Below are 70,662 nucleotides of genomic sequence, written 5' to 3'. Positions count from 1 at the left end.
CAAAAGCTGCTCCCTGCATGCAAAGCCCAAGGAATGCCCCATGTGAGTGCTGAGCCCACAGCAATCCCCTTGTCCCACACCAGCATGCTTAGAGTAGGGTGTCCCCTTGCAGAATGTGTGTGGAGAGGAGTGGTACGTGGCCACAGTGTGAGATGGAGACCTCCCCAGATAGCACACATGGCTGCCAAGCAGCAAAGCACATCTGTGCAGGCAAGAGGAGACTGAGGCACCTCTGTACCGCTGCTACCAAGTGGAGAGCCCTGGGCAGTGCTCTCTGGACGAGCTCAGGATACAGAGCACACTGCCACACGTCTGAGCAAGGAGAATTAAAGTTACCTGCTCCCTGTAGGGCCGTCCTCGGGTCAGGTCCTCGGGCAGGTCACAGTGGCTCAGGAGATGCCAGGGCTGGGGGTGCTGCAGGGTGATGCTGAGCGTGGCAATGCTGCGCTGGGCACAGCTGCCCAGGAGCTGCTGACAGCTCAGGAGCGCTGAAGCACAAGCAATGAACTCTTGTTCCCCAAAAGTGCTTCTTTTACCACCTCCTCTTCAGGATGGTCGAGCCTCTGGTGCCCTCTGTTGTTCCTCTCCCATCAGCTCAGTGCTTCACCACCATCTGTTTTTGCACCCAACCCGCTCTCCCTCCGTTTCCGCGCACACAAACAAGCAATTAAAATTTAATATTTTCAGTGGTTTGAAAACAAATCCTTTCTGAAGCAAAACCCACAATGGTTGCAAATTGCCCATTTGGCAGCAGAAAAGGACCCTCTGGGAGCCCAGCATCGAAGCAGCCTCGGGTGTGGTTGCAGAGCAAGCACAGGGAGGGGCAGCGGCTTAACCTGGGAGGCACATCAGAACCTGTGCACCTGCAAAGGTGGGCCCAGAGATGTGGGGCAAGATGGGGGCAGATGTGATGGGCCCGCTTGTCCTCTGCATGGTGCTTCTTAGCACAGCTCATCGATGTGATGGGAAAGGCCCCACTGGTAATGGCAGTCATGGCCAGCCACAGACAGGTAAGAGACATTGGCACAGAAAAGGTTGTTCTGTGGGTGTCGGGGTGGGGAGAAATTGTGCAAACAGGCAGGGAGGGCTTTGGACAGAGCAGAGCACCCTCACACCAGTTCCTGGTGTTGTGCTCTCTCAAGGCAGTGCTTGGCAGCAGTCACTGAGATTTGTCAGTATTTAGAAAGAAAAAAGCCCTTTCCTAGGCAGCCAAGAGCAGCACACAGGGGATCATCCCCCTCCCCGTTCTCCCCACTGGCTTTTCTAGGCTGCTGACTCATAGCACAAATGCATTTTACCCATGGAAATATGAGAGGTGACAGTGTGGATAGGCTGTGGAAACCCAGATGCAGCTGTGCCCAGCTGTGCAATGCTACCCTGAGCCTGCACAAACCTGGGGTCCAGCCTGACACCATCAGATTGTTTTAATGCAAGCAATCTGAAATACACCATGAGATAAAGCACAGTATATTTTTGTTGTTGTTGTTGTTGCCTTTTGTGCTTTAGGTTGAGTTGACTTTAGTTGCAACATGAAATAAAACAGGGTGACATACACGGGTCACCTGTGTTTCCGTAATGCACGGAGGGGAAGGGAACTATGTTAACAGTCTGCCTTTGCAGACTCACTTTTACATCTCTATGTAAAACAGTTCATCAGCTAAATAGAAACCTAGAGTAGAAATTATAGCTTAACAACAATAAACATAACAAAGCTCTTCTTGGAGTGAAAGGGGATGGTTATCCCGGTAACAGCGGCCTATCTTCTCGTGACGTTTGTTGGTTTCCTTGCAGTTTCTTTTTGTTTAATGTTTCTTTTCTTCAGCAAACTTGTGTCTGCGAGGAATGGGTTTGCGTTGTTCTGGCAGTGCTGGATTTGGGCAGCAGGATGGCTTCCTGGAACTCCTTGGTCACAAAGTAGTAGCAGATGCAGTCCAGGCAGCAGTTGGATGTAGCAATGCACCGCGTCATGGAGGAGAAGTTATTAATAAAGTGAGTCAGGGAACAGGTAGTTTCGGTGTGCATCATTACAAACCAGGCAAAGAGCATGAGGTGAGACGGCAGAAAACACACCAGAAACACAATCAGATTGGCATAAATGATGTAAAGAGCTTTCTGGATTGACTTCTCCTCCGGTGAGCTCATCTTCAGCTGTCTCTTAAGGTTCCTGATGATCTCTACAGAGCAAAAGGTCAAGATGGCTAATGGAAGAGTGAGAATAAAGAAAGTGGAAAGCAGAATCAGAGCAGGGGGTGTGCTGGTGTCGTTCTGAAAGCAGAAATGAGCACCTCTCTGCTGTAGCTGTAAGATGGCTCCGATGGTGACGGTGAGCCACAGAAGCCCACAGAGAAGAGCAGCTTTGGATGGAGACCTGAAGGCCCTGGCTTTCAGGGGGTGCTTTATGCCAATGTATCGATCGATGGAGATAAATGAAATGATGTAGATGCTCACCACCATGTTGATGAAATACATTGCCTCTATAAACTTGCAGAGTTCATCTCGGACTGAATTTTTCCAGATGAAATATGCCATGAAAGGCAAGATGCAGATGACAAAGAAATCGGCAAAGACCAGATTGATTGCGTACACCCTGGTTTCTGTCCACTTCTTTATTTTGCAGAAGAACACCCACAGGGCAAGGGCATTAAAAATTGCTCCAAAAATGAAAATGAGGATATATAGAGCAAATTCAGTGAGACGAACATGGGGATTCACATCTACGTCCATGAAACTGCAGCTGTTGGACTCATTCATCATCCTGATCTGTGGATGGCAGGTGATGTTCTGAGACCTGAAAGGGAAAAATGGTAAGACCCTCCTACCTCTCCATAGATACATGATTCCTATAAAATGGGCATTTAAGGAAATATTTACTCTGTTATGAATGTGAATTTGAGACTACAAGGCTGGCTTTCTCAGGCAACCTGTAATTGGGATGCATCCCTACCTCAAGCTCTGTTTATGGTCATTCAATTCATGAGTAAGTATCTCAGGGAGTACTTCCAGTAGGACACTGTGGGCAGCCTCTATTAAAAAGAGGCTGTTGAATGGAAGGGAGGAATGGCACTCAGAAGAGAACACATAGATAGCAGGAGAACCTGTGATAATGTCAGCACTAATTCTTTAAGCCAGCTTGGGCAGATGAAGCAAACTGATTCAAACTTGGTTTTGAGATAGGTGGGGACTGACGCAACCAGCACTAAGTATGCATAACCCAAGAGAAGAAACTCTTCTAATGGGTGTCCTGACCCAGGACCTGCTGCTCCTGCTCTGACCTGAGGAAAAACAGAGCAGAATCTGAGTCCTGTGTCCTGAAGGCATGAAGAAACCCAAAGGGAGGGAGTGAGGCATGCTGCTCTCATCCTCCCTGCAGGGAAGGAGGGATTGAGCAAATGTTAAACCTATTCATTCTGGAAGACAGTATAAGTCTGCACATGTAAAGCAGAACAACTTACCCGAAAGAAGAAGCACTGGTGCACAACAAGGAGTTGCAAATAAGGGCTTAAGAGTTTCCTTCTCAGGGCAGACACCCTGGGAAACCCATGAGACATAAGACGTAGGTCCTGAGCCTGTCACACTGACTGCCAGATGTTTCACATCAGTGCTGGTTTTGTGAAGAGCTGATAAAAACCAGCTTTTATCAGGCTGCATCCTACACAGAGCTGTATCCTGCACACAGGGCTTTCCCTGAATCGCTGATACTGTGCGTGTTGAGGAATTTCTGTGCGCACATTGGGGAGAATATAACTTTTTAGTTTTAAAGCAAGATTTTATCATTCTAATGGGAGAGTGAAGTGGTGGTGGGGGGGTCTGGTGAAATCCCCAGAGGTGCAGGACAACACTGTGACCGCAGAGCTCCAGTTAAGCAGGAAGTTGCCCCCGAGAACAACGCAGAGCTTGTGCTCAGATGATGAGGGCACTGCCTCCACAATTAGGCTGCAGCTCTGCTAACTGATAAATGCATAAATACCTCAAATGCTGGGGGGCTAGACAAGCACCCTGGACACCAACAGACGTTAACCTGACTCCTGCACAGGGCTTTCATGAGGTTATTGTATGCTCCAGTTTGGGTTTCTCAACAGAGCTTACTGCTTGCTGATGTGACCCAAGGAAAACCTCTCAGAACCTCAGTAAGTAGCAGCAGGGGAACACCCTCCTCCGGGGTGCAGCTGCCACACTGTTAAGCTCACCACATCTCTGAGGTGTGGCTGATGCCCAGGTTGCTTTAGGTTAGCTGTGGTGTGCACTGCCAGCACAGCCTCCATGCTGAAGCACAGCACAGGCAAACCACCAGCGTGCCCTGCAGCTTGAAGGGCTCTGGCTGACACTGGCTGGAGGTGTGATCCCGATGCAGTTCCCAGTGACGTGCCCTGCAGCTCAGGGCTGGCAAATGTTGCTGGCCAGGAGCTCACAGACTGCGGGAGGAGGGAGGAAACTGGCCGAGTGTGAAAGCAGACCAGGCAGCACAGATAAAGAATGGGTAAACAGTAAGCTTCCTCAATGAGATGCTGTGCGATAAGCTAGCACATTCTCCAGCCGCTGAAAGTGCTTAAGGTGGATCAGAGGTGGTGGTTGCAGTAGCAGAGCATCTCACTGCACCTGAAGGAGCAGGAGCAGGCTGGGGCTGGAGGTACGGGGTCATGGCACAGCGGTGTGCTCACCACAGACTGAGGCAAGCTGGGAAGCTGGGAGGTGGGAGCAAGAACAAGGCTGGGCTGTTTTTTTTTTTCCAGCCATGAGCAGGGAGCTCAGAGGAAGCAATGTGAGACAGAGGCTGGGGACAAAGCGGGTGTCACAGCAGCACCATGGTGGCCAACATCCAGTGGGATGACAGTGAGAATAGCTTAGTTTCCAGCCACCAGCAGCAGTACAGGACCGTGTGCAGCAGTATTTGTGGTGGCTCAGAGAAGCCAGGCACCGAGCTTCTTCCACCTCCTCCCCATCATGGCGGGTCCCTGAGCGTGGAGAGCAAGAGAACAAAGCGGTGAAGTTACCTGCGGGTGTAAAGCGACAAAATCACAGCAGGTCCCAGCGGGAGGATAGCAGGAGCAGGGCCGGAGGGGCTGTGGTCAGGCACACAGCGTTACCTGCACTGACAGCTCGCACGTACTTAAAGGCTTCTATAGCACCTCCTCCTTATGAGAGAGAACCTCATATCTGCTCGTTTTGAAAGATAGACCGCAGAATTGTAGGGGTTGGGAGGGACCTCTAGAGGTCATCGAGTCCAAAACCCCTGCCAAAGCTCCCTAGCCCAGGTAGGATAGGTAGGCGTCCAGGTGGGTCTTGAACCTCTCCAGAGAAGGAGTGTTCACCACCTCTCTGTGCAGCCTGTGCCAGTGCTCCATCACTGCACTGTGAAGAAGTGCCCCTAGGCACTCCCTAGGGTGGAGAGCGTCTGCCACCCTCCTCAGATGGAGGTGGCTGCCGCCAGGGGATCCTTGGGATGGGTTCGTTGCATGGGGCAGCAGCGCAGCAGGAGGTGGCTGTGATGGCAGGGGACTCCACCATGGCACTGGGGCTCCTGTGAGTGGCAGGGCTTCACTTGTTAGATCCTGCTCTGGCAGAATTGGATGAGGGAGAGGCAGCTGTAAGCCCCAAAAGACCCAGAGATGGGTTGCTTCCCTCAATGGGGAGCTGCCTCACTGCCCACTGACCCTCAGGACCTGACCAGCAGTAACACTTCTTTGGTGCCAGGCTGACGTCGATGGTTTGTTCATAAGAGAGCACACAGGGTGCCCCACCTGCTCAAAACTTGGGTGCCCTTGGGGCCAATAGAAGGTCATGAAGATGAAACCCACTCACACCGCTCCACTTTTGTGGAGGCTTACATACTTTGCATTCACCTCATAATAATCACAGAGATGTGCAGAATGGAAAAAGGCACAGGGGAAGGGAGCAAAGAGCCCCCTGGGGGTTCAGGGTAGCAGTGGGCTTTGGTGTCTGATGGAAACGATGCAGTGGAAACTATCACAGCAGGGTAATTTCCTTCCAGGAGAGACTTCTTGATAATCATGTTTGTGTCCACTGAGGGTGAGAAACCAGTAGGGGAATGAGTCATCCAAGTGAGTGTTGGTTCTGCAGGAACTCAGCCTGGAGCCAGACTGATCATTTGGGGCTGGGAGTGTTGACCCATTGGCCCTCTGTGATGGGGCACCTAGTGTTTGCACTGGCAGCACAGCAAGTTAAGCTGTTACAAAGACTCTTATGAGGCAGAGAACACAGCCACGTTGCCGCACATGCACTTCTACAAACCGACCCTGCAGTTTCAGTTAGCAGCAGAAAGATGAAACCAAGCTGCAAGGAACAGTTTGCTGTAGCTGTGCTCACCATCCACTAGTCCCAAAGAGGTCTTCTCTCCAACCAGGTGAGCACAAGTGCTCTGGTTTCTCCTGCTGCCTTTGTCTGTGGGAAAAGCAAAGCCTTCATCCTTGGTCATCTCCATGCTGGTGGTGCCCAAGCTCACCCAGATGCACGAGCTCAGGCACGAACTCTGCCATGCAAAGTGGGGCAGGATGGGCAGTGACTCAACAGGCTGCACAGCTGTCATCCACCTACACGTGGCTGTGGCTGTCTCACTGCGTGATGGGGAGCTCCTGCAGGATGGGGAGCTCCCACGGTGTGGGCACTTGTCCTGTCTACAGTGAGGTCCTGAAGGCCATTTTGGGGAGAAGCCCTGTCCATCATAAGGGACAGTGCAGTGCAGGGCCATGGGACAGCCTGTACCTTGGGGTCAGTGACCCACCATGGCCACACGGCAGCCCTGGTGTTGGGGAGAGAGAGAGCTGCTCCCCTGGGAGCTCAGGAAGGAGTGAGCATGTGAACTCGCTGATGTCACTGAGCCTAGAAGGCCTTTGAGCTTTCTATTGGAAACATCACTGAATTTTCTCTACTTAAAGCAGTATAAAAATTGCTGGCAGTTGGTCATTAATGTGACCATTGTTATGTGGTCCCCCCGTTTATTTATCTATTTATTCCCCCCCCCCGTTTATTTATTTATTTATTCCCCCCGTTTATTTATTTATTTATTCCCCCGTTTATTTATTTATTTATTCCCCCGTTTATTTATTTATTTATTCCCCCTTTATTTATTTATTTATTCCCCCCTTTATTTATTTATTTATTCCCCCCGTTTATTTATTTATTTATTCCCCCCTTTATTTATTCATTTATTCCCCCCCTTTATTTATTTATTTATTCCCCCCTTTATTTATTTATTTATTCCCCCTTTATTTATTTATTTATTTCCCCCTCTTTATTTATTTATTTCCCCCCCTTTATTTATTTATTTATTTTCCCCCTTTATTTATTTATTTATTTCCCCCCCCCTTTTTATTTTATTTATTTTTTCCCCCCTTTTTATATTTAATTTTCCATTAATTTTTTTTCCCTAGTATTTTTTTTATTTTTTTTCCCTAGTATTTTTTTTTATTTTTTTCCCTATTATTTATTATTATTTTCCCTATTATTTATTATTATTTTCCCTGTTATTTATTATTATTTTCCCTGTTATTTATTTATATCCCTGTTATTTATTTATATCCCTGTTATTTATTTATTTTCCTATTATTTTTTATTATTTTCCTATTATTTTTTATTATTTTCCCTATTATTATTTATTATTTTCCCTATTATTTATTATTTTCCCTATTATTTATTATTTTCCCTATTATTTATTATTTTCCGTTATTTATTTATTATTATTTTCCCTATTATTTATTATTATTTTCCCTATTATTTATTTATTTTCCCTATTATTTATTATTATTTTCCCCATTATTTATTTATATTCCCCATTATTTATTATTATTTTGACCATTATTTATTATTATTTTCCCCATTATTTATTATTATTTTCCCCATTATTTATTTATTTTCCCCATTATTTATTTATTTTCCCCGATATTTATTTATTTTCCCCGATATTTATTATTATTTTTTCTATTATTTATTATTATTTTCCTATTATTATTATTTTTTGTTATTTATTTATTTTTTCAATTATTTATTATTATTTTCCCTATTATTTATTATTATTTTCCCTATTATTATTTATTTATTTTCCCTATTATTTATTATTATTTTTCCTATTATTTATTATTATTTTTCCTATTATTTATTATTTTTCCTATTATTTATTATTATTTTCCCTATTATTTATTATTATTTTCCTATTATTTATTATTATTTTCCTATTATTTATTATTATTTTCCCTATTATTTTTTATTATTTTCCCTATTATTTATTATTTTCCCTTTTATTTTTTATTATTTTCCCTATTATTTATTATTTATTTTCCCTATTATTTATTTATTTTCCCAATTATTATTTATTTTCCCAATTATTATTTATTTTCCCTATTATTTATTTATATTCCCTATTATTTATTTATATTCCCTATTATTTATTTATGTTCCCTATTATTTATTTATGTTCCCTGTTATTTTTTATTATTTTCCCTGTTATTTTTTATTATTTTCCCTGTTATTTTTTATTATTTTCCCTGTTATTTAATTATTTTCCCTGTTATTTTTTATTATTTTCCCTGTTATTTAATTATTTTCCCTGTTATTTAATTATTTTCCCTATCATTTATTATTTTCCTTATTATTTATTTATTTTCCTTATTATTTATTTATTTTCCTTATTATTTATTTATTTTCCCTATTATTTATTTATTTTCCCTATTATTTTTTATTTTCCATTATGTATTTATTTTCCCTATTATTTATTTTTTTCCCTATTATTTTTTATTTTATTTTTTTTCTTTATTATTTTTTATTTTTTTTTCTTTATTATTTTTTATTTTTTTCCCTATTATTTTTTATTTTATTTTTTTCCCTATTTTTTATTTTTTTCCCTATTATTTTTTTTCCCTTTTATTTTTTATTTTATTTTTTTTCCCTATTATTTTTTTTTCCCTATTTTTTTTTTCCCTATTATTTTTATTTTTTCTTCCATTCATAGCTGTTGTGTTTGGGCATGTTCTCTTTTGCTGCTGCTGTGCTTTCCATCACATTACAGTGGTTCTGCTGGGCTGGCCTCCGCACAAGAGGCTTCTATGTATTTACAGCAATGAGACTTTTCCCTGCAGGGGGCCTGGTCCTTCGAGGGCACTCCAAGTGGCCCTACAGACTTCCTATTTCTATGGCTCTAGATTACAACTCAGATTATAGCCATCATCTGCCCAGAGGGCAGTAATTCAGGACAAGGCTTTTGCCCACTGAAGCTTGGGTGAGCTTTACCAGGAGCAAGATATGGACAAATTCATTGCAAAAAACAAAACAAAAAAAAAAAGTCCAACTCTTTCTCCCTGAAGGTCTCCTCAGCTCTTCTTTGCATTTTCTTTGCCCTCCTATGACGTCCTAGCATGGAAGGATGCAAGTGCAATTTACGTCTGTTGATGTGTTGATAAAATAGAGAACACTACGCAAGACTAGATGGTGTGGTTTTGGTTATGGTGTGAAGTGGGAGGACCGCCTACATGGGATGATGCTAAACTTCATGTGACAGACTGAGTGACCTTTGAGTTACCACCATTAGCAAAACAGCAAACGCTCTCTTAACCATTTTTAATTTTTATTTTCCTTTGTATGTTTCAGCCATGGAGATCTTAGTCCTGTATTTATAATCCATCAGGCCATACTGTGGCACAATCACTTGGATTTACCAGGGCTGGATGATGACACCAGCCAATGAAGGTAGATATTCTTTTCCTTCCTCTGCTTGCCAGCAAGCATTCAATAAATCAAACTGCAATTGGAATAACTGGATCCAAAGCAAATGGTGCTATCCTGCTGGGTGGTGGATGCATTATAAAGTGTAATATGTCAGTGATCAGACTGACTGATAAGCTCTACAGGATGGCCTTGTAGATTCAAAGATTAAGCTGTTCATCACTGAGAGCTGGAAGCAGTGTGACACTGAATCACTGGGTTTTCACCACCAATGGCTGCTCTCCCTATTCACTCCCTAAAATCAAGACAGCTTTGGGGCAGGAAATCTGGTGAGGAAGATGCTGTCCAGCTCATAGTGCTGCTCCTCATGGTCAGCAGCTGCAGGAGCTGGGGAGGGCATGGTGCAGGGAAGAGCAAGCAAACTGCAATGTGCTGGATCCCACCTAACAGGGAACTTCATTTGGTGCCTGGGGCTTCCTCTGCCTTGCTCTGCCATTTCTCTTGGGTGAGAGCCTTTGACCGCAACTTCTTATTCAGAAAAGCAGCAGGTTTCCCTGCAGCTCCCTCGTGCACAAATCAGGTCGCAATACATTTTCCAGATGCGAGCGATACGAGCGGTGAGACTGCAGATTAACATCTTCTCATGACCTCAATGCCATCGGCCGCCTGTCGGGGGCAGGGCTTCACTCAGCGTTAGTTGAAGTGACTGCTAAGTCTGCCCAAGCTTTGTGTTGTAAGAGTCGCAACAGCCTCTTATTTGTGTTCCCAACTCTTTGTCTCTTCCCAGTGTCAATTGTTTAAGTACTCGTTCATTGCAGTATTGGTGGTCTGGGGAAGGGAAAGTCTTGCAGCTGACAGGCAGATCCATCCCATCAGTCTTTCTGACTGGGGAAGGCCAAAGGAAATATATCTTTCTGAGGGTTAGTGGGGTCTGGGCTTGGAGGGGGCAGCAAGAGAGCTGTCTTAATTCCTCCTCGGCATCTCAGACTGTCTACGTAAAGCATCCTGGCTAACACACTGATAAGGGGACCTGTGGAGGACTGCTTTCCCCAGCAGAAACCACTGCCAGCCTCTCCGGGTTTACCCCAGGCACCACATTTCCTTTGACATTTCAAAAATTCACATACCTGTCCTGAGTGCAGGCCGTACCTTGTGCCCTTTGTGCTGATGTAAATTCCCAGTGGCACTTTCTCTGATGGGAAGACTTGTTCTCACAAAGAAATAGTTGGTGCCAGTAAATCTGACCAAAAAAACCACACTGTGCTGAAGCAGGGAAGCAACTGGCTCAGCTTGGTTACATGCTTAATTCAATGGACTGTGGTTCCTCCTTTCTCTTGCACTCAATTATGTTTTAATGCAAACCTTTTGTCACAGGTTTACCTCACTCTCCTGATTCCTAGTTGCTGAATTGCTGCAAGTCATGTCAGCAGATGTTTGTAGCCCCTACAAGTACAAAGCCATCCTGCCCAGAACAACCTGGGCTTCAGAACCCCCCAGCTCTGTGAACTGACTCTTGGCATCAGTGCCCTCAGCCTGAACCTGGCATGAGAAGCAGAACCAGCCCTGCTGCAGCCACGTGCTTTCAGAGGGTTACAGATGTACAGCCACCTTGCACTTCAAGAAAATACTGCCTCTAGAGCTGCTGGATTTTGTACCAGATGTGCAAAAATGTGGCTGAGCCAGGGAACTTTTCTCCCACTCAGCAGTTATGCTGGACTTGCTGCTGATCCCCCCATGCTAAGTGAGAGCACCAGGTTGTGCTGAGGATGCAGTTTCTCAGAAGCTTCTTACCTTCACCACCACAGCTGTGAAGGGGCAGCTGATGCCAGCTCAGCATGGCACCTGCTTGGTGGTTTTCATCTTTAAGGATGAGCACACAGGCCCTACCCTGTCTGCTGCTTGCTGTGGCACCTGCGTGCATTATTTTACTTCTTGAATACCCAAGGAGCCAACCCAGCTCTTCCACAGTCATTGCCTTTCTAGATTAGCTGTGTACACACCTGAGAATATTCTGGTCTTCCCTAGCTGCACAATTCTCATAGAAATGAGTCTAATTGGATAGCTTTATTGCATAAGAGGCAGACAAGGAAATGTATTCTTTGAGCCGGATAAACCAAAGTTATGGTAAGTCAAAGCCAGCCAGAGTTTTGCTTTTATATAATTTCCTACTCCTTCAGAGATTAATTACACTGAGATTTACTGAGGTCAGAATAGATGGGTCGAGAGAGAGTCGTACAAAATAATAATCACTATTCACTCTTTTTCATGTAAGTGGTTATTCTTCAAATACTGTCAGTGGGAGTTGTTTTCATTGGGTGTAATTAGTCCAGTAGGAGGATTATTACCCGTCCTATTATGGATGAGAAAGAAAAGGTAATTTGTACAGTGCTGCTGCCTTCATCCACCCGAGGGCTGCTGGAGGCTGCTGGGAATTACCTGGGGGACCACGCTCACTCTCCCCTCAGGTCAAATGCTGTCAGAGGGTGACTATGCATCTTCAGACCAACATTGCTGCCTGGGATCCCAGAGTCAGCTGGCTCAGCCGCAGTCCAGTCTGCAAAGACAAATACCACCAAGCACTTCCCAGTCTCATAAGGATGAGAAAGTCCTTCATGTTTAACCTGGGACACGGTGAACACAAAAAATCAAAAAAGCAAACAAAAAAAATCAGACATTAATTTGGAAATCATCCCTATTCGTGCAGCGCATTGGTAGCACCAGCCAGGCTCTGTGTGTCCCACGCTGTGCTTTCCCACTGCCTGGCTGCCATGTCCTCAGAATGACTTGAACCATCGCAGGCATTGCCTGTCTGGGGTTTATTCTGGGGGCAGACGTGGCTCAGCCTGAATTCAGGCTACCTGAATGGAAACTGCCTTGTGATCCCAATTCAAATCTCCCTGGTAAGGGCCATGTGCCACCTTGTGGCTAAAATAGAGAAACTCAACCAAGCAGGAGGGGAGAGAAGACAGAGACAACCTCAGTTCCATAAGCAGGTGCCATGGTCATCGCCTTCTTTCAAAGTCTAAGTTCTGCCCTCAAAACCCAGTTCTTCCAAGGACTCCTGGGTGTTTTCATCCAGCTGCAAAAGATGCAAAACAGTTCCTGCTCTTCATGTAGCAAAGGTGCTTTTCAATCCTTTTTTAAATGCAAAGGGATGCAGGAGTTTTGGGGGCACCGGACATCCTGCACATCACAAATGCTCACAACAGAGTTCATCTCATTCAATCTTAATTCTCAGGTGACAGCTGATAGGATGTGAGGAAGCCCCCTCAAGTTACACCAAGGGAGGCTTAGATTGGGAAGCAGAAGAATGCCTTCATGGAAGGGTGTTAGGGGTTGAGATGGGCTGCCCAGGGAGGTGGTGGAAGCCCCATCCCTGAAGGTATTTAAGGGACATGAGGATGTGGTTGTTTTTTTTTTCCCTATTATTTTTTTTTTCCCCTATTATTTTTTTTCCCTATTATTTTTTATTTTTTTCCCCTATTTTTTTTCCCCTATTATTTTTTTTCTCTATTTTTTTTCCCTATTATTTTTTATTTTATTTTTTTTCCCCTATTATTTTTATTTTTTTTCCCTATTATTTTTTATTTTATTTTTTTCCCTATTTTTTTCCCTATTATTTTTTATTTTATTTTTTTCCCCTATTATTTTTTTCCCTATTATTTTTTATTTTATTTTTTTCCCCTATTATTTTTTCCCTATTATTTTTTATTTTATTTTTTTCCCTATTATTTTTTATTTTTTCCCTATTATTTTTTATTTTTTTTCCCCTATTATTTTTTCCCTATTATTTTTTATTTTATTTTCCCTATTATTTTTTATTTTACTTTTTTTTCCTATTATTTTTTATTTTATTTTTTTCCCCTATTATTTTTTTCCCTATTATTTTTTATTTTATTTTTTTCCCTATTATTTTTTATTTTATTTTTTTCCCTATTATTTTTTATTTTATTTTTTTTCCCTATTATTTTTTATTTTATTTTTTTCCCTATTATTTTTTTTTTCCCTATTATTTTTTATATCATCCTGCACATCACAAATGCTCACAACAGAGTTCATCTCATTCAATCTTAATTCTCAGGTGACAGCTGATAGGATGTGAGGAAGCCCCCTCAAGTTACACCAAGGGAGGCTTAGATTGGGAAGCAGGAGAATGTCTTCATGGAAGGGTGTTAGGGGTTGAGATGGGCTGCCCAGGGAGGTGGTGGAAGCCCCATCCCTGAAGGTATTTAAGGGACATGAGGATGTGGTATGCAGGGACATGGTTGGGTAGTGGTCATGGCTGTGCCAGGTGATGGCTAAACCTGATGATCTTAAAGGTCTTTCCCAATGCTGTGACCTGGTCCCTCCCTCCCATAGTGCAGCCAAGAGGACAGGAAGCCTATAAAGCCCTCCAAAGGCAGGAGGTTCTGGGGTCAGCCCAAGCTGTGCCTCCACAGCTGAGTGAATAGGAGGTAGAAAATAAAATGAAGGTTTGGCCTGGAAAATAGATCACTTGTGTGGGCTATTCTCAAGCTTCAAGAACAAAAGAAGCATTCATCTGGTGAAAGATCTCTTTGCATCTTCACAAACCCTGGGAGGAGAGGGTGCTCTCTTACCTTTCTGACTTGTAGATGCTTGCCTGGGGACTGCCAGCTGGGCAAGGAGTGAGCACAGGGATCCTGCAGAGGCAGTGGATGTTCAGTAGGGAAATCTCGTATGCAGACTTGCAAGCACGAGGCTCAGCTCCCTGCAGGCTGCACCAATTCTGCAAAAAGAAATTCCAGTTGAGATTAATTAGCAGTTTGAGGCAAAAGCCATTTCTTACACATGTCGTATTTCTCCCTGTGCATAAGGTGTTCCACTACCCATAAAATCACACTTTGTCCCAGACAAGAAACCGAGTGCCAAGAATTCTGTGGTCATGGAAGAAATGTGCAGCTGCTCTTGCTGGAGCCTCCGCAGCCCCCTGCCCGCAGCCTGCAGGCACGCTCACTTCCTTCCAGAAAGGTTTCCCAGTCTGGAGAAAAAAATCGCTTTTTTTTGTTCCTCAAATTAATCCCACCTATTTTTAAATCAGTTTCCATCTCTGCCTCCCTGCCTGCAGCATCAGCCAGAGAGCCACCAGCTGCAGTGACCGGGGGCTGGGGAGGAGGGGTGGCTGGATGGGCTGAGGCCAATTGTCTGAGGTTCAACAAGAGCAAGTGTCGGGTCATGCACTTTGGGCACAAAGTCCCATGTGTTGCTACAGGCTTGGGGCAGACTGGCTGGAGAGCTGCAAGAAGGAAAAGGATCTGAAGGTGCTGGCTGACAGCCACTTTGCCCCAAGCCCTGATAAACATCAGTATTTCCTCTCCGAGAAAATAGATACTTGTTTTGTTGGGTTTTTTTGTATTTAGGTGTGACCATTCTAACCAGGCCCCCATATCACCACGCTGAGAAAGCTGTGCCTGGGGCTGACTTCTAACACCAGCAGTGTTCTTGGTCTGAAGAACTTTCCTCCTCTCTGGTTCTGGACACACCAAGTGATCACCACAATTATTGCTGAAAACGCATCTTGTGTATTTTCACAGCAATGTGATGACTCTGTTTTTTCTGCACAGTATGTATTAACAATATCAACCAGGAATTTGCTGTGTCCACAGTGACCTCTATTTAAACCTGTTCTTACTGTTTGCTGCATTAGACTCCCATCCTTCTCCTGCCCATGCTAACCATTGCCTCGCTGCATGAGCACTGCTCTGGAATAAACCTGGACTGGCTTTCAGACCTCCCCAGGACCAGCAGTAAAGAATTGGCCACCTGAGCCAGACCTGTGCTCTCACTTTCCCTGGAAGTTACTCAGATAAAATTCAAATAGAAACCTGGTTAAATTTTGCACAAGTTCTCTGCACGTGCCTTGAATACCAATATCTCCCTAGCAGGTCTCAGGTTTCCCTCTCTGACCGTGGGAGTCACATATCTGAATGCAAAAATGCTTCATGGAGAATTGCAGAAGTGGGAGGATAGTGAAACCTTCTGGCCTTGTAGGATGAAAACAATCCTTTCTGACTGCTGGCAAGGAAACCCAAACCTGCCTTGCTTACCTGCGAAGCCATTCCCTGGCAGTATCAGACTGTAACCTGCAAGGTGTATTTTAGGAAGGGAGAAAATCCTTGAAAAGTAAAAGGGGTATTGCATGGTATAGGTTTGTGTGCTTTTCTGACTACCTGAAGCAGGAACAAAGGGTCCTGTGAGTTTCCTTTCCTAATAACCAAATAAATCCAATACAGCTCCTCTTCCCCATAGCCCCGAGGTCAAATGCTCATGATGGAAACATCTCTTCCTCCTCCACGGCATGCCCCACTCACATGCCACAACCCAGCTGTTTCTGCTCCCTCACACAGCCTGAGTAAAGCTGTACACCACCTGGTGGCTAAATAATTAATAATAATTGTTAAAAAAATCAGAGCACTAAGAAAAAGTCAAACAAACTTAAGATCATCTGCTTGAAATACAGTTCTTACTCACAGGTAAGTATTGCCTGTTAGGGAACAGAAGTGTTAACTTCTGTGTATGTCCGTGTGTACGTCTGATGTTAAGTCTGGCAACAAGGGGGGGGGTGTTTTCATCACAGCATGAGAAATTCCCAGCAAGGAAAACGTTCCCATGAGACTGTCCACCAGTTCTGTCCACTGCTGCCTTTCAGAGGAGGACGTGCTGCTGCCTCTGCCTGCGCTCAGCCCCTGGGAGAGCTCCCCGATTTCACCACTATGTCAGCAACACTTTCCTTTCCCCTTTGTTTATTTATTTATTGTTGATATAAATTCCCCCAGGAAACCGCCTGGAACACTAGCAAGGATTTCCCATTGCCTACCACTGAAAAGCATCCCAACACCAAGAGCTGCCCATGCTTCCCCAGGACCTGCTTTGCTCCCAGGCCAGCAACACCAGCCCTGCACAGAGCGACCTGCTGACCCAGCACACAGGGGAAAGCTGGAAACCCTGAGCTCATTGCAAGGGCTGGCAGCTGCCTTCACACACAGAAAACTCTCACCAACTCCGGGCAAATCATATTGCAAGGATGCCTAGTTAAACTCCACTCACAGGCTTGCTCTGGATTTCTGTGGCCACAACCTCCACCCTGCAAAGACAGCAGCTAAATCAACAGTGGCAGCTCCAAAATCACAGGCCGTTAGTGCCGCGCTGATGGCTTTGTAGGGTTACTGTGTCCATACAGACCCTGTGGAGCAGTTCCCATCTCCACAGATGCTTGCTTCGTTTGTCTTTCTGCTAGATGGATCATTCCGATGCAGCAGGCAGACAGATTAAACTGGATTTACCCATGTTGAACACAGCCCTTAGGCCAGCCATAAACTTCGACCAGTTGCCCAGGGCCTCATCCAACCTGGCCTAGAGCACCTGCAGGGTTGGCAGTAGGTTAACTATGTGCTTAGCTTCACTGTGGTTTTCTTCAAGAGCCTTACCTGAGCTCTCCTTTCACAGGAGGGGTTGGAAAAGCAGCCCCAAATCCCATACAACCACTGCTTCAGAGAGAGAATATCTGAGGAGCACACGAGCACAAGAGAGAGCAGGGGACAGTCAGCGACACCCCTGTACGAACACACAGCAGTAGTAGAGATAGATTGATAGAGCAAATTCTCAGCTACAAAACACTACTTTTTCTACATAGTTACCACCATTAGCTGTGCATTTTCACCAGTGTGGCAGAATTCAATGACACACCTTTGCTTCATGCACACTTGCCACTCAGTCAGACTGCCTCCTTGCTGCCCTCTGTCACACAGCCCCAAAATGTAATGGGATGTTTTTGGGAAGGTTCAAGCTCTGCTGTCATCCCACCAGCATCACCTTGGTCCATCCGAGTGCCTTTGGGCTGGACCCTGCACATCTGAGCCAAAGCACATCTCCAATTGCTGATCTGGACAGTGTCCCGGGTGAGGTTCCCAGGCCTGCTCTGTGGAGCAGGGCCCGCTGGGTCTTCTGAGAGCAAGCTGCTCTATAAATAGGCCATGAGAAACATCTTACAGTTCAAAATTAGCACGAAAAACACTGAGGTCTCAAATATCACAGCAGAAGGTTTCACAATCTTTTTCCATGCTCTGACATAGCCCTGTCCAGGAGCTGAAGGCTGTGCTACAGGCAGGGCGGTGCATGGGGGCTCAACTCAGGGACACACACAGCATTGTCAGGTTCAAACCACCACTTCTGCTCCATACAGAGGGCAACGAGCCCTTTTCTAGTCTTATGCCTTCTACTGCAACCCCCCAAAAATGAAAAATCATGGCTTTTATCTTGAAATGTCTACCTTACTATTGAAATATAATAAGGTAGTGGGAACAAAAAGGCCAGCGGCCCTTACTTAGGTTTGGTGACCTCCTGTTGCAGGAGGCTATTGTGCCTTGCTCTATATAAGCCCATCTTCGTTCATGAGTTGGAAAAACCATCCCCAGTGCCACTGAACTTCTCTGGGCTGCTTAAAGGCTGTGCTCATGCTCCTCGGAGCACTGAGCTACAGTGCAGTTCACTTCCAGCTGCTGAGAGCTCTTACAGAAGGGCTTCAGACCCACAGAAACCCAAAGGCAGGAAGGAAAGGAAGTCTTGATGTGCTCCTCCTCATATCACCTCTGAGAACAGGGTCTCTGGTGCTTACAACACCTCCGAATGAAAAAAGAAATGAACGATAACTGTAGGTGACCGCCTAGGGACTATCAGCTAAAGTGTGGAAATAATAAGGAATTTCATCAACACTCATTTGGAGTATGGTGACAACAAAGCAACACTGGCTGAAGAACTTTGCTTTCTGCACCTTTGCTGAGAAGCACAGTGATAATTAAAGTAGAAAGAGCACTTGACTGCTACCAGAAGAGTTGCGTGGTTTTACCAGGTGTTTCATTAACCCACGTACCAGAAGCAGTGCTTCCCTTCAACCTGCAAAGAACCACCCTCTTGAAAAGCAAAACAAACCATCCATGAGCAGAACTGCAACGTGTAAGCAGTTACAAGCCAAATCCACCCTACTCACCAGAATCCATGGTGTTATACTCAGATAAAATCCACTTGCTGGGACTGTTAATCCAGATACGGACACACACTCAGCTTTAACATTCCGAAATAAACCCTCAAAGTTTATCTACTGCATTGCACTCCAAATGTAGCTTCACTTGACTGACACTTCCTGAGGCAGAAAATAGGATTTGTTATTGTTTACTTGAAAACTTACTCTTGGCCTGAGGCTTTGAATGTGAGAGGAGAACACATGTGGAGATGGCTCTGCACCTACCCAGCTTGCAGAGGTTCTGCTCCTTCTGAGCTGAACCCATACCCCGTGGCACTTTCCAGACCTCCATCTACCCAGCTTCCCATTTGGTGCCCAACTAGGGGAGAGGTGCAGCCCCACGCTGCTTCAGAATGTTGCTCATTAACCTGGGGGGTCACAGACACGTCTGGCAAACAGACGTTGGTGTTTCCAAGAAAAAGACTGGATGTTTGTTTTAGCTGTACTTCTCCAAATTCATTTCCAGATAAGGATGAAGCAATTAAGACACAAAGCACAATAACCCAGCCAGGCCCATGAGAACATGTCTTCCAGCTTCCAGGCAGAAAACAACAGCAGCCGTGGAGGTGGAGGTTTGTCTGCAGGATGAGCGTGAGACGCAGGCAGGCAGCACAGCACCTTGCTAAGCAATGGGCTTGGAGCCTGGAGCTCCCTGGGCCAGCCCTCAGCTCTGGTTCTGGGTCTTACTGCTGCCCTCCAGCACTGTCCCCACTGCAGCTCCAGAGGGATGCTGTCTGAGCTGATAACACCAATGCCTTGGCTGGTTCACATACTGATGCCCTTCAGACATAGACTCAGGCCATCCCAAAGCAAATACCATTTCCCCACTTGTCAGGTGGGTGGTTTCCCTGCAGCATTTTAAGGCCAACAGATTCAGTTGCAGCTAAGGCAGCTATTCAGACCAAGGCCTTCAGACCAAGGCTACAGCCACAAGCGCTGCACATTTCACGTGGTAAGAATACCTCAAGCATCTTCGCCTTCATTTTCTCACCACCATCATTTAAATATGCCTTTAAATAGCATTTTCTATTCTGAAGAACAAACAGATAACTATCTACCTGCATTTTTCATTAACCAGGAAATAGCAATCCCAAGCTACCTGGGTAGCAAACTATTTCTTTAGCAAGTTTGTGCTGGAGCAGTGGGGCTCCTTGCTCAGCCAGCCCTTCTCCTGAGCACATCAGAAGAGTCCCCCCATTGCCTCCCCAAGCATCCAGCTTCCTGCAGTAAATACATACATCCAGCTGCTCTGTAAAGCCGTAGCCCAAAGAGGCACCACACACACACTTCTTCTTCCCTTTGTCCCATATCAGTTCAAGATCAGAGTTTTTCTCGTGGTTGCTCATTGAAGCAAGGAGCAATGCTGGATAAATTAATTTGTAATTGGAAAAGTGACTCAGAAATGAAGAGAGGCATAGACTCCTGAGAGAATAAATGTTAATAGCTCCGGCTTCCAGGGAGAAAGCATGCCAGAAAATTAGAATTAGGAAAAAAAAAAGAAAAGATGTGAATGTGGCTCTCCCCCTCCTGCACATATATAAATGGCCTAGAGGAGTACTAAAATGGCTGCGTTTTCTCAAGTGATGGCAAAAAGACAGGACCTGGGCCTCCAACCCTGTGTCCTAGCATGCAGAGGGGAGCCAGCTTCACACCTCTTCCCCTTGTACAGATGTGCATACCCCTCCTGTGGCAATAAAAGGCAGCAGAGTCTCATCAGAGCAGGAGCAGAATCCTTAAGTGACACTGAATGCCACAAACCTGGTTATGTGAGGAGCACGGTGGCACGTCAGTACAGGACAAGCTGCAGCGAGGGCTGCCCGGCTGGCTGCTGCCCAGCGACCCTACCCCAGCTTTGTCTCAGTCAGGGCCCTCATACTTCAAGCATGAGGTGCATCAGCGGGTAAATAAAAGGCAAATTTTTAACCTGTAATTAAGCAAGAGGTGATGTGGGACTCTCCGGCCCACGCTTTGTGCAAGCAGTGACTGCTGAGGGGTGCACAGTCAGACCAATGTCACTGACTCAACACTCACAGCAGCACTGCAGCATGCAGCGTTGCAGTGAAGGCCCTGCAGCCTCAGCCCTCCTTGGGAGCAAAATGTGAACAGTTTCTGGGCTTAGCAGATCTCTGAAATGTGACCTGAATGTGAGCAGAATACTTAAGTAGTAAGACACTCAGGCATTGCCAACTGCTTCTGAATTTAGTGTCAAGAACCACTGCTCTCCCAGAGAGAAGATGGGATGGGGCGGGGTGGGATTGGGTGGGGTGGCTAACCTGGCTGCACATCACACCAATGCATCAAATACATTCAAGTTTAAAGCTGTTTGTGAGAGTCTAATAGGAGCAGGGGTGCTGAAATGAAAATCAAATCCCACTGCTGAGCAGCACATAAAATGAACGTGTCTTCTTTGTAGCGTACAAGTAGGACATGGCCCATCTCCAGAGATCTCCTACTGACCTGTTCCAGCACAGTCCCAGAATGGCGTGTGTTCACTGTTAACTTTAGAAACTAGATGAAAGCATGTATTTTGATAGGCTTTGATTCCTCAATGTAAAAGAATAAAGCAGAATAAAAGAATAAAGCATAAAAACATATCAACTTTCAGACACAGAAAGGCTCTTGTGTTCTTAACGCAGTTCCAAACCGTGACAAACGTTCAGAGCTTCAAGGCAGTCAGCTGAAAAAAAATCATTTGTATTTCTGTGTTATTTCTTCTGCTAATCACACAGAAGGGCTGTCTGCATCCAGAGAGCCAAGGGCTTTCACTACACAGCCTGCAAAGCTAATCACTTTGTGCTCCTGAAAACAAACCTCAGTCCTGTAACAAGATTAGATCTAATAACTGCCCAGCACTAGAGCTGTAACATGGAAATGCAATGGCGGCCTATAAGAGGCTGTTTTCTACCAGTTATAGTTCGCATGTTCTCTTTGTATATTCACATTTCTTCCAAAAACTCTGTCATGTGGCCCATGTCTTGAAGTCTCATAGGATGAGCTCTTCTAACTGAGTTAGGTAAGTGCTGTATGAATGAGTGCAGAAGGAAAGCATAGCTAGATGCTGCCTACACAGGAGCTATTCCAGTTGGACTGGGTGACGTTAGAGGTCTTTCCAACCTTGGTGATTCCATGATTCTGTGATTCCTTTCCTCTCAAATCCCATCTCTGGATCTTAAGATCTGCCTCAGGAAGCCATGCAGCTTGTCATAGCAAATGTGGCCTGCCTGGATAGCACACGCTTGGGTTAATATAACAGCTCTGCCGAAGAACTTATAAACTGAATTTAAAAACTGAATTTAAAGCCATTTCCTGTATTGTCCCTTTTATGGTGAATAGCACTGAAAATAGCCTCGACATACCACTTCCTTGTTCACACGTACCACCAAAGCTATGTGTTTGCTATTTTTCCCCACTGCAGTAAGAATACATTTTCTCCCACAGTTGACGTTGCTGTACAATACTCTGGACACCAGACCGGGTGTACACATGCAGGAGGAGAGGACTGGCCCACACAGCTTGGTCAGCATTGCACCTGGAGCCCAGTGCCCAACCCCAAGAGAGGGAAAAGGGGTTCTGGGTGGCAGTTGTCATGAAAACCTTATCCTTAAATCCAGATGATACAGATTGAACAATAGAGACAGGACACACCAGGACAATACAGTTAAGCACTTACTTCTAGAGAGATCAAGCTTATTGTGCAAGGCTGCTGAGGTCTTGAAAGCCTTTCTGTCCAGACACCAGTGACATGGTGCAGCCCACGGAGCACTCTGTGATCTCAGGACTGAACACCACCACGGTTTGATGGGGATTCCTCTTTGGAGATCTTCAGCAGCTGGACACAGCCCTGGGCATTGTGCTCCATGTGGCCCCACTGGAACAGCCGTGGGACGGATGGACACAGAGGTCCCTTCCAGCCTCATCCATTCTGGGATTTGGTACAAGTGTTGCACAGAAGGGGCTGAGTTCACATGCATGGCATTCTGCAGCCCTGCACAGCTGGAGGCCAGCAGAATGCACAGAGCTTGGACCTGCTGCTGGGATACAGGCTCGCCCCTGTTACCTCATACCAATGAGAAGCAAGAATGTCAAATCACCAGGCATTGCCCAAGCTCCTCACTGATCCTCCCTTGCAAGCAAAGCCTAGAATTTGAAGTAGCAAAAAACACAGGTAAGAGAACACCTTACTTACCTTATTTATGCAAGCTAAAGCTCCTACTTGATCACCAAAAATAAAGTCTCAGTAGGCTTATCAGTCACAGTTACACCTGGTCAGGCTCAGCTTATCTGCCATGACAGTGCTCTTTAACAAGATTAAGTTGATTCTCATTACAAATGCTTTGAGCATCTCCATCCTAACAAAGAGGATGCCATCACTTCCCTTAAGTTTTCCAGCTAGAACCTCGTGTCCCAGCTCACAGTACCAAACAGAAAACACTGAAGGGGAAGCAAGTACTAAATAAGGCTGGCTTTGTAATACATAGGCCACAAGCTAAGCACACTATTCAGTTTTCCTATTTTCATCTTGTTGGATGTAGCTAAAACTGGCTTTTAATGAAATACAACCTATTGCCACGCACATTGGTGTATCTGTTTTCTTCATTGAATTAAAAAAAAATGCTACAAACTCTGGTATTATTTCACCATGTAGGCTCCCACATTTCTTTTTACCCTCTGGGTACCAGAGAAGGACTCAGATACTCTGTATCTCAGACTGACATGTTAGTTATAAAAGTGGACTATGGCACCAATGGTCTCTGATAGAACACACCACCTACCACTTTCTGAAGCCTTCGTGCTGAAGGGGGAGGAGCTGCTGGCTCCCTTTGCCCGGATGACATGGCACAGGCACAGCCATCTGTAGGGCCAGCAAGCCATCCGTCTCACCACACCAAGGAGAAGGGTCACACAAAGGAGAAGGGTCACACAAAGGAGAAGGGTCCTGTTTTCTTTCATGCGACCCCACTAATCCTATCATAAAGCCATAGAATAACTTGGGTTGGAAAGGACCCTAAAGGCCATCCAGTTCCAGTTCCTTGCCACCCACCAGATGAGATTGTCCAGTGCTCCATCCAAACCAGCTTTGAAGGCCTCCTCCCAAGTCCCTCAGAGAGGACACAGAGATGGTTTCTGCCATACTTATAGCGTGACCATTGGCAACTGCGATTCTGAGAGCTCCTGCTGGTCTGTCAGTGCAAGCCACTTTCTACTCCAGGATCTTTACCAACCCACGTGAGATGTCAGAATTCTCTGGAACTGCAAACTATGAATGCCCGGGCCAAAACTTTTTCTAACATGAAAAATATCCATCAACATCTACTGAAAAGCTTTTTTTTAAGAGTTTATAATTGTGTGGGCTCCACAAAGTGCTGTACTATTGTTTTGGTAAAGGACTCCAGGACCAGACAGAAAAAGCACTGCAAGAATCCAAAATGAATGGAAATAAAGGCACTTCAGGCTGGGTTTGTTCCCAGAAAGACAGCTTTCAAAGCATGCTGGCCTTCAGAAAAGGCTGCACGCTCAGCACTGGCACTCAGACAGCAAAACAAGTTCACTGCACTTTGGGAAATATCTGTTTCTGTTTAAAGAGATCTAGTTTCTGCCAGAAGTTACTCGCAGCAAACTACAGCACTTTCAGTCAACTGCCTCTGCTCCTCCCCTTCTCTCTCCCCATCCAATTTTGTATCACACCGAAAATCATTTTCAGCATCACACTGACAGCATGGCAGGGTCTCCCTTCTGCTGCCAAGCTTCTGAATTTAAAAGCAGCTGCAGTGAGAAGTACACATCCATGTGCATCCCCTTATGCTAGCTAACATATTCAGCTTCGTGATGAAACTAAGTCAGGAGGCAAATTCAGCATTAAGTCCTTACAGGCTGCATCTCCCCTTGCTGACTGAGAGTTATATGGAAGGAAATTGCATCAGACATACATTTTTCCAAACCATCCCAGAGTTCAGCTTCTCTCTGCTCATCTCCCACCTTTGCCCAAACCAGTTCTGCTCACCACGCTGAACAAAGTTAGTGGTAGAGTGCTACGTGCAGGAGAAGCTCCAAAACCTTTCCCTAACAGCTCGGTGCAAGGAAAGAAACTTAATGAGACAGATCTGCCCCTGGACAATAGTGTAAGGGTCATAATTTAAAATAAAACAAAAAAAATCCAACACATATGTGTCAGTGATGTACATTAGTGACAGATCCAACAGAGAACACTCACCAAGGGGCATGGGCCATGTGCTTACTGAAAGGAGCACGTCACAGTTCCCACCTGCTCTGGCACAAGGCCTCGTGTCCCAGGAATGATATTTACACCAGTTTCACCAAGGTAAGAATGGGCTACTGACTTCACAGGATTTATTCAAAACGGGAGAAGAAAAGGTTTTCTTTACAGACACTACGAAATACATCAGTATGGAGAAGGACTCAGGTGTTCTCATTGATGCACAGAGATTGCAGAGCTGCTGCTTCCACCACGAGGCTACACGAGAGGGAAATGATGCTCCCTCCTGCCTGCATTTCAGCATGGGGAGCAGAAAACGCTCTCCTTCCCCAGTGCTGATGAAAAATGGAGATGCATCCACTCACCATGCATTCAGAAAGCACACAGCAGCAATGAGATGGCTCTGTCTAGCCTGCAGAGAGCTGCGTCTCATCCGTCCAGCTGCTATGTGGCATTTTGGTTACTGGAGATAAGACAGAAAACAATTTGCCAGTAATTACAGAGGTAGATTAGCAGAGAGTTGGAAAGAAGTACCAGCTTCCAGTGAGTTTTCCCCATCTGTGCCTTCCAACACCACCACCAAAGCATTTTCAAAATAAGGCTTTCTTTGTACCAAACACGACACTGTACTGGAAAAGTAGACGGTCAAAAAAAAAACTTGCTTAAAGTTATTAATAAAACCCAACATACTCCACTAAAATGCCTACAAATATCTTGCAGAAATTACTGAATTGGGAATTGCCTCCCCCCCCCTCATTTGCCAAAAATGCCACACGAATTATTTAAAAGGAAGTTGCCATCATTATTTTAACTGTAAAATCAAATATTTTGGACTAGGAGTAGAGCTTATCAGTAGCCAGCTTTGACAGTGATCCCATAAATCACTGCTCCAGGGAGCTCCAGGGCGATGGGAACAAGCATTAAAAAATGCTTCTTGTTTCACAGCAGATCAGGTTTTCAGCTGTCAGAACCCCTTTGGAGCAAATTGAACTTCATCAGCCCTTGATTCAGACTTGTGCAATCTCTGCTTAGAAAGCATCTCCCGTGATTCCCATACAGCATCAGCAGTTGTGATGAACCATCACCAGATGAAGACAGATATCCACCTGCTGCATGAGCCTGGCTCCATAAGGAGGACATTTATTGCAAAGGCTCACACAGACACTGTGTGGATGTACTGTACGTATTGCACTGCCGTCCAGTTTGTAGAAGCTATGCAAGAGCAAGTGTTGCAACGTGGAAGAGCTGTCAAAAGATACCAGTGCTTAGACCTAACAAATATGACAACCCTGATTTTCAAAGTGCTTCGACAGTCAAGGATAAAGTCTAAAACACAATAAAAATTGATTTGCTAGCAATGTACATTTCGGAAGCCAGGCAAAGTAACTTTCCCATGGGTGTAGATGTCCTCATCGGTGCCTTGGTTTAAATGCTTCACCAAGTTTTTCTCAAACAAGAGAGGGTGGTAAGCTCCCATGGTGCAGGCACGGTCGTGGAACTTCTGGTAGTAGTGGCAAATGTCCGTCTGACGCTTAGAAGGGAGAAACTCATACACATCCACTTCATCACAGAGCGTCATCATGAGCACAATGCCTGCACAGGGAAAGAGACAAGCATCGTTTCAGCTCAGAGAGCACACAAACCACTACAGTGAGGCCAATGGACAGGAAAGAAGCAACCTGCTCCAAGGGGAAGGGCTTCCTCCTTCCAAAGTTCAGTTGAAAGTGGGAGAAAGCACACCAGGCCAGATGGGGATGTCTGGTGGAGCTGCAGCACAGCTGATGGACTTGACCAGAGTGGGCTGGTCATGCTGGAGTAACATAACTGTGCAACTCCTGTTCAATCATCTTGCCCTGTACCTATTACATTGTCACATGTGCTATCAGACCATGTAAAAAGTTCATCTCCCTGCTGTTTAACAGCTCCCTTTAACTACTGAAAGCTTGCAGTGATGTCTGCTTCAGAGTCTTCTCATCTCCAGACAAGCCCAGCTCACTCAAAATATCTTCATAGGAGAGGTGCTTCAGCCCTCTGATCATCTTTGTGGCCTACCCTGGACCTGCTCCAACAGCTCCACATCTTTTTACACAGATATACAAGGTGCCTGGCAAAGATGGAAGTAGAGGCAGGAGTGGAAAACTGGCTGAAGTGAAGCAGATTGATGCCCACATGGTGAACAAGATCACACTTCCATGCTGCGTCTTCAACATATATGTGAATCCTGAGGAGTTTCTTCTTTTAATTGACGTGGCCATGAGATTTACCCACTGATAACAAGGAAAAGCTTTGCAACAGTGGAACGTAAAATGAGCCTCTTTGGTGGGAGCCTGGATTTAGCATGCTGACAAAGAAAACATTAGCACACTGAATCAAAGTAGTCAGTCTGACCACCCCCAACCCTGGGATTAGGCCTTTGGCCATATGTTTATTTCCATATACATATTAGGTAACCACTTAGATTTCATCTACAGCAAACGGACTTATTTGCCTGACAAGATCTGAGCCCACAGGAGCTGTATGTTCCTCTCTGTACTCCATGCAGTTGAACTGCTCTGGTTTTAGGAGCCAGAAATCCTCGAGAACATCTTGATGTTGCACTCTACTCTCCTGTTCCCACATGGAACCAGGCCATGTTTATAACTGCTGTCCCAGATGGGTGCTGCAAACTGCTTATTTTAACACAACCAAGCTGATACTTTTGAGACAGAATGCTTAAATTCTGGCATAAGACAAGCACTGTAAAAGCAATTCAGATAACCAAACAACATAAACTCATAGCTGCCTTTGAAAAAGACATTTTAAGAGCTCTTGCAAGCAAAACATGAAGTTTAGAGGGCAATTATCTCACCAAGCATTCCTGAAGATGGTGGGTTAGGCTGAATATGCTCCAGGGAATTCTCTTGAAGAATATCCCAGAGTTGCCACTGCATCTTTGGATTCAGGATATAAAAGGGCTGCTCCGGGTGCCTAATACGATACGACTTGTAGGTTTCAAAAAACTTGTAGTCTGGTTTTCGGTACCACTGGAAAACAGAAATGAGAAGTCCAACTGTTTTATTTGCAGCATACTCTTCCCTACTACTGATAGCAAACAGGAAGGCTAGCAGTGAGTTAACCTGCTGCTGCCAAGGGGAAAAGGTCCTGCTGGATCTCCACATGCTTGCTCACTGCCCAACACCACCTCACCTGCACTTCAAGTCATTGAGGGGACTTGCCTCAATGAACAGAGGAGGAAAATCCAGATCTCCTCCCTCTGGCAGTGAAGGACTATTATATGAAACTAGCTGTCTTGCATCATTTCACTCTGCAACCCCAACAGCTGATGATGTTGAGAAGTCTGTCTCGGTGTTGCAGTCCCCTGTGCCCCTCCATGCTGGAGCACAAAGCACCCCAAGCTGCAGGTGAGTGTCTCCAGCACTGCCTCCTCAAGCAGGCTGAGCTTATCTGCATTGTAACATTTCTACTTCCAATTAAAACACTTAGGAAGGGCTTACATTTTCTGAATGCCAAAAGTACCCCATCCTGGATTCACTGACAGGTTGAACATACACCCTTGCACCCACTGGAGATGTGAGACTGGGCATAACATTTGTACTTTTGTACTGCCAGAGGGATTGCAATGCCCGCAGGTGAAAACCTTAAGTGGAGTGGTGATATTAGCTATCATTCTCAGAGGGTTATCCAGTGCCACTGTAATACACAAGGAGGAGATCAGCAAGAATGGCCTCAAAATGAATGGCTGTTCGTAGGAGGAGGAGGACGTGAGCTAACAGCTGCACTTCAAAGCATATGCTTCTGATCTTATTTACAGAAACATCAGCCTTACCTCATGAATTTCTGCATGGTACGGCGCCGGATCCCAGACAATCAAGATTCCAGTGTTATACAAAGCATCCTTCAGGAACTGCTGCTCCTCAACAGTGACCAGCTGGAATGACACAACAAACTCAGCACACCGATACACAACACGCTGTCAGCATCAGCAGAGGTGGAGCAGCAAAGCCCACCAAGCACAGCTACAGCCACCCCTCCGCTGCTCCCAAAGCAGGCCCCACAGCACGCAGGCAAGGACATGGCTCCTGCAACCACACATACACCACTGGCACAGCCTCCAACAACCAGCACTAATGTGGTTTGCAGTGAAAAGCAAGCAGAGGCCATTGAGATGGGGGCTGGTCTTTTGCCCTCCCTGCCCTCAGATGTAACTCACATCAGCAGTTCTTTACAAGCTATGCCTAAGAAAAGCACTGTCATTAAAATCAGCTCTCATTTTCCTCATCTACTCCAAGGACCTAATTAAGTGCTACTCAATTTATCTTTAAGCATCTAGGCCACCTCCAGCAGCAAACTGTTCTCCTGATGGGTAACCAGTGTGTGGCTGGACCAGATGTGTATTACTCCAAAGGCAAAACGGGTTTCCTCGCATCTGTTTCCAGCTCCAGAGGATTAGGCTTTCCCTCAACCACGAGCACTGCGTGGCCTCATTTCCTCGCAGCAGTGGCAGTATCTAGGTCGATTGCTGACAGTGTGCCCCAAAGCTGGAGTGCAGTGCAGCTCCTGCTGGCCCAGGCAGCCAGCACAGGCTGCCCCTCAGGATGCTACAGGGCACAAACAGGGCAAGGAATACGGGGGGTTCGTTTTGATTTTGCTGTTTCCATTGAAAGACTGGAAATCTTCCAGGGAAGGAAAAAAATAAAATAAAAGCTGATGTGAAACATGTGGAAGGAGGGTTCAAGAGAGGCTGAGCAGCAGAAGAAGCAGAGGTGAGCCAAGCACAGCCATGCAAGCCAGCAGAGGCACACCAGCCTCCTGCTCGGAGGCATGAAAGCAAAGCTGTAAGATCAGTGCCTATCTGTTCTGTAGATAGAAGGACTGATTCTGAGTACTTAAATATCATTTAAATTGCTACACTACTTATTTGTATCACTCCATCTTTGATTCCAATTATTTGACTAATCAATTCATTTACTAGTTAGATTTGTTATTTAGCTAACTCACTGCTTAGACAGTATCTTGCTAGCATAGCACCTACCCTCCTGATACAATTACCAACCGAATCATAACAACCTCCTTCTCTCCAGCTACTGCAGTTTCTGCCCCATAAATGAAATGACCCATCACAACTTTACTTCACTCCACGGATGTATTATCTCTGTTCTTCTCCCTGCAGGCTCATTAATGCCAATATCAGCAAACACAGCCGTGGCAGAGTACTCTCTGTTACAGCCAAGGAGAGCTGTAAACAAGTGCTAGGAGGAAGCCCTTGGTATTCTGCTCCCTGGTCAGCTCTGCTGAAAGGAGTCATGTCCTATATAACAACATTAGTATTCCCCCCACAGTGTCCTCAGCCCTTATTTTTCTAAGATGTGAGAGCATTCCCAGGGCAAATTGATGCTTTTCAGAAGGCTACAGGAACACATGCCGTTAAAAAAGCAGCACAGAGAGAACAGTCAAGGTCTAAGAAAACAGGCAAGGGAACATCAAAAAATTCCTCTTTTTAGAACAATTACCAAGTTTGTGGACTTACAAGCCTATCCTGAGATCTAAAGATCCCAAACTTTTCCCCCAACACTCCCATCAACCCATTAACATTTCCTTCTTAAACAGATGCACCACTGTGCTGCTAAAATCTCCATCTTGTGAACGAACTAACAACCGGGTACTGTTCCAGAATCTATTTGGTTTTGTTTGTTACAGAAAACATATTACAACAGCTATTCAGTCACCCAGGGCCACTGGCCACCCATGCCAAAGGGATGGCAATGAACACAGACTAGTTTGATAGATTAGATACAGAGAATCCCACTTCCTTCATTTTAGGACTGAACTGAGGATGATCCAATGGCAAGAAGCAAAACAAGAGCTGCCACGGGGAACAGCATCAGTGCTCACACTTAGTACAAAACTAGAGTGGCCACAAGGTGCTGTTGGTGCTATCCTACACTCATGCAGTCATGCCATTACCCTCCTCCCCGTGGAAATAACTCAGGTCATGTACGTATTTTCACTGACAAACAACTTTGTATCACAGGAAGAACGGCAATTGGCACTTTCTTCAGAGCAAGATTTCTCAAGTGATAATACCTATCTGCCATCATAAAGCACACAGAAAGAAGATAAAATACAGAGAGGTCAAACAGGGCAGAGGAAGGATATGAACTGCCAGATATGGCTGCCAAAAAAAGACTGGCTGAGCAAGGACAAACCGTCCCACATCTGAGTGCTGATTGAACACAGGGGAACTGAGAGGCAGCAAGCTGCAGAGCAGAGCACAGCAGGACACAAACGCTCCCAAGTGCATGTTCTTGGCAGCTATCTTCAGCCATTTAATGACCCCACTAATGTGCTGTACACATCATCTCTGAGCAGAAAAGCATAACCTCCTGCACGTGCTAATTTAACTGCAGGAACCTCAAAAGGTATCTGAGAGATGGGGAGAAGTTTTGCCTGTGTCTCCTGTTAGGAAGAAGGCCAATCCCCGCCATTCAGCTCCCAAGCAGAGGGGCAGCATGCAGCTGTGCCATGCTTGGTCCTTTCGAGCTTCCATCACACCCACCTGGGAATTAACAAGGCGAATTGTTGTTTTCTGTCCCACATCTTCTTGAAATCCCTTGACAGGAGCCCCATTAAACCGCAGGACGGCATCATGGCTGTCTGAAAGCAGAACAGAGAGAAAGCGGTGAGCTAACAGCCAGCTTTGGAGCAGGGAGACTTGCCACATAAGCACAAGTACCAGCCCATTGGGCACGGCAGGGATGGGCTAATGGTTGAATTTGATGACCATGAAGGTCATTTCCAACCTTAACTATACAGCTCTATAATTTGAGCACCCAACTTGAGCTAGACAGCGAGCGTTATCACACCCCAAATGTACACCTACAGTGTTTAATGAACTCAGTGTGGTACCCTGTCTGTCCTCTGGTGGTTGTGTTGCATTCAGCATTTCCTCAATTTGGTTTTTCACTGCTACCTCACAGACCTTGCTATCACCAAGAACTCAGCAAGGCAAGTGCTGCCCATTTAACAGGATCTCTCCATTCCGATCTGCCACTCTTCCTCACGCTGGCTAATTGCTCATGTGAGACACGTGCTCATGGTCCCTTGTGCTCAACCAAACTTCAAAGCAAAAGCTTCATTTTAAGATTTAGTTCCTTTTTAGAACCTTTGCCCAACCAAACCATAACTTCTGCACAGAAATACGTCTGGTCAAAACTGGGGAAAACTGTACATGAACACAGATGCACTCCTGAATCCCTCACTATTCACACCACCCAGCTGAAGGAGCTGCAGTGAGACTGGGTTCCCGAGCACCCAAAACTGTGCAGAATCATTAGCAGACATGCTTGCTTAAAAGCAAAAAGGTTCCCGTTTGTGATTCAGATACAAGGCATGCCAACTGGGATGGCAGCAGGGCTAATGGCATTTGCTCGGGGCATGTAAAAAAGTGACCATTCCAGAATTCATCCAATGTGATCTGGAACAGACTGATGCCTCAGCCCAGCGGACAGACTAGGAGACTGCAGGCACAGTGACATTGCTCTGCACACCTGGCATGCTCTCCACTCTGCAGCAGTAGAGGCACAGCCCACCCACAGCCTGGCTGCTCGCATCCCACATCCACCACTTGCATACTGGATTACAGTGTGCTGTGACAACATCCTCAGCTCCTGAGTGGACTCATCACACAGGAGCAAACTGTTTCATTGCCGTGCAGGAGTTAGCATGGACACTGCTGGAAACAAGCCAGCTGGGTGACAGGAGAGCATCAAGCAAAGGATTGGGTCACTTCTGAGAAAGTTCCAGACCAGAAGGGTGCTCAAAGTCAGGTCTGCCTTCCTAGTTCTGGACCTACCTGGCCTTCAAACGCTCATTAGGAGGCTAAAACAATTACATCAAACAACTGTCAACAGCAGTTTGTATCAGGAGGCAGTACTGCCCTGGTTAATGGTGCCACGGCCCTTCTCATCACGTCTTTCAGGGCACCTAACACACCCCATGCTGTTCATCCTCACCCAGCACCTGTCTGCCTGCCCTGAGGGGCACCCACGAGCCTAAGGGACAGCCCCTGGGCACATGCCTCACCTCCCTACAGCAGCCTGCCACTGCAGCTGAAAGGTTTGCCTCAGCTGTTCCTGAATAATGTATTAAAGGGTTATCTGTCTACTTGTTTCAGACAAAGAAGGCTACTTGCAGCTTAGTACAGACCCAAGGGACCTGACCCAGCTGATAACTTACTAACACACTGAAGTACTGAAGCCTGCAGCAATTTCCACAGGAGAGAACAACCATACAGAGGCTTCACAACTCCTCCTGCAGTGAGTTTAGCGCAGTGTGAATCTGCACTGAGGCTGAAACAATAAGCAGCGAACAAAGCGGGACTGTGGCCAAGAAAATTTTCTGCCAAGCACAAAAAAGCAGATCTGAAGGCTGGAGAGACCCTGTATGCTGCTTCCTTAAAGATACAAAGTGCTTTAGCATTGAAACTCACTTCTTTACAATCCACAGTACAAGACCAATGCTTCAGCACTTGTTTCTTATTGCCCTGTCTTCAGATCACTACTAGCAGACAGAACTTTGCAAAATATCACTGAACTCCATACAAAAAATGGAGCACTCCAAAGTCTGTCCTGCCCTGCGGCTGTAGCACAGCACAGACCTCAACTGCTGGGCCACTCACACTTGGCTGCCCCGTGGGCTCAGTGAAGCCATGCCACTGTGGGATTGCCACAAGCAAGAATTAAGAGTCACTGAGGTTGGAGGAGGCCTCTGAAGATTGTCCAGGGCCAGCCCTCTGCTCAGCACTGAGTCTACCGGAGCAGATTGCTCAGAGCTGTGTTGAGTGTCTTCTTTTCCCTTTTGTGCTTTAGTTGCATTGGTTGTTTTTTTGTTGTTGTTGTTTTTGTTACTTCCTTCTCTGTAGGAGACTTTCTGAACAAAACAAGTTTCTGACTGTGGAGTGTGCAATGAGCACATAAGCATTACTCAACCCATCCCACACCCTCTCAAGAAACAAACACTTGAGGTGCCAAACCTCTTCCTGGTATTCAGTATTAGTTCTACTTTCTGGTGTGGCCAACACAATCATGAAAGTTGAAAGGACTCACTATAAAGGAACTACCTGCACAGAAGTCACATCCTCTCAACTCAGTCCAACCCTTTGCGCTCTCTTGGGGCTTATCCGTTTGGGTAAATATTTCTACTTAACTGTTTTCCTGCTGAGGAAGAGCAGTGTTTTTACTATAATCTAATCTTTGCAAGATTCCAGAGCTAAGACTGCAGCTGCTTTCTATTATGATCCTTTTCCTTTCTGAGAAACGGCTGCTGCCATCAGCGGTTGCTCATGAGAGCAGGCATGCTCAAGGCCTAGCACTCACAGGCACTGCCATCTAGAGCATCATAAGGAAGCCTATGATGTTGGATGGGAACTGTTGAATCATGGCCTGAACCACTGCTCGATCACCTGAGGTGAGCACTGAGTCAGCCGCAGGAGCACAGGTGAAGGCAATGCATCTGTGTGACTGGAAGGAGTGGAGTCTGGCTACACCTCTCCCAGACCCCACGTAAGGGCTGACCTCCACTGGGGAAGGATCTCTTGTTGGAGATTGCTCCTTTGGAGTTTCCTACTGCGAGCCTGGGAAACTGGTGAGCACTTTCCTTTAATTCAATTGTCTCTTTCCATCTGCAAAATATCTCATCTACAATACTATTTAGCGTTATTCATTCTGTTAACCATATACCACACAGAAGTGCAGTGCAGGAGAACACATCTCATCATTATTCCCATCCCTTCCTAGGTTGTAATGCTTACTATCAAAGAATTGCAAGGATAGTATTTCAGCTTATTTTAAATACCTCTGTAACTCCAGAAGAGTGAGAGCGTGAGACTGGCTCTCTCCTGCTCAGTGCAAGTTATAATATTTCTTGACTTTATCCTAGTAGAAAAATACCAACCTATCTCTGTTCCCAAATGAGATGATTTCAGAGAGCCTGCTGAGGACACAACAGCACAACGACCCAGGCGGCCCACTGTTTCATTGAGGCTTTTCTCTGGCAGGTAGCGCTGCCATTCCGAGGAATTAAATGGACCATCTGATCCCTGTATCATGGTCACGTTCACCCTGTCCTGCAGCTGGCACAGCAGCTTCTCTGGGCTGAGTTTTGCAGCATTCCTCTTCCCATTGTAAGTCACATTGTACTTGTTCATGGACAGGTAGTTCTTCCTGACCTTCTGCAGCCTGGGTATGAGGTTTCTGGATGAGCTGTCCTTATCCCATACCTTCACGTGGTCTGCTGCTTTCTTGGACTTCTCCGCTGTTCCAGAGCTGCTGCCTTTTACTTTATTTTGGTTGTTGGGCAAAGCTTTGGGCATTTGACCCATTTCACCTGCAGCTTCGTGGAAAAGACTCTGTGATTTAAGTACATTCCAATTTTCCAAAATCCTGTGAACCTGTGCATCATCACTTTTGAAAGGAACATAGTAGCTTCCTCTCGTCTCTTTCCACAGGCAAATTGTCAGAGCTATCAGTATCACCACAAGAACACACATAAATTTTTTCAGCACATTGATGTGAACCATAGTGTACGTCGCATCCAAATGGGACAGGGCAGAAAGCTGGTCCTGGCGAAGAGGAACATCTCAGTCAAGTGTGTGCGCACATCCATGCATACATGTAAAGTCACAGGCAAAAATGTGAGGCAATGGGCAGGGAGAGGGAGAACAGGGGCAATTATAACATCTCAGCCCACATAAAGATCTCATTTCTAAAGTCTACTACCTCGAATGTCAAATGAATAGACGTGAAATGGCTATTAACCACCATGTGCTGGGTAGCAGTGATTTGGGGCCACTGTCACTGAAACAAGTTTAAACACAACAAGAAGCACACCAGCAAGAGTGGAAGTCTCCATTTTGCTTTCCCTCACCTCCCATCCCAGCAAGTCAACATGCAAATCCCATCAGCAGCATTTCCAGAACTGAGCTGCCACTTGATGGCAGGCCTGAACACTAACGAAGCACGTTACTGTGCAGAAAACAACTGCGAGTTCACGAGCACCAGGAGTTTCATCAACTGACATCTAGAGACTTTCTGCAAATCCTCAGTGGGCTGAGAGCACTCCTGGTGGAAAGCCAGCTGCTAGGAGCCAATTAAGCCACAGCATGGTTGTGTTCACAAATGCTCTTTGAGAAATGTTATTCAAGATAAATTATCCTTGCAGGTAGCAAAGCCAGATCCTGTTGTACAGGACTGCCTGTCCCCTTATGCAGCACCTGGTGCGAGCAGCCATCCCCAGCTCCCACCAGCTGTGCTATAAAGCACTTCAACAGCAGGTGGCTTCCAGATGATTCTGTCTTTGTGTCTTTTCCACAAAACCACATTCCCCAATGAAACCATCTTACATAAACCACCTCCCAGTGCACCTTAGATCATTATCTGCCCCACCAAGGCGCTAGCAACAACTCCCTCCACAGACAACTTGCTGACAGCAAGCTGTGCCAAGCTGTGCTGTACCAGAAGCCACCACCAACATCCCACCTGTTGGACAAGGCAGTGGCTCTCCCACTCAAGTCATTTTTGGCTGTTGGCAGACTTCTGTCCAGGAATTAAGGCAGGATACCCCCAAACACAACAGGTGTGTGATGTGCTGAAGAGTTCAAGAAACACCTGCAAAAACATAAATAGTAAATACATAAGGAAAGGAAAAATAAAATTATTATGAAGAACTTCGTGGTTTGGGGATGAATGTGCATTTCCTCAGTCCCATAAAAGCTGTTATCTGGGCATGGAAGGGTCAGCAGCAGAAACATTAATAACATGCCAGCTTTGTAAAAGCTTAAATGTCCATTCATAAGGTGAAGTAAAAAATCCCAGTGCTGATGCTTAATGCGTGCAATGAGCATTGCTAAGAGAAATCTTAGCTTTTCCCAAGAAAACGTCTTGTTAATTGCTCTTCAGCAATGCGTGTGTTCCTCCTCAAACACAACAGCAGACAGCTCCCAGCCTTTTCAGAGCAAGTAAGAGAGAGCAGTATGAGAAATCACTTCACAACATATTACTTTATCCACAGGCCCTCACAAAGTACTGTCTAGACAAATAGTACAGTACATAGCATTAGGTTCTACGCATCCTAATGCAGACTACTCATATTTTAACTCTATTAAGAAATGGTGAGAAACTCTGTGATTTCTCAAAGAGCAGCCCACAATTAGAAGGTATCCTTCTACACCTCTCTGTGAGCAGCTCTGCTGCAGTGCTTTCAGAATCAATAAAGAGAGGGAAACAATCCCCCACGTGGTGCCATGCAGTACCAACCAGCTCAGCACAAAGCTCCCAGACACCTTCCAGCACACGCTGGGCAGACCCCTGGCCTGACTTGAATCTCCTTGTACTTCTTGACACATGGTAAGGGACTGACTTCCAGGAACCTTCAGGCTCCCAGATGTAGGCAACAGCAGCATGTCTCAGCACTGCCAGCTCACATTCCCCACATTGAGGATAACTCAGAGGAGCCTAAAAATTCCAGCTTCACACAGAGCAATCCCCACCTTGATAACTGTGCACGCTGCTGCAGGGGGAACAGTGATTTTGTTTTGACTCATGAGCAAAGAGGCTTTCTTTTTTTTGCCAAGGAGGAAGGCAGCTTGTTCTCCAGAAGAGCACCCATAGGCTTAACCACCCATGAGGGCAGAACCCGCCTGCTTTGGCATCCTGGAGGCCTTCATCCCTGCAGGGAACTGTGGCCTGGCCTGGCACAGAATCCCAGCTCAGGTCCCAGTGCTGGTGCCTGCTGAGTGGTGCAAAACAGCTGCCTCAAACAGGTAGAGGAAGACACTTAGCAATCTGCATTTGCACAACCCACAGCAGATTTACCCTAGAAGTGCTTACCACAGCAGCCCCACAGCAGAAAAAGGTTTAGGGCAAAGCCCATAGGGATGCCCCAGCATGCAAGCTCCGGCCATGCAACCCTGCAGCACCATAGCCAGCCTGCTTTGTTTTCCTCCCAGGCCTTCTCACCTATGTCCTCTGGGGCTGCACTCCAAGTTCCAAGCTCTGTGCTGTCAGCAATGACTTCAGGCCATGTTGCAAGTGGGGCTGACTCAGAGCTGTCCTGTGGCAATAAACCAGAACCACAGAGCTTTATGCCACCTCTGCTAACGCAAGCACCCCTGGCTGCTGTGTTGCCCAGCTGCCTGGGACTGCTGACTCTCTGTGGTTTCCCAGTTTTCCCTCTGGTCCCAGCAGCCCTCAGGACACATCTTGCTGCTCCTCTCCTCCTCAGATCAGTTACTCAGCAAAACAGCAGATATCTTGAAGTGAACCCCTGTGGAAACCTTGTGGTGTTGTGGAATCTGACTGCCTTGCTTCCTACCTGCCACACAGTTCCTAATCCAGCACAGGAACTTTCTTACCCCATGACAGCTTAGGGTTTTTCCAAGGCTCTCACCAAACACTTGAAAACTCAAGCACGCCGCTTCGCTCTCAATGGGCTTGCTAACTTCTCAAAATAAGAGGAAAAAGGCAAACAGATCTGAAAAGTGATCCTCTTCTGCAAAGTGAGGATGAGATGGAGGTGCAGAGCAGGGGTCTCTCCACTCAAAATAAAGTGACATTCCCGAGGGAAAGGGGAGGAAGAAAAAAAAAAAAAAAAGGATTTGAGAAGTTATCTAAAATTCCCATCTGTTCTTAAAATCTCCTCTCCCTGTCCTAGGGAAAGAAATTATCAAGATTCCTTATAGCTGTAAAGAAGCCACGATTGAGCCATTTCATAATGGAAGAAACTGTATTTTTCATACACTCAATACATCAGGTGAAAGCTGGTAACACACTAATGAAAGTGAACGGTCTGTTCCTCTAGAGCTGAGATTCGGAAGCTCCTTGTGATGCTCAGTCCAACCTGGACTGTTAACTCAGCTGCATGTATTTCAGTTTTGTAATTAGATAAACAGAGTAGAGTCACTTCCAGCAGTTCCTTGCTTTTTCTCAAAACATCACTGCCACGTGAAAATAAAACAGCTGTTGAGCCATACGCTGAAGTAAGCACTTCCAAAGCCAACAAACACAACAAAAGAAAAGAAAATGAAGAAAAAAAACAAAGCAAAGAGTGAGCAAAAGAAGAGTTTTAAGTGAGGAATGCAGTCATATCTCAGATGACACATGAAGGAGTCTGGGAACGGGCTGGAAATACCGTGCCTTGCTCAGTGGGATGCTCACCAGGACACACTGTGCCCCCGTGAGCATAGGCTCTGAGACAAGTTCTTGGCTAGTGGGACCAGCACTGCTGCACCACAAAACACTGCCTCCTGTGCTGGACACGGCTGCCTGCTCAGTGTACTGCCTCACTCACAGTAAGGGGCAGGGAAGGGACCTGTTCTGGCCTCAGAGATTATGGGAAAAGCAGGGCTTTGGCCACACGTCCCCACTCAGATGCCATCTCCTGGTGGGATATCACTTCCAGAGATGCCCTGGTGCTCACTCTGAGCTGAGAGAGGATTTCAGAACTCAGCACAAAGCAGGAGTCAGCTCACACTGGGCACGTGCCCGTGGGAGTGCGCTGTGAACAGGGACTTTTCCAACAGTAAAACCTCACTGCAGTAATAGAGCAGGAAAACATGGCAGGTAACAAACCTTTCCAACTTCTGAAATTGCATGTTTCATGATCAAATTCAAAAAAAGAGAAAAAGTGGGTAATGCCATCAAGTAACCACAGACTCCCAACAGTGAGGCTTCAACCAAATCTGGAACCCTCTGACATTACAACTTCACCAGTGAGACTTTCATCACCAGTCAGCTTTACCATAATGCTACCCACATCAAATATTCCTCTGAGCTACAAAGACAAGGCTTTGAGCTCTCATTTAGGGCTATTTACTTTACATTATGCCTTCAAATTAAACAACAACACTTCCTCATTTTCTCCATTAAAGCGTTCCTCTAGGGCGTTTATCTTTCAAAATGAGAGGGCAGCACTTATTTATTTTAAATTAGCAGCATGTGGCAGGCCAACACTTAATGCCTCTGCAAATATCCCCACACACCAAGACACCTAACCCACATCCCATAGCCCTGGGACAATAAACACATTCTGTGCCAGGCACCACTTGGTGACCCCTCAGGGTAAGGCTTCCATGATGCCAGACTCTTGCAGGTGGGCTTCATATCTTTCCATCTCTTCCAGGACCATGTAGTCACTCTTCACAGCTTGTTCAAAGCAGAACCTAATTCAACTCAAGCAAAAGGACTGGAAGAAGCATGCAGAAATGCACATCTACCATTTCTGGGTCTGGCCCAGCAGTGCTGCTCAGCTGCTTCTCTTCCCATGCAGAGCAGGGCTCATCACAGTTCCCCCATGCTGACTTCACTGGAGCACAGCAGTAAAATGGGAACTGTGGCCACAGAGCTCAGAAAGCACTCTTCAGTGCACACCCATCACAGTCCACCAGAACACATAGTTATCAGAGAATGAGCAAAAATAAGTTACTGAACCACAACTTCTATTACTTCTCTGGCAAAAAAGTAAAGATATTTCCCTTCAACGCAAAGAACCTGAGTGCAGGAAAAGAAATGGGAAGATGAACATTGCAACTAGCAGTTTCGCCTCTGACAGAAACACAAGAGGGGAAGAACATGTCACAACCACCAGATGTTTTTCCAGAACCCCAAAGTGCTTGCTTTCACTCAACCAGAGTGTTAAGCAAGCTAAACCGATAACCTCTTACAGCCCCACAAAACCAGTCCCAATTGGTGACACAAAGGCAGGCATTTCCCCAGGAAGCTGTTACCACTGCACACAGGCTGTTGAGGAAACCTGCATCCAGGTTAAGCGTCAGGGAGAAGCTGCCGAAACGGACATGCAGGAATCCATGGAGCAAAACACACCGAATGCTGTCCACTGCCGAAGCAGCAGCCAGGTTCCCAGAAGCCAAAATATTTGCAGTAGCAGATGTCAAACATGAGTTGTGCCAAGGCAAGTCGGAGAGTCACGTCCTCACGCAGCAAGCTCGTGGTTTATCTGCCTTCGGACGTGAACGCCAGCAAGCACAGCTCTACCTTGGCTTCAACCCCAAACTGATCTCAAAGGCAAAGTGCAGGCTGATAACGTTACGATGAACATTTAGCAGAAATCTAGGGATCTACTATTCTTGAAGACATTTCAAGAGCTTAAAACACCCCTCCCACCCCCACACCCCATCCCCGCCCCATACCCAAAGTTTCATATATGTATTTATAAAATCAAAAAACATTACTGAAAGTTTCCCGATGAAGGCTTCGCTTGAAACCTCCTGGCTGTTTTCTCAGCACCCCCACAAGTGCTAGGGAAGGCAAACACTAAGACTGCTGCCCATCCAGAACCAGGGGCCGTGCCCCTGCTGAGGGCCCAGCAGCAGCACAGAAACCCATACAGCCAAATGTTTTCCTTTGCTGCTTCTCCCTTTACAAGCTCCCGCAGCAGCCCAGTGAAGGATGGTAATAGTTATGGGGCACGATACAAAGTGGTCTGAAGTGCAACACTGTAGTTAAGGAGCTGCTGGAGAAAAGAAACGCTGCTTGTGAGGCTGAAGTCTAAAGGCAACAAAGACCACTCCAGGAATGTGCTCCTGACCCAAAGGACTGCACTGCAGCAGGTGGCCCTGCCCTCAGCGTTAACCAAACCCATCACCTTCATCCTAGAGCCCTAACCTCAGAATCCACACAGTTACTTAAAGCAGCGTGTCCATGACCCAAACAGAGAAGGCCAAAGTGCTTCACTGAGGCTTTCTAAATCCCTAAGAAATGAGACTGAAGCTCAGCATCAAATGCTCGACACTCAGACGAACCAGACTTTCACAGAGAGCACGCAGAATATGCAAAGCTCACCTCTTGCACTGTGCAGCAAACACAACCTATCGTTATCTCTTGCAACAAAATGCCCAAATGGGCTGCACAGATAAGTAAACATGCTAAAATCATCTCAGAAGCAGACTTCTGTGCTCATCTGCAGATAGGGAACCCGGATTACCTTCACCTGCAAGCAAAATCCAATCGAGCTCTTGCACGACAGGCTACCACAGCTGCTACGGCTCACAGGAAGTCTGACACAGCGCCTGGCTGCTCTCAGGCAAGAGCTGCTGTTTTCATACAGCCATCATCTCACACCCAGCAACTTCCCACATGGTGCTCGAGCCTGCAAGGCAGATCTCGTGCCACCTCCAGCCTCCATCCAATTGATGTGAAGCGAGGCAGATTCTCCCTGTTGCTTAACGTTTGGTCTCAGCTCAGAAGTGGAAAGCACTGGGCTTAAAGTTCACCCAGCTTCAAACAACGCTGACTTTGATCTAGCTCAGACCAAGCTTTAGGTTAAAGTTACTCATTTATTTTATTTAAACAAACTTGCCCCCTTTTACTCAGTTTTAAGGGGCAGCCTGTATGCTCATTTCCCTGCTGAGGACAGGCAGCCAGGAGGAATGGAAAAAGCAGTTCAGGCCCACAGCTAGAGAGCGAAATGCAGCCACCCATACCTGTGCTGCCTCCCACGCTAAGGGGCACTGAGCAGGCCTGGGGAAGCAGCACAAGTGCTCACTTGCTTTCTAACCAGGGCAGCCCCTCCAGCAGTGATAGTTCAGGAAATAAAAAGATCTAAATTATTTGGGAGTGTCAGCATAGTCAGCTGAACCTAGCTGATCCTTCATCTCCATGAGCTTAAGTCCTCCCGAGGAGGGGATCCTCCCCAGTGGTGTACCTTCCCTTCTTCCCACAATTTTCCCCCCTTCAGCTCCTCAGAATGAGATCCATGGTTCCACCACACCATGTCCAAGCTTGCCAAGAGATCTGAAGGCACACAGCAGTGGCCATCGTGGGGTCCTCCTGGCAAATCTCTGGTGCAGGACTGGCTTCCAACACAGGCAAGAGAACCAAAAATCAACTCTAAACACAGTCTGCTGCAGTTTGGGTACAAGCACAAGCAAGTAGAGCTTATAGGTGCACAGATGCCTCCTCCATCATATCATGTCTCTTCTCTACCATTCCACTTCTCTGCAAGCACGCAGGCTTTCTTCCCATCCCTGGCCAATCACACCAGAAGACCCTCATCATCTTTCTTTTAGAGGAAGCTAACATGAGAGCTAATATAAGCCAGTAAAAAGCCAAACAGAGTCCTCTACAACTATTTTGAGATTAGTGACTTGCATTTCAGTGATCTTTCTATTTTTTTCCACCTCCAAGATCTGGGTCAGTTCAGTTAATTTTCGTCTGCTTCCACTGAAATGTGTGTACATCTCTATATAGGATATATTATGAACACATATACTTAAGCACTTATCTTCTTATATTCCCACTCATTATTGAATTAGAAAAGAATGCATTCACAATACTAAAGGGAATTAATGCCACTGGGATAAAGGCTTTTTAGAAAGCAGACCAGCATGCACAAAGACCACAACTGTATGTCATCAAGGGAAATGACTGCTACAAGTCATCTTGTCCGACTTCTTTTTCCTCTTTCTGAACTGTTAAATATAGAAATCGCCAGTTAAACAGCCATCAGTTTAGTGAATATTCTCTGAAGTCTGAACAACAATTTTCAATTTCTTCCCAAAGTAGAGCAGCCAACATTATCAGCCTGCCCCATTTTCTATGTTCCTCTCACCTTGAGCCACGGATGAAGTCTCATCTTGGGCTGCACCTCCATAAAGCTTTATCTGTAGCCCTACTCAAATAGGACAAAGCACCAGTGCTGCCAAAATGAGGAGGCTTAAGCTAACCTCCCATACCCTTTCCGAGGGGCTCTAAAAGTTCACCAAACACCACTACAAGCAAAGCACAACACAGCACTCCTTCCCTGGCTGCTCCAAAACCTCACGTCCTTCAGAGCTCAGCACGGAGACTGCACAGAGCTTGCATACATAGCCAGCAAAGCAAGCTCCATCAGACCAAGCTGGCCTTCTTCAGACTACAGCCACCTCTGGGTTTTCATACCTGGTTCCAGATGGTGCACTTACAGGGAAGACAGGAGCTCCTTTGGAGGTCTCAGCAGGGTACAGCCAGAAGAGCTGGCAGCTCAGAGGTTTGTGAGAGAAGGAAGCTGGAAGAAAGTTTCCCATGCGCTTACCTTGAGGCACTGGGTCCCCTGCACCTTTTGAGTCAGTCAGGGCTCTGCTGCCATCCACAGATGAAAGCACAACGTTCAGCACGACCTCATCAATGTGCTCCAGCAGCTAGCTCAGAGGAACTGGTTATTAGCACTTAATGAAACCACTTTTATGACAGCAGTCGTTCCTAAAAGAGCTACTTTTAAGGGGCAGGGGACTCACAACACCCCCCCGAGCTGCTCCCTCTGGCAGCTGGGTGGCTCTCCCTGAGCCAGTACAGTGCTGCCAAAGGAGCTCCCACCATACAGCTGCTTCTGCCAGCTCCAAGTGTGAGCTGCGAGGAAGCAGGCACCTTCCTAACATGCCTGCATCTCCAGCACTCTACTCTTCTTCCCAGGACATCCTTCCCAAGCCCCCTCAGTATTATATATTCCTCCTCCTTTCATTATTGGTTTCCCAGGAGGGAATGCTCAAATTTCAAGGGCTCATCCCCAGGATGATGTGGTGAGCAGTTACCCTCCTGCCTCGGTGTGATCCTTACAGCCATCTCCAGACCTTTTCTTTCCCTCCACGAACCTTCCCTTTTGGAAGTCCTTTTTTCATCTGCTTCTTTTGGTCAGCTCCTCTCCCAGCTCTCCCAGACCCGCAGTGTGCAGTGTCTGTTCTGTGCTCCTGCTCATCAAGACGCTGTGCATTTCAGAGCTGACGTACAAGTCCCATAGGATGCTTCAAGACAGAAGTAATGCCTGAGGTGGTCACCTTTATCCCCAGGAGCTGGCAAGTAGCTATAGCAACTGCATCTGCAAACCTGAAAGGAAGGCAAGCAAGCCACCTGCTATGAAGTGACCGGGGCAGAGTACAGCTCTAACCCACACCAAGAGCACTGCTGTATTACATATACATATATATACAGTGTCACAATCACTTCTCATTAAGTACACAAATAAACATACATGCACATCCATACAACCAAATATAAACACACAATGAAGTACGTTTACACCAGAACCACATACACCAACATTCCTTTAAGCCCCGATATTGTGTGGTGTTAACCAACACCACAGTGACTTCAGAATAACACACACAGAAGTGAATAAGCCCAGGACTTTGGCATGGACCTCATTAATATGACGTGGCAAAAACCTTAATCGGGCAGAAGAAGGCTGGTACCAGGTGACCTTGAGCTGCATGCACACATGGCCAGATCCAGAAGCCTGCCAAAAACTGATAGCACTGGTGGAGCCATCCTAAAGCAAAACCACCCAGATGGGCTGGCAGAATCAAGCATGCAGAATTAATTGCTCTGCTATCTTATGCAATGCTTAATTACTCCGTTATCTTACACATACTTAATTTCCCCGTTATCTTATGCAATACAGTTATGCATGCATCACCTTTTAGAGGGCACTGTATTTCAGCACCGGGTCCAAGCTTTTGGCTTTTGCTTGCTGTGCTCAGCTGGCCCAGACACCCACCCCACAGAACCATGCTGAAGTAAATGCAGCACACTGAGCCTCAGATCATCCCCACGCATCACTGTGCTCCTTCAGGCTGTCACCCAGGCTCCAGGTAGCATAGGGCATTGCTCCCAGCAGCAGGCAGGGCTCTGCCCCTCCCCAGCTGCTGCAGGGAGCCACGGTGCTCATACTTCTCCTTTTCAAATGAGCCAAAAGTAGGAAAGAGAAAACGCCCTTTTCCATTTCAGACACTGACAAGCTATACACAGTCATTGCTGACAAGGGGTTCGTGCAGACTGAGAGATAACAATACTGCAGATCAAATGTGTCCCTAATTTTCAAATATCTAACTCCACCAGCAGCCTTTGCAAATTAAAAGCCAGGCCTAACCAGGCTGCCTCATCCAAAATCACATTCAGTAAAAGGGGATTGGGTTTGGCTGTCCAACAGAATGACTTCTCGGCAATTCTAAGGGAGACGAAGGCTTTGTCCTGGCACAAATGGAAGGAAAGTCTCCAGTGCACTCAACCGGTTCAGAGAATTAATAACTCTGCATTAAAAGCAAAAGCTGTGCTTGAAAGGTCAGCTTGGCCTTAGATTTCTACTATCTTAAAACACTGGCATCCAAAACAACACTCAGTGCTGCAAATGTATGCTTTGCATGAGCAGGCAGAGCTGCTCTGTGCTGCCAGACCTGCCTAGGGAGGCCCAGTCCGACTCCTACACACTGCAGCCCTCCAAGCTCCTGTGCACTCACCAGCAAGCCCAAGGCCAGGTCCCAGGGCAATTTTTAGTTCCATGAGCTGAGGATTTGCATAGAGGAACACAGAAACAAACCAAAACCAAAACCAAACGAAAGCCCTCGTTTCTAAAATCAGTGGTTTAGAGAGGAAATGCTCCATGGCTGACCCACTGTATTTGCTCCTCTTATTCACACCAGAAACCATACCCAGTTTCCTTCTTTCCCCATGAAAACAACAGCCTCCAAAGATGTCCAAGGCAGCGTGCCATGCCCTTCCTCTTTCCCACTCACCAATCTCCAACAGCTCGTTCCCAGTGCCGCCGGTGCCCTCCAGGTCCCCGTAGCGCTGGCACACCAGCCCTGGCAGCAGCACAGTGCTGCCTGCCCCATGCACAGCCACCCCACAGCCCCCAGCAGGCTGAGCAGCCCCAGCACCACAGCTCTCCAGTTTGCAATGCTAAAGGTAACACAACACTGAGAGGTACGAGCGTTCCTGGCCAGAAGGAGAGAAAGAGGGGGTGCATTTTCCGTATTAAAAATTCAGGTTTTACACAGAGGAGGGAGGATTAGCATGTTTCCAGAGACAGAGGAAGTAGGGAGGAGGCAGAGCCCCCCCCCCATTTGGCATTCCTGATACCAGGAAGTTCAAGGTTGGAAAAAGCAGCTGGACAATGAAATCCTCTCAAACTCTCTTCACGCATGAAAACAGGCACAAATCTGAGCCCTATAGCTACAGCCACCTCTGAAAATCCCCTTACTAAGTATGCTTTCTTTTGTTTTTCCTTTGTAAAGAAGTATGTGGTGTTAAATAAAGAGCCCAACCAAACACTCCCCCCAGGGCTCCTGGCACCAGAACCTTCCTGGTCAGGATACCCAAAGCCTTGCTGTGTGCAACCAGAAAGCTAAATGGTGTACATCAATGGTATACCAAAGGGTAGCCAATCACACAATTATGGGACTAATGAGGCCCCAAATTAAAGCACAGAGGTTTAGGAATATTCCCTATGTGGAACAGATCTTTTGGAGTAGCTAATCATTAGGGGAAATGGTTAATGAATGCTTGCAGAGCTGTGACAAGGGGATAGTTGTCAGTCAGAAAGAGAGATGGAGAAGGGAAAAACGTAGGGGTAGCAGCAGTGAAAGCACAGAGTCATCCAGGCACGTCCAGCTGAGGTCAGCCATAAACCCAGCCAGCTAATTCTCTAACCCAGCGACACCAGTGGTATTCCTCCACACACAGGAGTTTTGTGCAAGTCAGAACAACCAACTGGAGCTTAGACACTTATCTGTGGGGCAGCTAGTGTATGTCAACATCCACAAAAGCTCCCACAAGAAGCAGAATTGGTGTTTTCTTTTGCTTACAAGAAGCACAGGATAGGAGCAATGGGAAGAGCAGAAAGCCCTCCCAGTTCTCCTCACCCCTTCCCAACTCTGCTTGCAACACGAGGCAGTCCCAGTGCAAATGGGCTTCAAATACATATCACCTTACTGCACCAACAGCTGCCATGCTCTCACATGCCAGGCCTGTGCAAGCAAGAAGAGGGGCTGGGAAGGGAAGAAACTTGACTATTACCTTCATCTCCAGGATCCTTCACTGTCCTCAGCAGCTCTTCTCAAACTCTTCCAGTAACAAGGGAGTGGACAGGCGAGGTCCAGATGAGCCACTGCCACGTCTGTGCCATGCAAGCAGCTCTTCATGCCCTCATCTCACTTCTAAACTGAGTTTGCTGGCCTAGGAAAGAAATTAAAGAGACTGTGTGACACAGGCACATCAGCCAGACAGGCTAATCAGAAACTACTGCACTTGAAACTACACCATAGGAACAGGGAGGTGAAGGCAGTGACTGAGCTGCAGGCATCTCTAAACATGAGCTGTGCTCACATAAAACTGCACACAGACTCCAAACAGCAATCAGTGAAACTTTCCTGAGGACCAAACCTGCTGGCAATGAGCTGTGGGCTGCGGAACAGCCCAGCGTCCAACACCGAGGTCAGATCTCCCAATGCAAAGGTGTGGGCAGAAGAAACCACCCACAGGGCTGAATTATGAGCTCCTAAGGAAGTCCCAGGAACACAGCCCGCTACAAAGCCCCATGGAAATGGGGGCTCCCTGCCTCCTGGGCCAGACGTGGGCAAGGTGTGGTGGAGCAGCGATGCACAGCACGTATCCCATGGGCCTGGTCAGCAGCACAGCACAGCACAGCCTTTACAGAGCTCATTTTTCTAACCTCTCCCCTACATCTAGCAGAAACATGGTGCCACTACAGCACGTGTCCCAAAATCCTCTTAAATAAGACACTAATCACAAGACTATTCAGCAAGTCAGCACACACAATCCTCCCAAAAAACACTGCCTCCCATAATTACACTGCCCCAAGGCAAGTTCCCAGTGCGGGCACATGGCCTGGCATGGTCTGACCCACACAGCCAGCAGCCCAGCTCCCAGCAGGGATCCCAAGTGCTCTCAAGTTATATTCTCTAAATGTGCATACAAGTATCCACAGCACCGACACTAGCACTGCCAGGAATACCTGCAGTTGTTGGATGGGAAATTACTGTTGTGCCAAGGTTAAGTAAGGACCAAAATTAACCCTCCATACACAACAGTGCTGAAAAAAGACCCGGTCTCCTGAAAATAAAAAATAAAAAATAAAAAAAAGGAAGAAAAGAAAAAGAGAGAGAAAGAGAAAGGAAGTAATAGAAGTACAGAAATTTGCACCATGGGAGGGTGAGGTTGGATATGAGGAAAAACATCTCCTCATAAAGAGCAGTGAGGCACTGCACAGCTGCCCAGGGGGGTGGGGGGGTCACCATCCCTGGAGGTGGTCCAGAGCAGCGGGGATGTGGCACTGAGGGATGTGGCCAGAGGGTGATATTGGTGGTAGGTGGATGCTTGGACTGGATGATCTCAGAAGTCTGTTCCAGCCTTAACGATTTTATGATTTATCATTAATTCTTTTACCCTTCTTTCCATGGGTCATAAAGAAAGAGGAAAATGCTCTGCTGTGTTCTGCTAAAAGAAATCCTGTTTGCCTATTGCTGTTAGTTAACACTGTTGCATCCCCAAATTCTAAGTCTTGCCATCACAAGTCTTTTAAAACATGGGAAAGTGAAAGAAAAACAAGGCATCTCTACAACATCTCAAAACAAGTCATGTTTCTGGAGTGCTGTCTGCTTGGAGACAGATGGGAAAAATCAAGCCAAATTAATGGCAGCCATGAATTTTAAAAGTATGAGTTAATATGCAGCAATGACCTCGGTATGCTCCCTCATTTCTAGCTCAGGTGAGTTTGAGTTTCATTCATTTTCAGTCGCTTCCAGCATGAACTAAACAAAATTCAATTAAAGAGTGTCCATGATGAAACTGAACGCCATTTTTGACATCAAGTTTTAATTAAGGATTAGCTCTAAAATTTACGTTCTTTTAATTCTGCTCCCTGGACTGAAGGATATGATTATTCATCCATTTAATTAAACAGTCCACAAATATCCAGTAAAATATTTATCTGACTGCACCACCGTAATAACGAGGGAAACTTTTCAACCCCAAAGCACACACTGCACTGCAGCACAGCAGTGCTGTCCCCCTCAAGGAGCCTGGTGCTTTGCAAAGTGACCTGCACAGAGGTGATGATGGAGTACGAGGTGAACTCCTTACTTAAGTTCAGCCAAAACCAGAGGCTGCTGAACCCCAGACACGCTGGTCATGCACGTGAACCAACACATTTGTCCACGGATTCCTGGAGAGAACTAAAAATTGAAACCAAAACCACAGCAAGAGCTGTGTTGCAGGGCTGCCATACCAACCAGGGCAAGTGGGGAATGATGAGATTCCAGTAAGAGAGGGAGGGAAGGCAGCTACACCACATGTGGTGGTGAACTTGATTTTCCCTCAGGTGCAGACCTGAAGAAATTCCCACTGACTTTCCAGGACACGCTGCTAACCACATATGAAATTGCTGAGCCACAGCCGCAATACCTAAAACAATTCCCAGCCAAGACCCACACTTGTAATGGAGCAAGTAGTGACAGCTGTAACAAGCAGCACATAAATCCACAGCAAATGAGATTCCTTCCGTGCACCTCTCCCACACCTCTTCCCCCAAAGACTCACAAGCCGTGTATAAACTCGTGCCTGGCCGAGAGCTCAGCACAGCCCACACCACACCACAGACATCCCTGATGCACGTGGGGCCACTGCCCAAAGCCAAGCTTTGGCTGTGTTTCCAGACTCCTCAGCCCATAGGTGAACTACCCATTTGGCCAGACTTCAAGATGGCTGTTCTTTAAAAATAAACCTGAAGAGCCAGAAAACTCCAATGATCCCTTGGTTCCCAATTTCATATCGTGAGCAGACAGCCTGACTAACTCATCAAGCGAGTCATTCTTCAATTAAAGTGTTCTTCCAGTAATGTTATTTCTGCTTTTCCAGCTTGGCACTCTCACATCTCAAATCACCCCTTCATATTACAGGCACAAGTAGCAAATTTCAATCCCTCCTCAGCCTTAAAGAATCCCTGTGACTATTACCTTCATCCCTGCTCCTGGTCCCTCCAACCTGAGCCCCACCTATGCTCCCCTTATCCCCCAGCCTTCCTTTCCTCCTCTCCACCACCCTGTGCCTCTCTAGTACCCACCACTGCCATGTCTTCTCCTTCATAACACTCAGTTTATTCCGTTTCTCTTATTGGCAATGACTTTCCCTCCCAGCATCCCAAACAATAAGTTGTTGCCTGCAAAACCCTCAGGAATCTCTCCTCTGAACCTACGCACCTCGCTGGCTTCCAGCCTGTGCTGGTTTTCATTCATTCATTGGTTTGAATGACTTCTCCAGATGAGCAGTGGTTACACCTATGGTATCACTGGAGTCCTCCTGAGTGCACAAATCCTCTTTCGCAGAGGATGAAACGCCTGTCCCTTTTTGTTCCTTTATTTCCTTGAGCTGGTGCTTTCCTGGTTCTCTGCTAAGACTGCTGCTCCCCCAGCACAGCAGGCCACCTTCAGCCCAAAAGAATCCAAGAGCCTGGCACTGGGAAGGAGGAGAAGCTCTGCTTTCCTCCACTGACACATTAAATCCTTAGCAAATCTGCCCACTGTCAGTAAGTTACCACCGTTACCCCAGTCAGCACCAGATCTACATCTCAGCTCCCTCTTCCACACATTCCTCACACCTCTGCAAACATCACCTCTGTGATAGGTTGCAAGAACAGCTGTTAATGGGAAACGAGCTTCAATTCAGACACAATATCAGTCCTGGAAGACAGCGAGCACCTTCCAGACCCTTGTAAAACATGTGCACTATTTCTGCCAAGCTCACCCAGACAGTCAGCCCATGGGAGCCACAGCCAGGGCTTGTGTTTGTGCTGGTGGAGGGCCCAGCACCCAACAGTTCTTCACACTGAATCTGCTGGGGGAGGAAAAGCTGAGATGAGTACTAATGTACATGTATATTGAAATGCAACCTAAAAAAAAAAGGCAAGCATAGTTTGAGTTTAGCAACTCTAATCCCGTACATTCAGATCTCTGATTTCCTAAGGGCCTCCTGCAAGCACAGTGTGTTACAGGATTACAGCTGGGTCATAAGGACAGGCAAGAAATAACACACTGATTGTCCCCTCCGGGACCAAAGTGAAATCTTGGAGTTATGTGGAACTGTAGCTAGGGAAGAAAAACTAAAAGCCAGGAGAAGAAACAACCAAGAAGCGGGACATCTCACCTTAGTTATCACAGGAACAGCCCCAAGTTTTGATCTTGACTGTCAGTGCAAGTCTCAGCACACAGATACCTTCTCCAATCAGAGTACATTTCAAACAGGATCCACATCTGCCAAGGAGGACCCTTGGAAACCTTGTGATTTATTTATTTCTTGGTTTATTTTTACAACATAATTGTTAATAGGCTGCTCCATGCCCAAACTGCTCTGCTCAGCAGGCACAGGGCGTTCTGCACTGCCCTTCAGCCAGCAGTGCTTCCTGACAGCTCCATCCTACAAACAAATCCAGAAAACACAAAACTCTTTTCTCTCCAGCACTGCAAGTTAAATGGTATCTCAAGATCAAATCATGCCCTTGAGATCTACCATCTCCTGGGGGAAAACTATGTCCACGGACCTCTTCAAGTCGCAATGAGAGGCATCTCAGTATGCAGCTGTCATTGCTGCAGGATCACCATGACAATTTCTATTGTCACTCCATCCCTTTGCATGGTCAGCACGCTTCCTATATGCCATGAACCTCATCAGCACACACAGGTTACCTGCAGAAAGCCTGAACTGATCTGAATCCCTCTGAATCGCTAACCAGCAGATGCAGTGTTACAATGGCACAGAAGACAAGCCACGACACGTATTTCTCTATCCATATTTCCTGCAAAGTTTTACAGCTGAAAATGCAAACTGCTCCACTCATCCTAAGCAGGAACAGATGTACTGTTTATGACAGGAGACTCTGTTTCCAGCTTCTCTGAGGGTCAGGAGCCTCAGCCACACCCAGGGCTGCAGGACACGCACGCACACCAGTACCAGGGAGCTGCTAAAAGCACATCTGCATGCAAGGTGCTCGTGGCAGGCTGGGCTCAAACCAAGCCCCACCCAAACAGCTCTGCACAGCCCAGACATTTGGTGCCCCAGGGGAAGGACTGAGTGGGGCACAATGCCTGTACCCTTCCCACCAACACAACAGGCACCAGGTGACGCCCTTGGAGATGCTGTCCCAGGAACAAGCAAAACATGATGTTGCAGCTTTCTCTGCAACCTTTTATCGGGAAAAAAGGTTCTGATGACTTGTGAGCAGCAGATCACGAGCAAATATTTAGCATCATCTGACAGCAGCTTGGCAGGGCTGTGCCTTCAGACACCCAACACGAGGCAGGTGCACAGCAGGAGCCCACCAGGCTCTGCCAAGGGACGGGCAGACCTGACGGGTACCCAGCAGCTGTGGGGACAAAGTCCCAGAGGACAGAGCTCCCACAGGTCGGAGGTGCTCAGCCCCCTCACTGCTCCAGCTGATGGAGCAAGCAGTTCCACATCTGCACAGGCACGGTAGCAAAGACCTGGGATGGATGTTGTGAAGGATGCTTTGGGCTCTCTCTCAGCCATGGGGTTTTTGTTTAGGATGATGCTGCACAGACCCAGGGGCTGGACTCGATGAGCCCCGAATGTTCTTTCCAACTCAAGAAGTAACTCTGTGATTCACACCTCACTGGAGGCTGCACTGCTATGCGTGGCTAAGGAAGGCAACAAACCTGAATTTTACCTACAAGAAAATGCCCTAAGTAAGTTCTTCCGAGGCTTTTAATTACACAACCAGAGCATCTGATAACATCTGATAACATCTGATAAGTGACTCCCGTTGGCTAGATATCTAAGAGCACTTCATACTGAAAGCACCTTCTTTCATGTCCTAGATCTTTAATCGGCGCAATTATAACTAAAGGAGCATTCAGAGGCACCGTTTGCAGCTCACACGCCCCAGGCACTCAGCAACACCACCTTCAGACACACCTGAAGCGATGAGGAATTTACCTCCAACGATCTCCGATCACAGAGCGATCTCCGGCGCAGAGTTCCGCCCCGTGCTCAGCAATGTCATCCCTCCGGAGCTCCGGAATGGAGGTGAGCAACCCACGGAGGGCTGCGTTAGGACAGACATAACGCTCTCTGATTGCTAATCCTCGGCAGAACTGCGATTCGCGTTATACCAGCAAAGCCAAGGGCTACGGGTGAGGCCCCATCAAAGTGATCCTGCCGGAGCTTTCATCGGCATCTTTACAAACGCCGAGCTGAGGACAAGGGAATGACATTTCCCCCCCGGGGCTGCACGTGCTGCTCAGCCTTTCCATAAGAAGGAAGGAGGACCGTGACCCCGCTGCACCGTCCCCGCCCTGACAAAGCCGCCCGTGCCCCGGCTCGGTGGCTCAGGAGAACAGAGGGACATCCCTCGAGCGTCACGTCCCCGGAGCAGGGAGGGCAGCTCCAGGTGGGCTGCGGCCGCACTGCTCAGCGCTAAGGACCCACGCGGAGCTACGGAGCATCAGCAGCAGCATCCCCCCCTGCCTCGGCAGCCTCATTCCGGCACTCGTCCTCCCATTCGTTCCCAGCCCCTGCAGTACAGGACTGCCAGCAGCCGCCACAAACCGAGACCCTCCCAAGCACCGCCGCCGCTCCGGGACGCGTCCGTTCCGAGCTCCTGCGTTCAGAGCCGGGCCCCAGCGAAGTTACGGACCTACCGCCGGCAGCCACGCTTCTCCTTTGTCCCATCAACAACACGGCCTCGGAAGGACGCGCCGGCGGGCAGCATCGCGGGGCCGCGCTCCGCTCGGCAGCGAGCGGGGCGCTAACGGGGGCGGGCGCGGGGCGCGCTCCTCCCCGCGCTGCATGCACGCGCCCGGGCCGGCGGGCACCGCGGGGCCGCGCACCCGGAGGAGGTGCCGCCCCCACCCTCCCGGCACCTGCACGCACCGCCGCCCCTTTGTTGCCGCTGCGCCGTTTGTGCCGCGGCCCCGAGGGCTGGCGGAGCGCGCTCCTGGCCCGGCTCAGCGCTGCAGCCCACCGCTGCCCTGCTGGAAGAGGAAAGCGCTCTTACAGAACAAAACCTCCCGCGAGGACTGCTCGGAGAGGCACGTCGAGGCGGTCCCGAGTCCTGTTTATGTTCAGTCTTATCTCCGGTTCCTTTGTTCAAAGCTGATGACACCGAGCTGCCACCGCGCGGACCTGCACAGGTGGCCGCACCTTGGGCAACACCAGGAAACCTCTCCTGAAGGGTCTCAGGGCAGGGAATGCAGCTATAGAAATGGGAGTGGGAGTTTAGAAGACCCCCCCAGATCCCCACTGTCCATCCTTGCTGCCCCAGCACACCCCCTTGGCAGAGGTCTGTGCTGCCTGGCCCTGATGGGGCATGTCGCAACCTGTACCTTTGCCAGGGCTGAATCACCCTGCACTTGGAGAGCTTCTCTCACTGTCTTTCCAAAATCTCCATTAGTACAATTTCTCCTCTGTCCCCAGAGGGCACGGAGAGCAGTTTATTGCCGTACTCTGCACAGTCTGTTATATGCCGAAAGCTTTACTCATCTCCCTTGCCTCCCTCTGCATTTGGCAGCGCCAGTTTGCCCAGCTTGTCTCCGTGGGTCACATCACCGAGCTCTGCCATCCCTGCTGGCATGGCACAACCACACTGCTCTCACAGGAGGCTGCTGCTGTTGACTCATGTACCCCAGGTTTTTGCCCTAACAAAATGCAGCCCAAGCACTGTGCCAGATCCCTGCTGCATCCTGGATCTGGTGAGGGCAGGATGCTTCTTGCTGTCCACATTGCCATGGGTGCACTTTCTGGGCAAAAGTGAAGAACAACATCAGTTACACACTGTGTTTCCTCCTCAGGTATCCCAAGCCAGCTCCTGGGGCCAAGGGAGGCTACCAGAGCCGTGATTCATTTTGCCTGTTTTGTATCTGTCTCCTCTCAGTATAGTGATGTAGGCATTCGATAAAAATAGTGGCACATTCAACGGGTGGAGAAATGGCAGACCCCAAGCAGCAACGGCCACGGGGAGGGATCTGTAATCCCTGCTGGCATGCTGCACATCCCCAGCAACAATTAGGAAGGTTCAGTTGTCTCGGATTGCACTTGCAGACAGCATTACAAATGCAAGTCCACACACAGCCCCAGCTAAATAAAAAATAAAAGGCGGATCCCTCTTTTGCTGGAAAATTCTGCGACGGGGGGTTGCAGCACGAGGAAGTAAAATCTCACTTGAGGCCAGGATCCTGCCTAGAAAAGGGCTCAGCACTGAACCTGTTGGCCAGATTTTCTTTACCTTCTGCCCACACAGGTGGTGGGTGCAGGCTGGCACCTTGCTCCTGACAGCTGGAGCAGAACAAGGGCTGGAACTGGGCTTGCTGGCAGCTCGGCAGAGCGATGCATTCAGCAGCAGGCAGGTGCAAGCAGCCCCAGCCTTGCTTCTCATGCCATGCTTCAGTTCGTGTAAAACCAGTGCACATCCAGCTGCAGCCATCAGTTTCTTTGTTATCTTTACGCAGGTGAAGGTCCACATCTGGACCATTAACACTCAGACCAGCCCCTGTGAATGGCATCCCAGCAGGGCAATGCATGCTTTGGCTCCTTGCAAGTCAAAAGTAAGAAAGAAAATGGGAAAAGAGAAATTAATGTATTTTAAAGCCTAAAAAACCGGACTGTATGCATGACTTTTTTTTCCCTCAGACCCTTGTGATCATCTCGTTTAAGGCCAGAAAAGTCCAAGCTTGTCAGGAGCATGCAGGGTCAGGGAGGATGCACTTCTCCATGAGGACCTGTAATTCTCCACGAGGACCTGCAGTCAATTCTTTACAAGCTTGTTTCCTGCAGGCCAGACATCCCACAGCCGTGCTGTTGGAGGAGGAGATTGTCCCTGGGTCACAGCCAGCAGCCCGGGAGCTCAGGGATGAGGAGGAGGGAATCCCTTGGATGATAGATGCACAGTTTTTCAGACTAGCAGGAGTAGTGGTTCCCACAGCTTTTAGGACAATATTCCTTTAGGACAACAAAGTTGGTGGCCATCCTCTGAAGATTTCACAGGCCACATCTTCCCCAGGAAGGAGAATGGCTCCGTGCTGTGGTGGTGATGGCACCTCGTCCAGCTGTTGGCCCCTGCCATTGGTGACATGCAAACAGAGCTATTCCCATTACTCCACACTGTAACACGAAGGATTCACTGAAGGATTAGTGGGGCTGGCAGCACTGAGCCAAGAAGTCCTAAAAACACAAATGGAAAGCAATGATGTAATGGAGTTAGGAAAACCAAGAATTTCAACATATAAAGTGCCTCCTGCAGAGGGAGGGAAGACACAGCGGCCCCAGCATCACTTCACCTGCAGCTGGTATGTGTGTGTGCAGAGATGCAGGAGCCTGGCTGAGCTGACCGGATGCAGGGAGGCTGAGAAACCTCCCAGGACACCACATCTAACCCCACAGACACTTCCTTCCCCATTGTCACCACCCTGCCCTCCCTGCCCAGGGGTGCTGGAGCTGCCTTCGTCCATGCTCAGTGGCCTACGAGCCCTCTCTTTCAAGAACAGAAGTCACCACTTATCTTCTTTCTTAGCAAACTCACAACAAGCCAACAGACTTCAAAAGGCTGAGGTGTATGCCAAACCTCTACGTTTCCAAAATGTACATCTTTTCTGTGTGTGCTTTGCAGCTTTTCCTTCTGTTCGCAGCACAGGCAGAACTGGGTGGGACCACACACTCAGAAACCAAGTCCTCAGCCATGGATGACCAGCATCATTCCAGCTGAACTGGTTTCACTGCAACCACAGGCGCACAACAAAATTACCAGTGACACACAGGGATGTCACATCACTCTGTGACTCCTTCTTTCCTTTAAGTGAAGAACGGTGCTTTGCATTTATGAAAGTGCAGAACAGCGTTAATCAGCAACATGATGTTGTGCAATGCTGGGCCAACAAGGAGTAGCTGCAGGATGTTCTCACCCTATGATGCTTACCTGGGAGGGAGCTTCTCTGCACTCCTCTGAAGGACAAAGGAACCCTTCACTGGGCTGTGACAGGCTTAGAAATGTAACAGGGATGAAGGAAAAAGACAGCAGGAGGCATGCAGGGGGGTTAGGGTGGGAGGGCAAGGTGACACCACAGCAGTGGAACAAGGCAGGGAAGTGCTTGCAAAACCCAAACAGAACAAAAAAGCAGGAAGCAGTAAGAAGGGGCACACAAGTGATGGCAACAAGGTTAAACTAGTGTCCTGCCTGCGGGATGCCAGATCTGCAGGAAGAGAGGCTGGTTTGCACAAGTGTGAAAACAACTGAAGAGTTTTGCTGCAGAGGAAGCGGGCGGTGGACCCCTCGCTGTGTGTGACAGGCACTGCTCTGCAGCCCACAGGGCTCCTGTCGCTGCCTGCAGCAGGGGGGGCTAGGAGGTGGGCACCAGGAGCTGGGCAGGTACTGCATGGCTGTCCTTGGTGACACAGTGGGGCTGTGAGCCCCGATCCTGCCCCTCTGATATGCACACACTGAGAAACAGAACCTGAAGGAAGGGTTGGAGCACACAGCTTGAAGACAAGCTGGGTTCTTTTGCCATATGTTCAGAGCTAACAAGTATGCAAAACAGAAAACTTCCCCATGCTTAGTGCAGACGTGTCTGTGGTGACAGGCAGGGGCTGAAGGCTTTGCTTTGGGTGTTGGGAGCGAGGCACAGGGGACACCATCAGCCTGAAGTTACTGTGGGTAAGCCCAGAGCAGCAGCAAGCCATGGTGGGACAGAACCAAAACCCCAAATGGTTTGCAGAAGCAGCTTTGGCATGTGCAGACACAGATGAGCTGCACCTCAGACCACTTCCTACCCATGCTCCTTGGCCACATCTTTTCCCCAGGGTATCTTAGCCCACCTGAATTTAAATTCTCATCATAGGTAAGGCCCTGTAAGATAATCTGTGCTGGCATCTAACACTGGAAGTAGAAAACGCAACCCAGATGCGGCTGGGTTCATGTTCTACTCGAGATGGGCTGCAAATGATTTACTATGAACATGCAGAAGGAAGGGGGAAAAAAACACCACGTGGACAGCATAGGAGAGCAAGAAGAGCGGTGAGCAAATTTGGAGAAACTGCATGAAATAGAATGAAGAGAATTCCTTTAGGTCAGCACCTTGGGGCAGTGGCAGGGCTGCTGGACAGCACCACAGGCAGATGCAGAAAACAACCAAGTCAATTATTTTCAGGGGCACAGGAAAAGGCACAGCACATCGAGAGGGAGGTGGAAAGCCCTAAAACAAAAGAGATGACAAAGCCACTGCGCACAGAAGTGGCCTGATTATCTCTGACAAACATATGTTGACGTTTGCAGGCTCATCACAAAACAGAGCAGCTTGCAAAGCTGCGAGCGATTATTTGTGGTGTTGCAGCCTGGTGACAGTAAGTGAAGATGCAAAGCCATGGCAGCACACACAGCCATGGGGGGCAGGTCATGCTGCAGCCACAGAGAGCCCAGCAAGCACAGGTCAGAAAGAGAAGTGCTTGGGGGGGATTTTTGAGCCGGACAGATGCATGTAGCATCTGCATTTTTTTCCCTCTCTGCCATTCAGAGGACGTCCATGTCATTTCAGCAGGGACACAGCAGAGAGCTGGCATTTGCTTTGCCAAAGCAGTGAGGAAGAACAGTCTCCATTAAAGCCACTACTCTCGCAGGGATTATAAGTATAAAAGGAGGTGAATTTATACTGCTGGACCTAATCCACAGAAAACAGCACAGCGAGGAGCGCCTGGCTGCAGGCAGTGTGCTGACATGCAAACCACGTCCAAACCCTACAAAGGAGCACCAGGAAGCATGCTTTCCTGCAGGGAGCCTTCAGCCCCGAGGGGTTGTGTGAGCACAGATGCAGGGCTGAGCCTGATAGGCTGCACTGGAGCTCCAAGCACCATGCTATGATGCAGGGAAAAACATCGTGGAAATGAGCCTCTATCTGAGCACAGCCCATTGTGGGGCTCACTGTGTTCTGAATACATCCTCCCGGATCCTATGAAGCCTGCTGGTGTTTGCAGTGTGGTCACACTCCACACAGCCTCCCCAGCCTGCAGGCAGGCACAGCACGAGATGCCACAGCAGGGCTGGAGGTCAGCAGGTACTTTTTCTGAACCAGGAGAACTCCAAGGAACAGGATAGCCCAGAGCAAATCATCACAGGCATCGTCACATCGATTGTCTTCCTGCAGGAACGAAGTCATTTGATTCCAGGAAAAATAGAACAATTTACTGCTGAAGCCAAACACAGTGCGGTTTTGGCTGTTTGAGTCAGGAGAACAAGCACTTACAGAAATGAATAATTAAAGACATCATAAGCCATGCATTAGCCCCGCAGCAACCATAAATGCTTTCTCCTAAGCATACAGAAACACCCCATCAGAAGTGTCGTGGATGAAGCAGCCTGTGCAACTTCCCGAGGAGCACTCTGTGCTGATTTGCACTGTGAAACACCCAAAGCAAAAACATACAGTTCTCATTTCTGAACAGATTTACAGCTCTGTGATGAAATACACATCATTCACACTCTGCAATAATATTTCTTTTTACCGACAATATAAGATTCATAATCCCTGTCATTAACCCTGTCCTTGCTTCTAGATTAGAATATCATTAGATTTTGCCAGCGATGGGAGACAGATGCAGACTGTTATCCTTTAGCACCTTACTGCTGCTTTGAAGCAAAGACTGCTGAGTTTGGGGCAGTGTTGTGGGTCATTTAGATAGAGCTGCAGTCCTGCGTTTACGAAGCTGCGTGTGGCATGTGCCAGCAGTCTGCTGTGGCACCCAGGCTGCACTGACCCATCACATGGGGACCAGCAGGGACAGGGAGGGCCCTGCCCCAGGAAAGCATCTCCAAAACCCAATGGGTTAGCATTCCAGCTAGCTGCTCTACCACTATGTACCACAGTACATGCATCACACATGAGGGGTGACACAGCAGCGATGTGCAGAAAAGTGTCAAGGAAATTGGAACAGAGGAAGAGGAAGGGTTTAAGTGCAGGCTCTTAGCCCAGCATTACCCGAGGCAGACTGAGTGGAAAGAGTCACCGAACTGATGCACAACAAGCTCAAACCTGTGCCAGAAGCACAGCAAGGAAACAGCATCCGTGTGAGCCAGCACAGGGCAGCGCTGGGACCCTGCTCGCTGTGACGCCCTGCCACCTCATGGAAAAAAGCTGACACCCTGTTTCCATTGGCAAGCCCAGCCTGAGGCTGTTCCAGTCACTTCTCCCAGGTCTGACACATCAGTCCCAAACCGGAGCTGAACACAAGGAAACCAGGTGCACGTGGGTTTCTGACCTGAAATTTCACCTGCTCCCAACAAGCACTGCCTCTTCAGAGGGCTGCAAGTCCCTCAGGCCTCACCTCATCAGAGCCCCCAGGGATGCTCGCCAGTGCCTGCAAACTGCCCTGCAGCACCCTGCCAAAAAGCCGTGCCATAAAACCCCATTGATCCTGCCGCAGAGAGCAGGAGGCAGCAAATGCATGGCAGAGGGGCAGCAGAGCTCGCGGCCCTGGGTCAATACCTGAGCAAATGGAAAAATGATGGTTGCCAAGAAATGATTCCTGTCCATTTATACAACAAATTAAAAAAAAAAAGAGAGAGATAGAAGGATGTGATCTTGCAGGAAGGACTGCACAGAGATGGCTGGGCTGACATCCCCACTAAAAATGCAGCCCCACCAAACCCACCATGCCCTGCAGCCATCTGCCTTCCCCACCTGACCCTGCACAGAGCTAAGCAAAGCCCCTTCACCCTGGCACTGCCAAGGCATAGCACACAGCAGCCAGGCTGCCAGGGCTCTTAGCTCCATCTATTGTCCAAACCTCACAGCTGGTTGGGCAACACAGAAACTCACGTCTGCAGAAAAAGCTGCACTTCTCCATGCTTATGTTAGTCAGAAACCAGTCATGAATAAATAATTTGTCTGCATTTAACCATGTGTTTGAGTGGATGCAGATAGTTCTTGGGCTGCAGGATGACCTGCTGCAAGGGGTGGCAGCTCTTACTGCATCACAGAACCGTTATCAAGATTGGAAAAGAGCCCTAAGATCCCTAAGTCCAACCCCAGCCCACCCCACCATGCCCACTGCCCACATCCCTCAGTGCCACATCTCCACAGCTCTGCAACACCTCCAGGGACAGTGGCCCCACCACCTCCTGTGCAGCTGTGCAGTGCCTCACTGCTCATTACTGCAGGACGGTCAAAGTCTTGGGGAGCTCAGTGGGGTGGTTTGGACTGGTGGTGTTCCAGGGCATGCTGGATTGCTAGATTGTCTTCTGCCCCAGAAGAACAAGCCCCGGACACGACTGGGCTATGCTGAAAGGAGCAGGACCTGGCTCAACTGCCAGCCAGCATGGGAGAGGGTAGGAGCTGGCAGGGCCTGAACAAACATATCTCAATGTCCATTTTTGGCACGAGAAGCACCAGCATGCCAAGAGCCCCTGCCAGGAATCAAGCAGCGCTCCGTGGAGCTTGGGAAATTTGTCTGTGGTCCCCAAGGAGGGGGACACACTGTCACCAGAACCCAGCAGGTGTGCTCCTGCCCAAGCTGCCTGCTGCAGGATGGGAAGGACCATCTGAGCGTGTGGGATGGGCTGACGGATTGGCATTCATGCTCCCTCACAGTGCACCCTCCACACACAGGCTTGGGCTGCACCAAAATAGCATTTTACAGCCTGTCAGCCTGCCTGCTGGACGACATCAACAGCGTTTGCTGTTTTTAGCAAGGCGAGGGCTGTTGTCTCTTGTACGTGCAGTATCCAGGGTGGTGGGGAAGGCGAGGGCACAGGGCACAACAGCACAGGGTAGGCATCCCTGGGGCACAGTGCTCACCCCTCGAGCCGCAGCAGAGCAGAGCGTGCCAAGCCCGGCTGATAATGAGCCTCCCACTCTGCTTTTGTAGCTGGCTAAATATAACTCCATACTTATTTTTAATTAAAAACTGAGGCTCTGGTCCACTGTCCATCATTGCTGGCTGGCATTGGTCTGAACAGATCAAGCCATGTCAGGCTGAGCATGAGGCTGGTGAAGGTTGGGAGGTGAAAGCTGCCTAGATCCCAGTTGAGGAGGGGCAGCTAACCTCCAACCAGTTCTACACCCCGTGTTGCTGGATGAGGGAGGACTGATTTGAATCTTCACCCTGCCTGGAAAAATGACTGTCAAGTGGAAAAAAAAAGTTCAAATTCCTCAAATGCTGGACCAACAGCTCAACCAAAATAGGGAAGAAAGCAAACAAGCAGCCAAATGATGGCTCCACCCTTTTCCATCCTATTCCTTAATACTACAGCTCCTTTCCCTGGCTGAATCCCATCCCTATGCATCAGAAAACCGTTTACTTACACATCCTTGCCTTCCCCCAGACAGCCAGCTTTCAGATTTCCACGAGCCCTGCCACGTGCAGGAGGCGGCTTTTTGCCCAGCTCTGTCTGCAGCACAGCTCTGCCAGCACTGCCCCGTCCCAGCGATTCCCTTCTTTGGTGCAGCAGCAGCTCCAGCTGCTGAAAGGAGAAGCACAGACTTCTCACACGGTGATTCATTTATGAACACACTGGAACAACAACAACAAAAAAAGATCACCCACATTCAGATGAGTTAATACAAGCCTGTAGACGCCCTTTCTCCATCAGCTGCTGACTAGTCTCCCAGGTTACCCAGAGCAGTGGTTGCTCACAGGCACCTGGAAGAGCCGAGCCCCACACAAGCCAGCTTTCAGGCACTGACTTCCCCAAAACATCTCTTCTCCTTGTGTTCCTTGGAAATTCCCAAACTGCTCTTCCTCCTCTTATGGAGACCTCCGCAAGCTGACACTTGGAACTGGACAATATAGGTGGCCCCAAAACCGAGTGACAGCCAGAAAACTTAAAGGGAAGATCCAACTGTTAAGTCAGCGTGTGCAACAGCAAATGGAAAATAGAGGATCTTAACTAACAGCTCATCGTGCCCTCAGGGACAGTGCTGTGCTGTCCAGACTCCATTCCTGAGGAGACTGCAGCAACCCAGCCAGGACTCCCAGGAGCGGTAAGCATGACTCTTCTCCCCTCTTCCTAAATGCTGGCTTTGCTCTTCTTTTCGGCTGAATCGCACACTAACTCTCCTGAAACACTATTTAGGTATCCAAACTCCTCAACCCAAAGGAGTCAGGGGTGGCAGCACACAGTCACACGGCTCTGGTGCACCTCTGGAGCCACTTCTTCTTGCAAGAAGCCCCAGCAGCACTGGCTTTGCTCCTGACCTCACGCAGCTGCACCCGCTCTTTGGCACAAACCTGGGCTGCCCAGGGCTGAGCTCCTGGAGCAAGTCACTGCTGTGACAGCAGCAAGGAGTTTGCTGGCCACACTGCCCACAGGCACCCTAAAGCCCAGCTAACACCCTTTGAAGGAAACGCTGGATGTGGAAAGCATAGATGGCATTTCTTGGTCTATTTCAAGCACAGTTGTGCTTATATATATCGGCACAAAGCTTTAAATCTGAATGGCTTTGTACTTAAAGATGATAGTCTGATTTCTGACGATAAACGAATAAGCTTCTGATATGAGCTTTAGTTTTCAAGGCAACTTCTGTATTTACCAAATGCCACCAAGTCTACTTAGTTCACCTGTTTCTCCTCTGAAAAGGCACCACTGACATTCACACACCAGGGAATTGCTCTTTCCCAAACCAGAAGGGCAGCAGCGGGGAGCACGTGGAGCTGGGTAGGGCCCCAAGAGTTGGGTGCCCCCGCTCGGCAATGTTCTTTCAGGTACAGCAATGCGGCCATCCTGCGGCACGCCCAAATGCACACACTCCACCCTGATCCCCACGGCTCCTGTGGGATGGATGGGCATCTCATCCACCCTGCTCCTAAGCTGCAGGTTGTGGTCTCTGGACTGGTCCAGGCACAGCCACTCTCAGCACCAGCAGTGTCCCCGGAGGGGCCTTGTCCCCATCACCATGTGCCAGAGACCAACAGCTGGGTGAGCTCCTGGCTCTGTGTGCTGAGGTCACTGTGCAGAGCTCTGAAGCTTTCCTGAAAGCCCCCTCACATCCAGCAACAACAAAACTCGTGGTAACCCCTTTTCAATTCAGCTTCCAATGAAGCTGCTAGGCCATAGATGAGAAGCTACTGAAAATATGACATTTTAAGCGGTGCACAAAAGAAAAACAAAATCAACTCCGCAACAGAGTTGCTCTGAAATACTATTTCTCTCAAAAATTATAGAGCTAGGGCACTCTAGTGGCCATGCTGTTATTCACATTTACTACTCAGCGTGCCACTCCTCGTAACAGGCTGCTTTTTATTCCAGGGAATAATTCCTGTCTGGGGAGCAGGACCATACAGCAATGGGCATTTGTAGATATCCATTTCCTAAAAGACTGAGCCAAAGCATGCAGAAATCCCACCAATTTTTGAGAGCCTCAGGACAAATTGTCAGGCTGGACACAGCGTGCAAATGACTCTGATGAGCAAAGCAGCTTGATTAAAGAAAATTATGACTCTGAGGTACCCAGAAACATTACAAGGTGTGCTCCTGCAACACAAAAACACAATTTGGGAGGAAAAAACAAACTTGATTTAAACTGCAGCCTCCTGTACTTTGCTGGTATTCAAGGGTGGGGGTTTCATCACTTATTTCTTTTTCCTTTAAAACTTTGAAGTTAACAAGGCCCTTACTCACTTTAGGAACACGCCATGAGGAGCTCAGCAGGTTTCCTCCTGTGCTTGCTGCTGCTGGTCCTACATGGCACAGAGGTGGCTGCCCAGGATGACCAGCCTGACCCCAAAATGTCATGTGCCAACTGGATGGGAGGAGCACCCGGACACCCTGGCCACAACGGGCTCCCTGGAAGGGACGGCAAGGATGGAAAAGATGGACAGAAGGGAGACAAAGGAGAGCCAGGTTGGTGATGAGCTTGGGGTACATCAGTGCTGGAGCTCAGGGGCAGCCCCTGGCCCAGTACATGACACACCTGATGGGTCTGTGTCCCATAAGCAGTGGCTGACCATGCCCAGACTGCTTTTGAATGTCTCTAGCAATGGAAATGCCACAGCCTAAGGCAAAGAGATAGGTTGATGGCTGTTTTTTCAATTAGTGATTGTTCCTCAAACACGCTGCTCCCAACAGCTCAACATATCTGGGGGGAAATGTGGCATCCCACAACATGGGGCATAGAGGTCACCCAGCCAAAGTTCAGGGGACAGGCCTTGCAACCCCTTGTGCCATGGGCCACTCGGTGCTTCTGGCCAGTGGTCAGCAGCTAAGGTCAAATACACATCCCAATCCAAACTCTGAACCTTAGGTCTACAAGGCACCAAAGGTGACACAGGTGAAAAGGGAGCCACGGGAGCAGAAGGCCCGAGAGGATTTCCAGGACACATGGGGATGAAGGGGCAGAAGGGTGAAAGCGCCTACGTGTACCGCTCCGCCTTCAGCGTGGGGCTGACGGAGCGAGTCCCCCACCCCAACGTCCCCATCCGCTTCACCAAGATCTTCTACAACGAGCAGAACCACTACGACGCCAGCACCGGCAAGTTCCTCTGCAGCATCCCCGGCACGTACTTCTTCGCCTACCACCTGACCGTGTACCTGACAGACGTCAAGGTCAGCCTCTACAAGAAGGACAAGGCTGTCATCTTCACCTACGACCAGTTCCAGAACAACAACGTCGACCAAGCGAGCGGCTCTGTCCTGCTGCACCTCAGCACAGGGGACGAGGTCTGGCTCCAGGTGTACGGGGAGGGTGACAACAATGGGGTCTACGCTGACAACATCAATGATTCCACTTTCATGGGCTTCCTCCTGTACCCAGACACGGATGACCATTAGAGTGGGGGGGCTACACAAGAGGGGACAAGGCCGCTTAGCCCCACCTGCCTACAGGGGCACCAGCACTGCAGCTGCACTCTGTTTACCAAAAGTTCCCTTGAGTGAGGGTCACGACTGCCCAGGGTGGACCCCATTTCCCCTGAAATCACTGACTTCACACACAGGTGACTTCCATGGGACCAAGAGTTCACTCCTACCTCTGCTCTTGCTCTCCTGCTGGACACCGGGGCCCCAAGTTCAAACACCACTCCGGCCACTCTGTGAAATGGTCACTCTCCAGTGTGTCACCCTTTGTTTTAAACTTAAAGCTGATTAATATACATACTTATAAAAGTTACATTTAAATATCACCAATTCTACCTTTCCCCTTTTTGTCACTTGAATTTGGTTGACACGACAGTACCAATTTTAGCCAGTGTTATTCTCCCTGCTTGAGTTCAGCTGGAGCCAGTGGCCAGGCTTTGGCCATCCCAACTCCCCATCTTTTCAGGGCCTCCGACCTCCACCTGTGGTTTGTCGTCTCCCTTCTTTAGCCCAGCTCTTCCCATGTATACAACACACAGCAGAGCTAAGACATTACTACAAGCACAAGACAGCAGTAAGGGCTTTGACTGAAAATACTTCCCACAGCAGCATTTTCTGCACCCCACTGGGTTACCACACTGCACGTAGCATTGGCAATAAAGTGCTCTCTCAATAAAGAACGCTCCTGCCTCTTTGTCTGTGTCACTGGGAAGGGTTTACAGAAAGAGGAGGGTCTCCCTTCATCAGGCAGCCCAGGATGGGACACACACAGTCTGAGCATGCTAAGTTCAGGCAGGTGGGAAAATACACCCACCCTGCTGATGAGAGAAATAGCACGGATGCAGCTGTGGAGACTGGCCAGCTTCATCCTGCAGGGAAAGCATCTGTGAAAGCACCCGTGCCCCTTTTAGGGACAATTATAGGGTGATCCTAGCTGTGCCTGAGCTCCATCTAATCATTTGTGGCAGTAATTATTTGGGATACAAATAGCAGCTGCACTAAGCCACAGTAGGCTGAAAGAGGGATAAATGGTTTTCCTGGAAGCCGTGTTATCATATTTATTTGACAAGTATAAACTTGCTAGAGGCTTTTCAGCATGGAAGAAGGCACAGGGATAAAGCCTATATTAGATAATCTGCCATTGCACTTCATGCAGGAAATACCATCAGATTCAGTTCTTCCTTTGAAATACTTCAGACAAAACTAACTCTGAGCACACCCAGACTGGGAGCAAGACTGCTGTGCGTTTTGACTTGTTTGTGCTAGATGCAGGTACAAGATCAAAGCACTCAGAGCACCAAACGTTGGGATGGTAAAGCAACAAACCCCCCCACCACCACTCAGTACCCTTAAACTCATCCCAGGACACAAGACCTGCATAACACCATTGCTCTTTGGGGAGAGCTGTGTGACTTCCCTGCAGGCAGGTTCACTTTGTCAGTTCCCTACCACTCCAGGGAGGTTAATTCCCACTGAAGTTGAAACATGAAATGCAGAATACCAATGTCTGTTTCCCCATGAGGGGCACATCAGACTATTTCAACCCACAGAATTCTGTGGAGTCCAGCCATAAGGCGGTAGAAGAGCAAAGGGCAGAGCAGGAGCGCCCTCCCCAGGCTCCTCACCATAACCCTTAAGGAATCAGGTTAGGAACGACGATGGGGGATGAACAAGCACTTTTTCAGATACCAGTCACCATCTTATGACAGGAGTCCCCTTGCAGTGTCTTCACAGAGGCTTCTTCAGCTGGGCCAGGGGAATTGACAGCAGTGCCAGCAGCTCCTTTCTGTACCAGGGATGTCTTGTAGGTACCCAAGGACGTGCCTGCTTGAAGCTCAAATACAAACCCTTAAGAGGTATTGTCACACCCACAGTCACCCAGCATGCACCTAACTCTCAGCTGTATGTTTATCCACAGCAGTATACACTTTTCCCCCCGAAAAGGGGTTACAAGGATACACAAGTTCATATAACAAGACTGGAAAGGGTTCATATGTACATGCCACAACTGCACACAAGATATAGCATGAATACAGCTAATATACAGCTGACTATAGGAAAATATTCACCAGAGGTCCCTTCTGTAAATTTAAAAGCTTTAAGAGGCACTGCTCCTCTGTCCCTCTGCTCTGAACAGCCTGCAGGACCTTGAGAAAAAGGTTTTAATTTGGATTGGGATTCTCATTCTGCTGCTTCGCAAAGACCAATTGGATCAAATGCAGAAGGCAAACTAACAAACAAAAAAGCTGGAGATAATAGATGTGTAAGCAAATCCCCGTCCTCAAACTCAGCAAGGACCTTCTTACACTGTGCTAGTGCTTGTCCAAAAGAGCCCGTTAACATTCACATCCCTGCACCACCACAGATAGAGGATTTGCAGAGAACAGGGCTGCACTGCCATCTGACAAGCACATTTTCATGCACAGAACACTGGCATGTGCAGAGCTGGACAATGCCTAAAACCCCAAGGAAGCAGGAAGAACTCCCATTTATTCACCTACATCGCTTTCTTCTTTTTGAGGAAAAAAAATACCTTCTACTTCAATTATTGAATAAAAATGCTGATAGGAAAATCTTTCAAACCTCTACAAGTTAACAAAGAAAAACCCCAAACAAAAATAACAAAGGAAAACCCACTATCACGCTAGGCCTGAACTTGCTATTCTTGCTCACAGCAAGAGCTCTGGGTTCTCCCACTAACCAGCCCAGAAATAGCTCTGAAGAAGCTTTACACACAGATTAAAGCTACCTTCCTTTAGCCTTGTTACTTCCTCTCCCTCACAATGACTGTTTTTTAACTGAAAACAGTTTGCACATTCCTAAGAACATACTGCAGCAGCTGGCAGCTTCCAGCTAGTAGAAATCAGCCTTGTGAGACTACCAAAGGGAAAGGGCAGACACTGAAGTGCTTTGCAGCCTTTGCTTTTCATCTGTGCTGTGCAACTGGCTGTGCCCCTCACAAAGCACTGCAGTACTCAGGACCTCACTCTTCAGAGGCTGTATGTAGTGTACTGCCTCACTGAAGTCAAAGGGACAATTCATGACACTGTATTCAGCATCTCCATAAATCCTTTCAGAGAGGAGCATTTATTTGCAAACTAAGACACAAAGCAGTATCGGTGAACTTAACACTCCTATTTATGTGTATCAGCCTAAATACGTGCAAAACAATGCCTAGCTGCTCATGCTTTAACTTAGAAAGACCTACTACCAGTGGTGTCAATGTCCACAAAAGGTACAGGAACGAAAAAAGTCACTAAATGAAATAGTCCAGACAGACAAATCCTCTTCAATTTTTATTCGAGACTGACATCTTGCAATTGTGCAGTATCTCCTGATGTCAGGCTGATTCTCTGCAGGCTAATTAGACTGAGAGACTTGACAAGAAGAAACAATTTCAAGTTCAAGGGCATCTTATTCTTCAAATTAGCCTTTCTATTTTAATATTAACTTCAAGAAATTAGTTCCTGATTAGAATTCTTACACTTTAAGACCTCTTCAGAAAAAGAAAATTATACACAGATTCTCCTTCCAGCCTCACTGAACAGGAGAAAACTTCATACTCCAGATGACTAACAATACACATACCCTGGCTATCATCCCATTGCATTTAAGCCTTACCTTTTTTTTTAATTTAACAAGACAAATGAAAAAATAAGTAAACAAAACTAAGGAAAAACAAGTATTCCAAGGCAACTACTCTGAAGAAGCCAGGCTTCAGCAGATGTACACAGCCAAATCAGCAGAAAAGGGAACAGCTGTATCTTCAAGCCTTTCTCTTTTCCTTTTGGCACTCGCTCAGAACGCACTGTCTGTTTACTGGTTACAGCTCACTTTCCAAAACCTTGCTCAGGGAAAGCACAGCACCAGAGACAGGAACAAGCCAAAGTTGCTAATACTAAGCAGGCAATGTTTATATTGGTTTCAACGAGGAAAGTTTGAAATCCCTCCCTCTTCAATCAAAGAAAGATAAAAAAAAAAAAAGGAGACTTCATCAACCACGCTAATCCACAGAGGGTCACACTGTAATGTCAGACACCAAGCAGAGGAAATGCCAGAACACTGCTTTAAACTACTCTGGAGGATGAAACAGAAGAGGCTGAGAAATCCACAAGAA

General features: G+C 47.6%; 3 protein-coding genes across 5 annotated transcripts; 1 reads left to right on the top strand and 2 right to left on the bottom strand.

Annotated features, from left to right (window-relative positions):
* Positions 1–1,426: 1,426 nt before the first annotated feature.
* On the bottom strand, positions 1,427–5,064 carry LOC136056066 (G-protein coupled receptor 35-like). Its single transcript, XM_065748057.1, has 2 exons — positions 4,992–5,064; positions 1,427–2,788 (listed from the first exon to the last, which is right to left on the bottom strand). The coding sequence occupies exon 2, from the start codon at positions 2,752–2,754 to the stop codon at positions 1,819–1,821; it is 936 nt and encodes a 311-aa protein (XP_065604129.1). The 5' UTR covers positions 2,755–2,788; positions 4,992–5,064; the 3' UTR covers positions 1,427–1,818.
* A 20,766-nt stretch (positions 5,065–25,830) lies between these two features.
* ST6GAL1 (ST6 beta-galactoside alpha-2,6-sialyltransferase 1) lies at positions 25,831–55,507 on the bottom strand. 3 transcript variants are annotated; one of them, XM_065747975.1, is made up of 8 exons: positions 55,099–55,507; positions 47,762–47,920; positions 36,458–36,586; positions 34,875–35,541; positions 31,480–31,577; positions 28,750–28,851; positions 27,772–27,946; positions 25,831–26,516 (listed from the first exon to the last, which is right to left on the bottom strand). In XM_065747975.1, exons 4-8 carry the CDS (start codon positions 35,497–35,499, stop codon positions 26,275–26,277), a joined length of 1,242 nt encoding a protein of 413 aa, XP_065604047.1. In that variant the 5' UTR covers positions 35,500–35,541; positions 36,458–36,586; positions 47,762–47,920; positions 55,099–55,507; the 3' UTR covers positions 25,831–26,274. The 3 variants fall into 3 exon arrangements, with proteins under 3 accessions (XP_065604047.1, XP_065604048.1, XP_065604049.1); XM_065747976.1 differs by lacking the exons at positions 47,762–47,920; positions 55,099–55,507 and adding an exon at positions 44,007–44,124; XM_065747977.1 differs by lacking the exons at positions 47,762–47,920; positions 55,099–55,507 and adding an exon at positions 41,919–42,199.
* Positions 55,508–63,180: 7,673 nt separating this feature from the next.
* Positions 63,181–67,225, top strand: ADIPOQ (adiponectin, C1Q and collagen domain containing). Its single transcript, XM_065747892.1, has 3 exons — positions 63,181–63,735; positions 65,378–65,594; positions 65,995–67,225. The coding sequence occupies exons 2-3, from the start codon at positions 65,387–65,389 to the stop codon at positions 66,519–66,521; spliced, it is 735 nt and encodes a 244-aa protein (XP_065603964.1). The 5' UTR covers positions 63,181–63,735; positions 65,378–65,386; the 3' UTR covers positions 66,522–67,225.
* Positions 67,226–70,662: the final 3,437 nt, after the last annotated feature.

The sequence above is a fragment of the Cyrtonyx montezumae genome, unplaced genomic scaffold (genome assembly GCF_038088225.1).
Source record: "Cyrtonyx montezumae isolate F1298 unplaced genomic scaffold, pur_monq_1.0 scaffold_5, whole genome shotgun sequence".
Classification (NCBI taxonomy): domain Eukaryota; kingdom Metazoa; phylum Chordata; class Aves; order Galliformes; family Odontophoridae; genus Cyrtonyx; species Cyrtonyx montezumae.
The sequence above is the reverse complement of the archived record's forward strand: the minus strand, read 5'-3'. Positions and strand labels throughout refer to the sequence as shown.

Coding starts and splice junctions, on each gene's coding strand:
- ST6GAL1 (XM_065747975.1), bottom strand. CDS start 35,499: ATGGTTCACATCAATGTGCTGAAAAAATTTATGTGTGTTCTTGTGGTG. Junction 27,947..28,749: donor ACCATGCAGAAATTCATGAG/GTAAGGCTGATG, acceptor TCTGTTTTCCAG/TGGTACCGAAAACCAGACTA. Junction 26,517..27,771: donor ACCATCTTCAGGAATGCTTG/GTGAGATAATTG, acceptor TTCCCTGTGCAG/GCATTGTGCTCATGATGACG.
- ADIPOQ (XM_065747892.1), top strand. CDS start 65,387: ATGAGGAGCTCAGCAGGTTTCCTCCTGTGCTTGCTGCTGCTGGTCCTA. Junction 65,595..65,994: donor GGGAGACAAAGGAGAGCCAG/GTTGGTGATGAG, acceptor TCTGAACCTTAG/GTCTACAAGGCACCAAAGGT.
- LOC136056066 (XM_065748057.1), bottom strand. CDS start 2,754: ATGATGAATGAGTCCAACAGCTGCAGTTTCATGGACGTAGATGTGAAT.